The sequence below is a fragment of the Pinus tabuliformis genome, chromosome 3_2, assembly GCF_031772625.1.
Source record: "Pinus tabuliformis cultivar Carrire ecotype Pingquan chromosome 3_2, CPIR1, whole genome shotgun sequence".
Lineage (NCBI taxonomy): Eukaryota > Viridiplantae > Streptophyta > Pinopsida > Pinales > Pinaceae > Pinus > Pinus tabuliformis.
Window position 1 is genome coordinate 78,954,096 of NC_142302.1, and position 72,089 is coordinate 79,026,184.

Consider the following 72,089-nt stretch of genomic DNA (forward strand, 5'->3'; position numbering starts at 1 on the left):
AAAAGATCAACTAGAGGAAGGAAACAAGGTAAGGAAGTTATTCAAGGACAAGGAAGATGAATGTCAAAAGTTGCAGGATGAAGTGACATCATTAAGAAATGAAGTCAATGAAAGGAGCACAACAATCAAGAAACTCAGAGACAGATCCAGTTACTATGAAAGTCTTGAAGCTACGATCCTCTCGCTAAAAGAAGATCTTGAAGAATCAAAAAGGCAGAATAAAGAACTACTCCAAGCTCTTGAAAAACAAGAAAACGAAGTTCTTGAACTAAGACATCAGTTGGAAGAAGGAAGAAAAGTTGAAGAAAACATGAAGAAGCAGTATCATGAAAAGGAGGAGCAACATCAAGTTGAGGTAAATATTCTTAAAGATAACTTACAAGAAAAGGATAAGCTCTTACGATTTCAAGATAGTACTAAGATCTTGGATGATATTCTTAGTAGTCAAAGGTCTCCTGCTATCAAAACGGGTCTTGGTTTTCATGAATATGTTGAAGGAGAATCTAGTTCACAAAGTAAGACAAGGGACTCTAATGTAAAATCTGAAATGCTCAACAAGGAGATGAGAGGTCAATCCCATCAACAACCAAGGAAAGAAATTCTTCAAAGAAATTTTTTTATTCCTAACTATGGAAATAATAGTCGGTCAATTCCTCAAATGAATAATGTTGAATGTTATGTATGTCACAATCTTGGACATGTTGCAGCCAGATGCAGAATAAGAATGGTTCAAGACTATCACTCATAAATATCATCACGTTCCAGGTACTTTAAGGGATATTGCTTTGCCTGCAATATGTTTGGTCACAGCGTTGTTGATTGCTATAGAAGGAATATGAAACATGTAAGATGTTATGCATGTAACAAGCTTGGACATACAACAAAGGAATGCAGGAACAAAGTATGGGCACCATACCAAAAGGAGAAAACATCATCACACTTGAAGATATGGAAGAAGAAGGAAGTACAGTCAGAAAGATGTGGCACAGCAAAATATACAAACATAACAAACTCAGAGGGACCTGAAAGTGCAAAACTTCATTGTCCTAAATCTCGTACGCAAGTTTCATAAAGGGAAGTTGCGTATATACGCGAGTTGGTAACTACACAGTCGCGTATATGTTAATTTGAGGAAAAGCAGTGGGACAGGCTCAGGAAAAGGGGTCTGATATGATTCAGTCCATTATTTCCTTTGTTTCATAATGGTTACAATCTATTGATGTTGTGTGGAAATGTCTTGATACGTGTAAGATGTTTGTTATAGACATTTTTGTGCCTTACAGCATTGAGCATGAAATGTCCATAATCTAAGGGATCCAAAGTCCCTAAACATGTTGTTCCTACCCCTAGAGGAACAAGGCTAACAAACCACAGCAATTCACAGAAGTTCTCCACCAGAAACTGCTCAAAAACAAGTCAATTCAGGATCATTTCAGTGGCTACACTAGCTGTTTGCGCTGAATGTCAAAGCCAACACTGGCTACCTGCGTTGAATGTCAAATGGAACACTGGCTACCTGCGCTGAACGAGAGTGGACATGTGGCAGGCTCATTTCTCAAGGTGTCAAAACCCAGGAAGCTTCCAAAATGACACTTGCCTCAGGGAATTCGACTGGTGATGAGTAAGAGGTTCCAAATCTCCAAGTGGAAGCAAGAACCTCCAAGTGGACTCAAGAACTGACAGAGGGAGAGGACACTAGTCAGATCTCAAGCTGACTCATCCTCTCTCCAAACATCTATATATGGATCTCTCCTCCATGAGATCTAGAGGCTGGAATTTTGTTATTGCAAAGAATTGATGTTGGTTTGAGATTGGAATCATTGGGTGCTTAATGCTTTGAAAGGGGTGAAGATAGGAATTCCATTTGCTGGGAAGGAGATGCTGGATTGGAGCCCTCTGGGTTGTATCTCTTCCTGAACCTTGTTATTCATCAATAAAGCTATCTTGGTTTCTCCTATATGCTGATGTATTTTTGATGTATGAATGCATTAGTATGTTTAGTTTATTTCTAATCCTAAACTAGTTATGAATGTGAATATCTGTCTTTGTGTAGTGTTCTTCTCTTGTCGCAAGTAGCTGTTCTCTTGTGATATTGCAGGAAATTGAAGCTGGAGAAGCAAGAAGGCAAGTAGCTGTGAACTCCCAAAGAGAAGAGAGACCGGATCGAGGGACAAACGGAAGACACCGGTAAGTAAATTTATCTCTCTTCTTTCGCATTTCATAAAGGAAGAAACCAGAATAGTTGTCTCTGTTTGTTGCTAAGGCATTGTCACACCTTAGGTGGATAGGATCGTCCTGCGTAGGCATTTTTCCCCACAACAAATTGGCGACTCTGCTGGGGAGATCTGTTTAGTCATTTTATTTGTGTTTCTATCATTGTTTGTTTCATAGACTTGACAGCAACAATCGAACTGCATCTGCTTTTCCCGGATGCAAAGTAGATAGTTGCTGCTTTGATCCAATCACTGGACTTGTCTATGATCTGAACAATGGATTCACAAATGATTTGATGATCCTTGTGATAGATCTTAGTACCCCTCAAAGCATCCCTTTGATTACACCTTGCTTGTTGCTTTTATTTGGCCTAAAACAGTGAATTAAATAGCAATCTGTGACCTAAGACCTGTGGGAAACGAGAGTTTCTCCTTCAGCGCAGACCCAGTGAAGGGATTCTGCATTTCAACGCAGGTCCCGTGAAGGTTACCTGCGATGAATGTCAAAACCCCTGTGTTGAGGTTGCGCTGAACCAGTTTGGCCTTGTGCAACTGGGGTTCTCTGCTCTGTTTTGCCTTGTTTTGATCTCTGATTTTGCAGCCTGTAACGAGCATAGGTACCAGTCTGATAACTCCTTTTCTCTGCTTAGATTCCGCCTCCTTTTGTACAAAAAGACTGTGAGTGTTTTTATGTGTTTGTGGCGTCATTTACAGTTTTCCTTTGCATGAGTGAAATAGTCATCCTGTAGCCCTTGATTCAGATCTGTTGATTGTGATCTTAGGAGAGAGTTCATTGGCTGTTTGCAGTTGATTATACATTTACTCTTGCTTATTGGTTTGAGTTTGTCTCTTTTAAGTGTCGAAACAAGTCTTTATTTCGAAAATCGTTAAGTGTTGTAATCTCTTCTATCTTCTCTGATTTCGAAAAAGTAAACTTGTTTGTAATTGTCATTTAAAAGCAAATTCAAAGTTGTACAAAAAGCTTTCTTTGTAGGCATCAATACTAAGAAAGCGGAAAACAAACACCTGCATTGTGCATTTGCATTTGATAGTTTGCATGTTGGATTTAGGAAAAGTGCATTAGAGTGTGCTGATTGCTCTTTGAGAAAAGATGGTGTCTTTCTTTTCCCTTAGTAGCTAGGATTTTCAAAGTTGAAAAGATATAAAGCTTGCTTATCATCTTTAGACTGCATTTAGGAATTGTATCATACATCTCGTGGTGAACCTTGAAAGGCAAACTTCTAAAAAGATCAACCTAAAATAAATTGAATGAACTTAACAACGCTTTGCAACATAACGCACAACATAGAGGTCTAGGCTAGAGACGTGTTCCGACGTCGTTAAGCCTGGTGACTGTCGATCTCGTGGATGGTGGGTGATTCCTCCTGAGGGACGATAGCGCCAGTACGGATTGTGCTCCCACGTACCATCGCGTATATATTGGGAGACCCCTATAGGCATAAAACCTTTATCCTTAGGAAGCCGTGTCGGCCACCCTACTGATCGCAATGCACTGAACACAGCATTCAGGAAGATCGACCGCCCGTACCCTAAAAAGTATTCTGTGGTTTTGCGAAAAGTTTGGCACACCCTCTGCATAGAACTCCAGAGCAGTTCCTTTTGGCCTTTTTCAGACTCTATAACGGAAAAAGTCCATCCGAGCATTTGTCACTTCGGGCTCGTTAAAACATCGAAGGAGACTAGAGTCATCTTTAGCTTTTTCTCGACTCTTTAAAACTGAAAAAGCAAGTTGTGTCTAAAAGCGTCTAAAAAATTCATTTAATTCGGAAACACACCTTCCCCTTTTGTATTTTGGTTGATCAAGTAATCCACAATCGTGGAAGAAAGTCAATTGAAACCCCGTCGTTCGCGGAGGCTTACGAGTCAACCGTCTTTGTCTTCGGAATCGAAAACAGTACGGACAAAGCGAACTCGTTTAACTGGTTCGAAATCTCCTATCAAAGTTAGAACAAGTGTTCCAACAACATCTGAGATTCCGGTTACTCCAAACATTTCTGGAAACCCTGCCTCTATAGAAGAAGTTCAATAGCCACAGAGGGACAGTAACACTGATCCTAGTCTGGGAGCAAATACTTGCGTTACTGAACCAGTTCCATCTGTAACCGGTTCAGAGAGTCTTGCTCCTCAAACAACTGTCGTTGTCGATTCAACCCCTTCTTCGGCACCAGAAATATTTTACGGACCTGACGGTCTTCCTCTTCCACCAGGTTTGATTGCGATAGAGGAAATTGTAGAGGATCCGCAAGCAAGTACTCCAACCCATTTTGGAGTCGGGGTCACTCTATTTCCTTCATCAGAAGTTAGTCTGCCACAAGTGGAAGTTCCTGTAGAATCGCTAGGCAATCTATTGGATAGACTCAAAATGTCTGAACAACCGTCAACATCTAGGACTGTGTCGAATGATACAGCGACAGCAAAAGCCCCTGCCGTCACTCTGACAATGTTTGCCGGCATACCATCTGTCCCGAATAGCTCACAACCGCTAGAAGGAGTCCACCAAGGGACTATTTCGACAGTGTGGTCCATTCCAGTTTGTTCATCCGGAATAATATCCAGCAACTCTTATGTTGAGACTCGCCAGATTGATCCATTTGGAGGTCAATTTGGGCAATCCAGTCCACAAGGACAAACAATCCCCTTGAGTTCCGGATTGCTACCGTATGGGGGGCAGTATGCCCTTTCATTACCCCCTCCGGGAGGGTATCCATACGGGAGTTCACAACAGTATTCAGGTTATACCGGAATTACATCAAGTGGTTGGGTACCTATGCTACCTCAACAACCAAGGGTTGTATATTCTATGCAACAGTGTGTACCTATGTCGAACATCTCGACCACACCGGCTATTGTGACAGTGTCGCAAGTTTAAACGTTGCATGTTGTATGTCAACCTCAGATTTCTCAGGTTGTAATGCAACAGCCCCTTGACCCTGGGACACAACCACAATCACCAACTGGTGGGGCGACACAGGTCCAAACGGGTACAATTACCCCACACCTTGGTCCAACAGTTAGTATAGCACAACAGAACGTGGCTTCACAACCATGGCTGGTGCAATACCAACAACCACAATTCCAGCAAGTGTACCAAGGTTCTGAGTAGCAGATCTTTGCGAATAGTGGACAACCGTATATTCAAAACGGTCAAAACCAACCGCTTTACAGTGGTCAAGTCCACCAACCGTATCAGTCATACCAACATCAATTACATTATGCTGGTATGCAAAGGCCCACTGCTCAAGCGATTCCATCGTACCCTGGGTATGCTTCACCTAACCTGAATCAACAGTTACCATTCGTGGCAACTTTAGAGTTACCCGATTTACACCGGTTAACCAACGATCCGATTGCTTACGCTCCTTGGTGGCCAGCGATTCCTCACAAACTTCCATCTGACATTCCTAAATTCAATGGAAATCCAGGTGAAGACCCATCGAATCACGTGATGACTTTTCATCTGTGGTGTTCATCAAACACCCTAAATGATGATTCGATAAGGCTTTGCCTTTTCTAGAGGACGTTAACGGGTCCAGCGGCAAAATGGTATATTGAATTACCTAGAGCCTCATTCGACAATTTCAGCTCCCTAGCCACGACTTTCTTAACCCACTTTCAATTACCGATAAGGTATGAAACGTGAACGGAAATATTAACCAACTTCAAGCAGACAACTGCCACTCATATATCCAATCATATACATGAATGGCGTCGTCGTCGTAGGATGGTGAAAACATACGTTCCCGATCAGCTGTTAGCTGAATGGTTTATAAAGTCGTTACTTCCCGCCATAACAGAAGATGTGGCCAAGGGGGGAGTCGTAACGGAGGAGCAAGTTATTGCTCGTGCACAATATCTAGACTTAGTTTATACTCAGTCTGGCACGCTCTACGACAAAATACCTGACGCCCCTAGACCGGAATTCTCAATTCCTCCTCCTCCTAAATCAAATAGTGACTCTCATGCCGGCGATGGTGTGATTGGCACGGCAAACGCGAAATCGAAAAAGGCTTCGTCTAAGAAAGCCCGTAAGAATTCAGATCAAAATGCAAAAGATGAAATTCTTGCTTCGGAAGTAAATGCCGTATCAGCAGATAAAGGCAAAGAAACCAAACAACCAGGAAGCAAGAAGAAGCAAAACAAAGGGAACAAGAAGAAACAGGGTGAGTCATCTCTCGGAAAAACTTCTTCAAACCCTCCTAGGAAAGGGAAACCAAAAAGTCCATGCATGATATGTGACGAGGATCATTGGACAGTCGATTGTCCATACAAAGCTGAGCTTAGAAGGTTCTTCAAAAGTTCGCAAACCTCAGCTGTGTTAACTGATTTGTTCCCAAACCCAGGTCAAAATCTGGTTGATAGTGGAAATGCTTCCCCGTCGCAAGTGCTTATGTTGTCGGTTTCAAAACAGCAGAATTATGCTTTGATTTCGACAAGGAACAAAGATTACGTGAATCCGCAGCTGTCGAACGACAAAGGTAAAGATCAACCAAGTATTTCGACAACAACTTCGACAGAAGTTGTACCGCCCATCATTCCTGAATTAACAATAAAACCACCAAAGGGAGTAGTACACAAGTCGACATTTAATCCTCGCGCCAGGGCGGCGCAGCATTATAACATAGTGGAAGATTTGGCCCAATCGCCATCCGCTATGTCGACTCTTGAAGTACTACAAAATTGCCCATCCCAAAGGCAGGCTTTGTTTTCGGCTATAGGTGGGGTTGATCCTAAGGATTCCAATCTTGTATCCTTTGACCACAAAGGATACGATCCTCAGTTACCAGCTCAACTAGCTTTCCTTATCCAAGTGAAAGCCCTCAACAAAACTGTTCACCGAACGATTATTGATGAGGGGGCATCTACATGTATTATGTCGATGAGTTGCTAGAAAACTTTAGGATCTCCAACCTTGTCGCGATCCTCGACAACGTTGAAAGCATTCGACGGAAGGACCTATACCCCGTGCGGTATCCTTAATAACTTGAAAGTTGAACTGGGAGGAAAAACAGTAGAAATAGATGTTGAAGTCATCGATGGGAATCTGGACTACAACATCCTACTGGGAAGACCGTGGATATATGCCATGGCAGCTGTAGTGTTGACTTATTTTAGGAAGATTGCATTTCCCTTCCAAGGAGGAATTACAATCGTCGACCAAAAAACTTTTCTCCCCAACAGTTCACAAGTTACGGGAAGCATTCCAATGATCCATGGAAGCAATCATTCGCTCCAAAATATCGGAGTAGGTCTCCTAAAAGACCCTGCTTTAATGGGTACTTTTTCCCTACCGCCTCCAAGTAATCTGGCGGAAGTGGCCACAGTGGAATATGAAACCTTCTACATCTAATGGATTTGGACACCGAGGACAGTTCTAATCTCGTGTCAACCTCATTAAAAAATGAAACAAGGAGTCATGAGGATAGTTCTTTTACTGTGTCAACCTCATTAAAAAATGAAACAATCTCCTTTCCAAATCTCAAAGGTAAACCTTCATTCCAACCACCAAGTTGAATGCAATGAAGCTTGGGGGGCATGCAAAAAGGACTTTTGGAGTTAACTTTATGTACCTTTTCAGACTCTCTAAAAATGAAAAGGACCGAGTTATCTTTGTCGTTAGACTCGTTAAAATAATTAAATAGCGACAAACTTGTCTTTAGACGAGAACGAGTTTCACTATCGCTAGGCTCGTTAAAATATAGCGATGGGCTTGCCCGAAGGGCAGGTTATAGAACAAGCATATGTTATCCTCCTCAAGCTTGACAAAAATAAAGAGGTACTGGTCAACAATGACTGGGGAAAAATTGGGAGAAACTCAAGAAAACTTTGATGGTAGCAAGTCGCTCTTGAACATGACACTTTTCCTCCGTACCACAATCGGGTTGGGTTGTTTCATTCACCGGTCACATCCATGGTCTCGCCATACCATCCATATTTGGGGTAATGCTACCGATCCATCGTATCATTTTCGCCATATGTTCAAGAGAAGTCGTTCAGAAAAAGTCAACCGTGTCCCATCCACTGCCATACATTATCCTTCATCCTTTCATGACCGCCACCCTGAATCATATGTCACAGATCGTTTTCACCTCCATTAAAATCATTAGCTCCGTTCCGTGTCACTGATGTGGGATTCATTAAGGCCCTCCTGTGACGGATCGCTTCTTGTCGACATCAGCTCATTATCCAAGAAGTTGATCTAGGAACAACCCCTTCAGTACTTTGAAGCTTGCATGCCTCAATGGCAAGTTTCTCACTTCCGGCGACAGGTATACATCAATGACCTTTGACCGAAAGATTTTGCGTGGTGTTCGACGCCAAGTCCTTTATTCACACCACGTGAATTGTACTGCAGTACCTTGAGGGTCATTATCATTATCGGTGATTCCTCTCGCGCTTGTTAACGGTTTACATCATTGACCGGTAATCAAGCGATGTCTTTCCGTGTTCGACTTCAGAACATTTCTCACATGGATCGACTTGTACTTAGAGTGAAGATCGAACGATTTTGAAGACCCCGGATCTAGTTTCATCCATCCGGGCTGTGATATATATTCAGGAAAGATAAAGACATTGACATGTACATCATTGCAGCAGATAATCATCCTACTCAAAGGATGATAATTTCATCAAAATTATCAGTCTACCATCAGACGATTTTCTGTTCTATGTACAGAAAAATGAATTTATAAAGCTGAGCATGGGAATGCCCGCCTCAGCTAGATCATGAAAGAAGTATGAAAAATAATGTATTGTATTGTATTGTATTACAGGTCTCCTCTCAGCATTGGATGAACTTCGGATCCCCCTGATAAAGCATTTCACCTGATAAACAACCTCATACTTTAGGGGGCAACTGTTATAGACATTTTTGTGCCTTACAGCATTGAGCATGAAATGTCCATAATCTAAGGGATCCAAAGTCCCTAAACATGTTGTTCCTACCCCTAGAAGAACAAGGCTAACAAACCACAGCAATTCACAGAAGTTCTCCACTAGAAACTGCTCAAAAACAAGTCAATTCAGGATCATTTTAGTGGCTACACTAGCTGTTTGCGCTGAATGTCAAAGCCAACACTGGCTACCTGCGTTGAATGTCAAATGGAACATTGGCTACCTGCGCTGAACGAGAGTGGACATGTGGCAGGCTCATTTCTCAAGGTGTCAAAACCCAGGAAGCTTCCAAAATGACACTTGCCTCAGGGAATTCGACTGGTGATGAGTAAGAGGTTCCAAATCTCCAAGTGGAAGCAAGAACCTCCAAGTGGATTCAAGAACTGACAGAGGGAGAGGACACTAGTCAGATCTCAAGCTGACTCATCCTCTCTCCAAACATCTATATATGGATCTCTCCTCCATGAGATCTAGAGGCTGGAATTTTGTTATTGCAAAGAATTGCTGTTGGTTTGAGATTGGAATCATTGGGTGCTTAATGCTTTGAAAGGGGTGAAGATAGGAATTCCATTTGCTGGGAAGGAGATGCTGGATTAGAGCCCTCTGGGTTGTATCTCTTCCTGAACCTTGTTATTCATCAATAAAGCTATCTTGGTTTCTCCTATATGCTGATGTATTTTTGATGTATGAATGCATTAGTATGTTTAGTTTATTTCTAATCCTAAACTAGTTATGAATGTGAATATCTGTCTTTGTGTAGTGTTCTTCTCTTGTCGCAAGTAGCCGTTCTCTTGTGATCTTGCAGGAAATTGAAGCTGGAGAAGCAAGAAGGCAAGTAGCTGTGAACTCCCAAAGAGAAGAGAGACCGGATTGAGGGACAAACGGAAGACACCGGTAAGTCTATTGATCTCTCTTCTTTTGCATTTCATAAAGGAAGAAACCAGAATAGCTGTCTCTGTTTGTTGCTAAGGCACTGTCACACCTTAGGTGGATAGGATCGTCCTGCGTAGGCATTTTTCCCCACAACAATGTTTAGGAACGATTTGATCTTAACTTGTGGATGATGATACTTCTTGTTGATATATGCATGATCAGATCTGACAGTAAGCAAGATGGCACAGGTTCAGGGGGAGCATCTGCTTTTGATAATACATTGTTGGCATTATGGTTAGTAGTCCTTAGTGATGATGCTTATATGGCTAAATGATACATCTTGCTATGATATGGTTATGAGTTGTTCATGAGAAAATCTCATATGATTCTTGGGTTTACATAGTTGGTGTTCTGATCAGATTTGTGGATGCATATATGGTGCTTACATGGTGATATTCATAAGGATAAGGAGAAGTACAAAGCTTGAATACACTTGATGATGAGTCACTCATATGCTGCTATCGTCATATGCATAAAGATCATATAATACAATTATGATGCAGGATTCCTATAGTTCTTGGTGCTCGTGTGGATGAGAATTGTTGTTGTTGATGATATCAAGAAGTCTTGACAAATGATCTTGAGCTCAAGATACATAGTGCTGGATACATGAATGTTTACTCAAAGTTTCTTTGTTGGAGACATGATGATGATAAGTTCTTACCTATATGATGATAGGTTTATACTTACATATGTTGATTGATGCAAATGTTCCCATGTGATGATACTTGGATCATGCAAATCTTGATGTTGATGAGATGGCTATGGTGTTTCTCACATATGATATAATGTGAATGATTCTGTATGTCATATGCAGAATTCTGTTCAAAAGGATGAGTTGATGCAGGCATACCTTGTTGTTGGTCTAGATGCTGTTGTGAGATGATTATGGAGCAAATCATACATTGTGTATGATAGTTACTGATGACTATCATGATCTTATTTAGATGTTTGGTCTCTGTTATAAATGTCATGTAAAGGTCATATCAAGACTCATGATGTAATAGTTTGTCTCTATCTATTGTAGTCATTTGATGAATCCCTTTTGGTCATATGATGTAATTTGTACCCCCACTATGCACGGGAAGGATGATGTAATAGTTTAGTCATGTATAAACATTTGGTATCTGGCATATCCCCACTTGGTTGGGTGGATGAGTCAATATTGGTATATCCCCACTGGGTTGGGTGATGGATGTATGTATGAGTCCTTGGTGATAGGAAGGTCATTTATGATAGAGTCGTGTTATTCTTGTAAAACATATTTTTGCAGACCTTGCTTATAGTCAGGGGGAGCATGAACGGCACAATTCAGCAGAATAGAGACTTCAGCATGTACTCAAAGGGAGCACGTCAGATTGGTACACCTTGGTATATACAAATGGGGAGCTCATTCAGAGATTTCAGCAGGTACTCAGGGGAAGTATGGACAACGGAATGTTTATCAAGGAAAGAGAATATCTTGGTCCGCCCTTTGCCCTTGATGTCAAAGGGGGAGAGTGATTTGGTGTTGTTGCCATCAAGTCCAAAGGGGGAGATTGTTGGCATTATGATGCATGTGTTGTACTTGATGTTAACCCACTCATAGAAGAACAACTCACTTATATATTTCTAGATGAATCTACAGAAGAGATATCAGATGTGATAGAATACATGGGATGTAGGATAGCTCAAAGGAATCAGATGATAGTTCTCAGTATGACAAGTTAGCTTTGCCATCAAGTCCAAAGGGGGAGATTGCTGGCATTATGATACAAGTGTTGTCCTTGATGGCAAGATGACAGATTATAGTGTAGCAGGTCAGTAGCAAAGAATTGATGATTAGACTACAAAAATGAAGAAAGAAGAGTATATATGCAGGTTCAATATATACCAAGTCACGTACATATGCATGTTATACGCAAGTTCACTATGTACCAAGTCGCGTATATACGCAGGTTCTCTATATACCAAGTAGGGTATACACGCAGGTTCACTATATACAAAGGCGCGTATAGATTGCTGATCAAAAGTCGTGTATGCGTATGCACGCACTTTCATGCACGGAAAAGCGCGTACATGTGGGAAAGCTTATTTTTGGGTCCGTGGTATTTAGACCTATGGTTTTGGTCCTTGGTATTGCGTTCGAAGTGTTGAACCCAGGTATTGGGTCCCTAGTATTGGTTCTAAATGGTTTTGGACCATGGTATTGAGTAAGACCTAAGACTATAAAAGGAGAAGAAGATCATTAGGCAAAGGCAATTTTGAGAAGTGATGAATATCTGATGAAGTGTGAGATCTAGTATGCTGGTTATGGGTTTGTGATGCTGTGATTGATGTGAACCAAGGATGAACCCATGTGAATGATGATGAACGGTGGATAGAGATATTAAGGCTTGTAATGTTTTATCATTATATGGTTTGATTATGGATAGACTAGATCTAAATTATTGACGCATGTTTTATCGTATGAATGTTATGATTTGGGTATGACTGATGTCTAGAACAGCTGCAAAGTTATGAGTAAATATTTGTAGATCTGTACGCGCATTGGCTTTGGTGAAAGCACGTATGTACACTGGTTTGATTCATCATAGTAGCGTATACATTATGAGACATGATATTTGAAGTTGCGGTTGGATCTGGTTATTGTTGCAGAGTTCTGTTGTCTGTTCTGTGTTCTGGTGATTGTGTTGTTGACAGGGTTTCAGTGTTTCAGTATTGGGTGATTCAGAGATTTATGATGCAGGTGTAGTTGATGGGTGTTTTGCAGTGGTGATTGATTTTGCGCTTCAACGTTGTTGATGGGTCCAGTATGAAAATTGGATGCAACGTGGCCTTTCAGATTATGGTGTTGTGCTTTAGGAGTATCCAGTCTGAAAATTTATGAAATGTGGTACCTGGAGGAAGAGAGAGAAGGTTGTAGCCTTCTATAGGTCAGCACCTATGTACTAGTACATCAGCTAGTGCAAGAGCTAAGGGGGTGACAGCTCCCTTCCAGTAGTAGCTGGAAAACGAGTGAAGATTGGAGCATTCAGTAGGTCGGCACCTACGTACTAGTAAATGGATCAGCTATTACAAGAGCTAAGGGAGTTGTAGCTCCCTTCCAGGAGAGTCTGGAGAACAACAGAAGGTTGTAGCCTTCTGTAGGTAGAAGCCTGCGTACTGGTATAAGACTGCACCAGTATAGAACCATTGTAAAAGAAGTTTCTTATTAAAAAGAAGATTGAGACGACTTGCAGCAGGTGGTTTTCACCCACATTGGGTTTCCACCTTACATCATGGTGTTCATGTGTGATTCTTGTGTGTGATGATATATTCTATTTTATTACTCCTGTTTACTTTTCATGTCGTTAATAATGTTCTGATGCACTCATTAAGGATCAATTAACTGAATCATACGTTTACTGGATATACGCTTGTTGCATTATACACAGTTGCGTATACACGCTGTTTGCCTTAACTGAAGTAGCATATATGAATCTTAATATGGAAATGAAAAAGTGTTTGATTTAATAATACCGATTCACCCCGCCCCCCCTCTCAGTATTATTTTCAACAATTGGAATCAGAGCAGGTCCTTTGGTAGAAGCTTAATCGCTTGAAGGAGATCCATATATCAATGGGAAGAAGCTTAAGAAGAAAGCGCCTAAGAAGAAGAAGACATCTCAGAAGAGCTATGACAGTGGGAGAATCGACTGGGGAATATGTGGAAGAAGCACTTCAGATTCAGAATCACTTCAGAATGAAGATGAATAATCAAAAGAACTAGCAGGTATGAATTTTTTATACTCTGGTGATACATTTATCCATCCTTTTGAAGATGATGAACGTGATAGCGAAACAACTGAATTTTCTCTTATGGGTGAGCAAGAAAGATATCAAATAGAGGCAGAATTTAAAAGGCTTACAGAAAAAATTAGAGCTCAACAAGATCTATTGAACAAAAGGGAATGTGCCTTCAAAGAAGAAGCTACCAAACTAAAAGTTCAACTAGAGGAAGGAAACAAGGTAAGGAAGTTATTCAAGGACAAGGAAGATCAATGACAAAAGTTGCAGGATGAAGTGACATCATTAAGAAATGAAGTCAATGAAAGGAGCACAAAAATCAAGAAACTCAAAGACAGATCCAGTTACTATGAAAGTCTTGAAGCTATGATCCTCTCGCTAAAAGAAGATCTTGAAGAAACAAAAAGGCAGAATAAAGAACTACTCCAAGCTCTTGGAAAACAAGAAAACGAAGTTCTTGAACTAAGACATAAGTTGGAAGAAGGAAGAAAACATGAAGAAGCAGTATCATGAAAAGGAGGAGCAACATCAGGTTGAGGTAAATATTCTTAAAGATAACTTACAAGAAAAGGATAAGCTCTTACAATTTCAAGATAGTACTAAGATCTTGGATGATATTCTTAGTAGTCAAAGGTCTCCTGCTGTCAAAAAGGGTCTTGGTTTTCATGAATCTGTTGAAGGAGAATCTAGTTCCCAAAGTAAGACTAGGGACTCTAATGTAAAATCTGAAATTCTCAACAAGGAGATGAGAGGTCAATCCCATCAACAACCAAGGAAAGAAATTCTTCAAAGAAATTTTTTTATTCCTAACTATGGAAATAATAGTCGGTCAATTCCTCAAATGAATAATGTTGAATGTTATGTATGTCACAATCATGGACATGTTGCAGCCAGATGCAGAAGAAGAATGGTTCAAGACTATCACTCAGAAAGATCATCACGTTCCAAGTACTTTAAGGGATATTTCTTTGCTTGCAATATGTTTGGTCACAGAGCTGTTGATTGCTATAGAAGGAATATGAAACATGTAAGATGTTATGCATGTAACAAGCTTGGACATACAGCAAAGGAATGCAGGAACAAAGTACGGGCACCATACCAAAAGGAGAAAACATCATCACACTTGAAGATATGGAAGAAGAAGGAAGTATAGTCAGAAAGATGTGGCACAGCACAATATACAGACATAACAGACTCAGAGGGACCTGAAAGTGCAAAACTTCAGTGTCCTAAATCTCATATGCAAGTTTCATAAAGGGAAGTCACGTATATATGCGAGTTGGTTACTGCACAGTCGCGTATATGTTAGTTTGAGGAAAAGCAGTGGGACAGGCTCAGGAAAAGGGGTCTGACATGATTCAGTCCATTATTTCCTCTGTTTCATGATGGTTACAATCTATAGATGTTGCGTGGAAATGTCTTGATACTTGTAAGATGTTTAGGAATGATTTGATCTTAACTTGTGGATGATGATACTTCTTGCTGATATATGCATGATCAGATCTGATAGTAAGCAAGATGGCACAGGGTCAGGGGGAGCATATGATTTTGATAATACATTGTTGGCATTATGGTTAGTAGTCCTTAGTGATGATGCTTATATGGCTAAATGATACATCTTGCTATGATATGGTTATGAGTTGTCCATGAGAAAATCTCATATGATTCTTAGGTTTACATAGTTGGTGTTCTGATCAGATTTGTGGATGCATATATGGTGCTTACATAGTGATCTTCATAAGGATAAGGAGAAGTACAAAGCTTGAATACACTTGATGATGAGTCACTCATATGGTGTTGTCGTCATATGCATAAAGATCATATAATAAAATTATTATGCAGGATTCCTATAGTTCTTGGCGCTCGTGTGGATGAGGATTGTTGTTGTTGATGATATCAAGAAGTCTTGATAAATGATCTTGAGCTCAAGATACATAGTGCTGGATACATGAATGTTTACTCAAAGTTGCATTGTTGGAGACATGATGATGATAAGTTCTTACCTATGTGATGATAGGTTGATACTTACATATGTTGATTGATGCAAATGTTCCCATGTGATGATACTTGGTTCAAGCAGATCTTGATGTTGATGAGATGGCTATGGTGTTTCTCACATATGATATAATGTGAATGATTCTGTATGTCATATGCAGAATTTTGTTCAAAAGGATGAGTTGATGCAGACATAACTTGTTTCTGGTCTAGATGCTGTTGTCAGATGATTATGGAGCAGATCATACATTGTGTATGATAGTTGCTGATGACTATCATGATCTTATTTAGATTTTTGGTCTCTGTTATAAATGTCATGTAAGGGTCATATCAAGACTCATGATGTAATAGTTTGTATCTGTCTATTGTAGTCATTTGATGAATCCCTTTTGGTAATATGATGTAATTTGTACTCCCACTATGCATGGGAAGGATGATGTAATAGTTCAGTCATGTATAAACATTTGGTATCTGGCATATCCCCACTTGGTTGGGTGGATGAGTCAATATTGGTATATCCCCACTGGGTTGGATGATGGATGTATGTATGAGTCCTTGGTGATAGGAAGGTCATTTATGATAGAGTCGTGTTCTTCTTGTAGAACATCTTTTTCAAGACCTTGCTTATAGTCATGGGGAGCATGAATGGCACACTTTAGCAGAACAGAGACTTCAGCATGTACTCAGAGGGAGCATGGTAAGATTGGTACACCTTGGTATATACAAAGGGGGAGCTCATTCAAAGATTTCAGCAGGTACTCTGGGGGAGTATGGACAGTGGAATGTTTATCAAGGAAAGAGAATATCTTGGTCTGCCCTTTGCCCTTGATGTCAAAGGGGAGAGTGATTTGGTGTTGTTGCCATCAAGTCCAAAGGGGGAGATTGTTGGCATTATGATGCATGTGTTGTACTTGATGGAAACCCACTTGTAGAAGAACAACTCACTTATATATATCTAGATGAATCTACAGAAGAGATATCAGATGTGACAAGATACATGGGATGCAGGACAGCTCAAAGGAATCAGATGATAGTTCTCAGTATGACAAGTTAGCTTTGCCATCAAGTCCAAAGGGGTAGATTGTTGGCATTATGATACAAGTGTTGTCCTTGATGGAAAGATGACAGATTATAGTGCAGCAGGTCAGTAGCAAAGAATTGATGATCAGACTACAAAAATGAAGAAAGAAGAGTATATACACAGGTTCACTATATACCAAGTCGCGTACATATGCATGTTATACATAGGTTCACTATGTACCAAGTCGCGTATATACGCAGGTTCACTATATACCAAGTAGGGTATACACACAGGTTATAAATGCAGGTTCACTATATACAAAGGCGCATATACACACGGGATTGCTGATCAAAAGTCGCGTATGCGTATGCACGCACTTTCATGCACGGAAAAGTGCGTACATGTGGGAAAGCTTATTTTTGGGTCTGTGGTATTTAGACCTATGGTTTTGGTCCTTGGCATTGCGTCCGAAGTGTTGAACCCAGGTATTGGGTCCCTAGTATTGGTTCTAAATGGTTTTGGACCATGGTATTGAGTAGGGCCTAAGACTATAAAAGGAGAAGAAGATCATTAGGCAAGTGCAATTTTGAGAAGTGATGGATATTTGATGAAGTGTGAGATCTAGTATGCTGGTTATGGGTTTGTGATGTTGTGATTGATATGAACCAAGGATGCACCCATGTGAATGATGATGAACGGTGGATCGAGATCTTAAGGCTTGTAATGTTTTATCATTATATGGTTTGATTATGGATAGACTAGATCTAAATTATTGACGCATGTTTTATTGTATGAATGTTATGATCTAGGTATGACTGATATCTAGAACAGCTGCAAAGTTATGAATAAATATTTGCAGATTTGTACGCGGGTTGGCTTTGGTGAAAGCGTGTATGTACGCTGGTTTGATTCATCATAGTAGCATATACATTATGAGACATGATATTTGAAGTTTTTATTGGATCTGGTTATTGTTGCAGAGTTCTGTTTTCTGTTCTGTGTTCTGGTGATTGTGTTGTTGACAGGGTTTCAGTGTTTTAGTATTGGGTGATTCAAAGATTGATGATGCAGGTGTAGTTGATGGGTGTTTTGCAGTGGTGATTGATTTTGTGCTTCAATGTTGTTGATGGGTCCAATATGAAAATTGGATGAAACGTGGCCTTTCAGATTATGGTGTTGTGCTTCAGGAGTATCCAGTCTGAAAATTTATTAAACATGGTACCTGGAGGAAGAAAGAGAAGGTTGTACCTTCTATAGGTCGGCACCTACGTACTATTACATCAGCTAGAACAAGAGCTAAGGGGGTGGCAGCTCCCTTCCAGTAGCAGCTGGAAAACGAGTGAAGGTTGGAACATTCAGTAGGCTGGCACCTACGTAATAGTAAATGGATCGGCTAGTACAAGAGCTAAGGGGGTTGTAGCTCCCTTCCAGGAGAGTCTGGAGAACAAGAGAAGGTTGTAGCCTTCTGCAGGTAGAAGCCTGCGTACTGGTATAAGACTGCACCAGTACAGAACCATTGTAAAAGAAGTTTCTTATTAAAAAGAAGATTGAGACGACTTGCAGCAGGTGGTTTTCACCCACATTGGGTTTCCACCTTACATCATGGTGTTCATGTGTGATTCTTATGTGTGATGATCTATTCTATTTTACTGCTCCTATTTACTGTTCATATGGTTAATAATGTTCTGATGCACTCATTAAGGATCAACTAACTGAATCATAAGTTTATTGGATATACTCTTGTTGCATTATACATAGTTTCGTATACACGTGGTTTGCCTTAACTGAAGTAGCGTATATGAATCTTAATATGGAAATGAAAAAGTGTTTGATTTGATAATACTGATTCACCCCCCCCCCCCCCCTCTCAGTATTATTTCCAACAATTGGAATCAGAGCAGGTCCTTTGGTAGAAGCTTGATCGCTTGAAGGAGATCCGTAGATCAATGGGAAAGAAGCTTAAGAAGAAAGCGCCTAAGAAGAAGAAGACATCTCAGAAGAGCTATTACAGTGGGAGAATCGATTAGGGAATATGTGGAAGAAGCACTTCAGATTCAGAATCACTTCAGAATAAAGATGAACGAGCAAAAGAACTAGCAGGTATGAATTTGTTATACTCTGGTGATACATTTATCCATCCTTTTGAAGATGATGAAAGTGATAGCGAAACAACTGAATTTTCTCTTATGGGTGAGCAAGAAAGATATCAAATAGAGGCAGAATTTAAAAGGCTTACAGACAAAATTAGAGATCAACAAGATCTATTGAACAAAAGGGAATGTGTCTTCAAAGAAGAAGCTACCAAACTAAAAGCTCAACTAGAGGAAGCAAACAAGGTAAGGAAGTTATTCAAGGACAAGGAAGATCAATGTCAAAAGTTGCAGGATGAAGTGACATCATTAAGAAATGAAGTCAATGAAAGGAGCACAACAATCAAGAAACTCACAGACAGATCCAGTTACTATGAAAGTCTTGAAGCTATGATCCTCTCGCTAAAAGAAGATCTTGAAGAATCAAAAAGGCAGAATAAAGAACTACTCCAAGCTCTTGAAAAACAAGAAAACGAAGTTCTTGGACTAAGACATCAGTTGGAAGAAGGAAGAAAACATGAATAAAACATGAAGAATCAATACCATGAAAAGGAGGAGCAACATCAGGTTGAGGTAAATATTCTTAAAGATAACTTAGAAGAAAAGGATAAGCTCTTATGATTTCAAGATAGTATTAAGATCTTGGATGATATTCTTAGTAGTCAAAGGTCTCCTGCTGCCAAAACGGGTCTTGGTTTTCATGAATCTGTTGAAGGAGAATCTAGCTCACAAAGTAAAACAAGGGACTCTAATGTAAAATCTGAAATTCTCAACAAGGAGATGAGAGGTCAATCCCATCAACAACCAAGGAAAGAAATTCTTCAAAGAAAATCTTTTATTCCTAACTATGGAAATAATAGTCAGTCAATTCCTTAAATGAATAATGTTGAATGTTATCTATGTCATAATCTTGGACATGTTGCAGCCAGATGCAAAATAAGAATGATTCAAGACTATCACTCAAAAAGATCATCACGTTCCAGGTACTTTAAGGGACATTGCTTTGCTTGCAATATGTTTGGTCACAAATCTGTTGATTACTATAGAAGAAATATGAAACATGTAAGATTTTATGCATGTAACAAGCTTGGACATACATCAAAGGAATGCAGGAACAAAGTATGGGCACCATACCAAAAGGAGAAAACATCATCACACTTGAAGATATGGAAGAAGAAGGAAGTACAGTCAGAAAGATGTGGCACAGCACAATATACAGACATAACAGACTTAGAGGGACCTGAAAGTGCAAAACTTCAATGTCCTAAATCTCATACGCAAGTTTCATAAAGGGAAGCCGTATATATACGCGAGTTGGTTACTGCACAGTCGCGTATATGTTAGTTTGAGGAAAAGCAGTGGTACATGCTCAGGAAAAGGGGTCTGATATGTTTCAGTCCATTATTTCCTCTATTTCATAATGGTTACAATCTATTGATGTTGTGTGGAAATGTCTTTATACTTGTAAGATGTTTAGGAATGATTTGATCTTAACTTGTGGATGATGATACTTCTTGCTGATATATGCATGATCAGATCTGACAGTAAGCAAGATGGCACAGGTTCAGGGGGAGAATATGCTTTTGATAATACATTGTTGGCATTATGGTTAGTAGTCCTTAGTGATGATGCTTATATGGCTAAATGATACATCTTGCTATGATATGGTTATGAGTTGTCCATGAGAAAATCTCATATGATTCTTGGGTTTACATAGTTAGTGTTCTGATCAAATTTGTGGATGCATATATGGTGCTTACATGGTGATCTTCATAAGGATAAGGAGAAGTACAAAGCTTGAATACACTTGATGATGAGTCACTCATATGCTGCTGTCGTCATATGCATAAAGATCATATAATACAATTATTATGCAGGATTCATATAGTTCTTAGCGCTCGTGTGGATGAGGATTGTTGCTGTTGATGATATCAAGAAGTCTTGACAAATGATCTTGAGCTCAAGATACATAGTTCTGGATACATGAATGTTTACTCAAAGTTGCATTGTTGGAGACATGATGATGATAAGTTCTTACCTATGTGATGATAGGTTGATACTTGGATCATGCAAATCTTGATGTTGATGAGATGGCTATGGTGTTTCTCACATATGATATAATGTGAATGATTCTGTATTTCATATGCAGAATTCTGTTCAAAAGGATGAGTTGATGCAGACATACCTTGTTGCTGGTCTAGATGCTGTTGTGAGATGATTATGGAGCAGATCATACATTGTGTATGATAGTTGCTGATGACTATCATGATCTTATTTAGATGTTTGGCCTCTATTATAAATGTCATGTGAGGGTCATATCAAGACTCATGATTGGTTGAAGGGAAAGTACCCCTAGAGTCCTTTGGGCTAAGACTCTACCAGACTGAAAATTGCTTATACAAAGAAACACACACACACAGCCATCTTTTTTACTTTTAAGCAAATTCTAATGTTTAGGGTACATACCTAAGGTCCTACGTCCGAGAAGACCGTTAGGGTGCTAACCCTTCTTGGAGTTCCCTTCTTCTTTCTCTGACCTGCAAGACAAACAAATCAAAGAACTCAACAGTACATGTATAGAAGTTTATGTATAAATCATCTTTATGCTATAAAGTTAGTTATAAAAAATCTTTAAGTAACCACTTTCATAAGAATTCAACACAAGAATCTCATAAGCATAAAGAAAGATTATTCGGGAACAAAGACGTGTTTCTTTATATATAAAGGCAAATAAAGTACATATATCGGAAAGATATCACCTGAACACCTTCAGCAGGCTCCAAGCAAGCTTCCTCCCGGATTCGTTCCAGCCTCCAGCCTCCAGCAAGAGCTCCTTCCAAGTCTTACTCAATGATGATGTCAAGGATGAATGATCACCAATACACATGGAAACAAGGGTTTCCTATGCAAAATGGGGGAAGTGCAGAATGCACCAAGGACTTCAGACCTGGTCTAAGGGAAAAATCTCAGCATAATAATCTTGCTCTCCTTTCTCTCTCTTTCTCTCTCCCCTTGGCCTTCCCTTTGATGTCTTTTTATACCCTCTCCAAAGTAGTTTTTTAGTTAGGAGTTGGTTGGGAACAGTTGGGCCACGGGCACTAACAGGTGATCCAGCAGGTAAACCCGCGATCACCGCCCGAAAAAGAGGAAATTATATTTTTTTAAGTGTTTTAATAGATACACGCGGGTTGGGTATGACAGACCCGCGTGTACACGCGTTTAACACAGGGCAAAGTCGCGTATAGGGAATAAAACACTGTTTTTTAAATTTTTGGACCAGGTCTGGAAGGAGGGGTTGCCCTAGGCCATGAGTGCAGCATCACAAACCATAAGAGTTGGATTTGGAGCTATAACAGATGCCCCCTAATGTATGAGGTCAGAAGGGGAACATGATGGCCGAAATACATTAAGTAAGTACAAGGAAAGGAACTCCGCCAAAAAACCGAGGAGGACTTCACCGGAATTCAGCCTGCCAAGCCACCGAAAGGAGATCAGAAAGAAACACTGTCTGAGGCGGGCATACCCATGCTCAGGAAAAGTAAAGCATGTCCGCATATCAAGTACAAGCGGATCCACTAAGTATACAAGTATAAATGACTGTAAAAATACATAATGGATCATCTGATCATAATGAGTAAGTACATGTCTGAATATCACATATAAAACTGTCAATGATGCTGAAAGATGCAACGGATCACTGAAATCAAAGACTGATCCCATAAGGTACCAACTGAACATGATGGAATAGGATGGTACTACACTGCAAACTCAGGTGCCAGCATATAGAATGTCGCCATGACTGACTGCAACATATAAGGTGGAATGGTATCAACTAGCAGCAACAGGAGCAACTGTCAAGTGAACCAATGAATGCTGATACAACCTGAGGTCTTCACCGACCGCCGTGGTACATTTCTACACCATGGGAATAAATGATCTGAAGTCGACCATGTGAGAAATCGTTTGATTACCGGTCATTGATGTATACCGTTAACAAACGCGAGACTACTCACCGATAATGATAATGAGCGTCAAGGTACCCAGTACAATCTAACAAGTGTGAATAAATGAGCTGAAGTCGAACACCTGTAAGAATCTATCAATCAGGAGACAATGATGGTTTCCCACTGTCGATAGCGAGGAATCTGCCACTAATGACTGCAAACCCCAAGGTACTGCCAAATGGACTCTAGATCTTTGCCCCAGAGCAATGAGTCGTAGTCGATAGGGAAAGATCCGCTAGAAGGAAGGCATTAAGGCATCCTCCATCAATCTAGCGCGAGTGTAACCCGTAGGCCAATAATGTGGAAGGAATCGGACGAAAAAGATGTAGTAACCCAACCGAAAGTACGTTTCCGGCGTACACAAGATGTGGCTAGCGCACGGCAGAAACCCTCTGAACCAACCAATAATGAAAGCTGACACAGAGGCGAGGTATCCACCAATAGGGTCAAATGGAAACCAAGGTACTGCACGAATCCCAATGTGTGATAATGTATGCTGATGTCGAACACAAGGGAAACCACTCAGTCAAAGACCCATGATACTGATCGATGCTGAGCACAAGGTGACCTATCAATAATGAAAATAGGGCCAGGGTGCGGTCTCTAGGTCTGCCCTCAGAACAATGTGTCGTCGTCGATAAGGACAAGACCCGCCAGCAAGAAGTCAATGGGGACCTTCTCAAACCGGCACGAGTGAAGGACCAATATAACTGATGTGATGATAGACATGACACTGACAACCAGGGATGGCCGACTGAAAAATGAGTCAAGAGACACCGCAGAAAGGCCGACTCAGGCTAACTTCCCTTGAACAAAAGCACGACTCAATGTGATTATGTGGCAGCATATAATGAATCTGTATAAGTTCGTCATGCAGGAGGCACGAACGAACCCTCCATATGATTGGAAGAGATAACCAATCGGGGAGAACTGACTCGATAACAAGGTTATGGCTTACCTAAGTCAAACTAAATCCCACCCATGCGGAGGAGACTTTGTTTTGAGTGCTTTGTTCAAGGGTGACACGACTGACTCTAGCTGCCAACAATAAATGGAAGTAATGTCCCTGTTCCCGCTCTTTTTGGAATATTTAATTTTTTTGTCTTTTTCTGATAAGCCGGAAAAAGAATAAAAGAATGCTATGGTACAGTGGAAAGAACGAGTGTCGGTGAAACAGATGCTCTAGTTCCTGGGAAAGGAACGTTCCTATGCTCAATGCAGGGAGGTGAAAAACTGGTCAGTGACACTCAGAAGTATGTCCCTTCCACGGATCTGGGTATGTCAAGCTGCAGAGGTCAAGGGTAGGCAAGGTTGATTTTTGCAGACGTCATGGTCAAAAGTGGGCTTAAACACGAGTCCAAGTGAAGCCGGCTATAGGCCAAAAGGTGCAAATGGTCAACATGCAATGCAGAAGTACAACTCAACACACATAGGAGCCTCTAGGGTATAAGGCCAGAACGAAACGAAGAAGCAAAGAAGAATGAGTCTTCAACGCATAAGTCATGGCGGGACTACAGAGGGCTCCCGAGCCTAGGGATGAAAAATCTGCATGAGTGCCAAGCGACAATAAGGTACTAACTAGGGCACCCATGATAAGGTAGGCTCTACCACACAAGTCACGATACTTCTAAGCAATGAGAAGGTTCCGTACCATAACTTGGTGGGGTCGATCCTAAGGCAAAATGGTAAAGGAAACTGATAAGTGCACAATGCAGGCGGAAAAAACCTAACCTATATGCCAGTTTTGAGAACCAATACCTGTCAGAACGGACCAACCATAAACTTCCAAAGGAGAAATCTTCCAAGTTCTGTAAACATAAATAGGAACACTAGACACGAAGTTAATACATCCCACATATAAACTTCATATAATATCTTTGTGTTATAGAATACAAAACTTGAAAATGCGTACCTCATATATACAATATGGTACAGGGAACCACGCAACCTTTCGGCTTACGTATAATAGCTCTTCGGAATAAACCCCTTGCAGGGCTGAAAGCAAGGACTCCTTTGGTAGTCATAACTCATGGCTTCAAAGAGTTCCTCCTGTGAAGGCAAAACAAGATCTGAGAAATCATGAGAACTACAAGGATCAAAAGAGGGAATTAAAGGGTCCCATGTCTCTATAGGAAGAATCTCTCGGTCAACTGCCGGGACCAAGTCCCAAGAAGGAGAATAATAAGTCAAAGGATCCTTCTTAGAAGCAATTGAACATTGAGGATTCAATGCCACATAATTCACCCGTGGCAGGGTAGAGTCTACTTGAACACTTGGAACAAACCAAGGGGCATTCTGCAGTAAAGTCGAATTAGGGTGATGATTATCAGATGCAAGCTGATCAATAGTGACAATATTCCCGTTATGAGGAAAGCACATTACTCGAAAGAGTGAAGACACCACAGCATTCATAGCATAGACATAATCACGCCCAAGTAGCATATTAAAGTCTAAAGGGCTATCAACCACCATCATATCGATTAAGACAGTCTTCCCACCTAAAGTGATAGGCACTTGAGGAAGAACACCCATAGATTCACCAGGTCTTCTATCATAGGCTAACAACTGACTCTGAGCTGTCAACAACTTTGGGGAACCCAAAGCTTTCCAAGTCAAAGAGGATATAATACTTGTAGAGGATCCTTCATCCACCATACATCGATAGACATTTGTGGAATTAACCCTGACCTTTATTTGGAAAGGTGCAGCGGAAGGAAGACGAGGCTCAACAAGACTATCCCAATCAAAGGAAACACTCTTAGAACTTGGAGGGGGAACATTCGAAGAAACCGGAATGCCCCCTATACTAGAAGACTCTGTACTAGAGATCAAACAGACTCTTTTGTTAGGCACTTCACCCCCCAAAAGAGGAGTGTAATCGGCCAGCGATTGCACTGGCTTTACCACATTTTCAACCGATGGTTGATGGGATTGATGAGAAACCATATCAAGTGTAGGAGTAGAAGTACTTTCAGACTCGGACCATATCCTTTGAACCTCTGGAATACCAGGGCATAAATGAGTAAGATGGTCTCCCTTGCATATCTTACAAGGGAACTTAGGTTTAAAACTTCTACGTCCAGGTTTCTTATCAACCTCCATTCCGCCAACATGACTAGCAGTGGTTTGCGGAGAGTCCTGAACATGACTTGCAGAGGTCGGTGACCCTTTGCTAGTATGACTCGCAGTGACCAGACTCGTGCCCCCAGCATGACTTGCAGCGGCTGAAGACTCATCTTCAACATGACTCGCAGAGGTTGATGATGAAGTGTTAGTATGACTTGCAGTGACTAGACTCGTGCCCCCAGCATAACTAGCAGCGGCTGAAGACTCATCTCCAACATGACTCGCAGAGGTTGAAGATGAAAGGATAGAATTATTCTTCTTCTTTGACTTCCTTTTTCTCCTCTTTTTAGATTTCTTGTTACAAGAAGGAGGGGAAGAAGGAATCCCAGATTTCTCTTTGAGAGAAGATGAACAATTAGCACCCATAAGATGCCCCTGAAATAAAGCATTCAACTGAGAAGCTTCAAGAGCATTCGGAATATTCGGAGTGGACCACAGCCAAACGGGTAGTCCAACATTCAACCCAGGAATATTCAAAGTGGCCATCAAGGGAGTACCAATGTTTCCAAAGAAAGGAAAAGCACAAGGATCCCCTTTTGGAAGGGTACCTTGGTTGGTTTCCACAGGAATATTAGCCATATCTAAGTAATCCAAAGACCCTTTCCCTTGCGGGAATATAGAAATAACTCTTCAAAGAATATGGATAAGCAATCAAAACCTTTGCCCTTGAGGAGGCAACTCCACAACTTCTGAAAGAACAACCAAAAGCCTTTCAAGATCGGTAGAGTGGCAAGCCAGTCACTCAGAACACAAAGTCCAAATGTGACTAGACAAAAATACCTAAAGCCAACTATATACAAGGAGCAAAGAGCACTCACTATAAAGTCCCTAAAGAAACAGCCAGTCAAACAACTTTCAAGTATTTCCGCTCCGGGTGTTGAGGACCGGACACCAAAATACAAGAAAGCGGAGTCAGGGGCCTTCCGAAGATAGTCTGGGATAATGACGGCCCAGTCCTATCAGCGAAGGTATCAGAGGAAGTTACGCTGACCTCCTAACAACAGCCTGCGCCGGTGCAAGCCCCCAAGCTTCGCAAGGGTGCCCTCCAGAAGTACTGTCGAGAGTGATACAACGTCGACCTCAGGTGCCACGGGATTCCCCTCCGCAGCCACCTATGCAGATCCCTAGGAGAGGCAACTATGGGTACCAACTCGTCGCAGAAGCCAGGCGGAACAGTCGTGAGGTAAGTTCGGACAAGTAGGAGAGGGGGTATCTCTCTTCCCTGTCTTCACAGACCCTCGTGCTTAACTCCCAGATCCGGAGCTTTCCTGGTCTTCCTAACGCTGTTGGATTTACTCTCTTTAATCAGACTCTTATGTTTGACGTTTTGTGTGGCCTTGGAGAGTTAACTCTCCACTCGCCTAATCCAAGGCCCTAAAATCCTAAACTTGTTGGTGTAATAACTAAAACAAAAAGTTCTAGTGGATTTTAATTAAGCGCTTGATTTTATTAGGCTGTTCTTTAAGTCAAAGGTAACAGAAGTGAAACTTGTGGTGTTTTTAGGACGCAAAAAGAAACTATCCTAACTACATGCACATGCACTTTTTCGTTTCAATGAAGACCAATTTCTATGAGGTTCAGATGTACTTCAAATTAAACAAAGTTTTTTGCTTTCTTTTCAAACTCCACACTCACAAAAGCTAACAAAACTATGCATGCCTAAAAGAGGATGCAAAGTTATGCTAATGCAAGAACTATATGTGAATGCAAGATTTTAAGACTACTCTGCAAACAAAGAAGGAAAGTTGCTGCTTTACCAAATTTTGTCTTGCCACTAAAATGCTTAGATAGAAGATGATGTGTTACCAATCATTTCGTCCAAACAATAAAAACAAGTTTTAAGATAAAAAACAAAGCACTTTCACTTCGCAAAAAAGGAAATCAGATGAGAAGCAAGTTTAAGAAAGCGAAACTCAAAAACTTTCAAAAGATTTTCTTTCAATCAAACCAAAAAGTCTTTTTCAAAGGAAAAAACTCTCAAAAATACTGACACCAATGATTGATAAACAAGCAACCAAACACTTTTGTGAATTGACACCAATGAAATGATGAGAACTCCACAAAAATAAAATGTGTTCGAAGTCGCTTTTGACAATCAAAAGCAGCAATGAAAGTCCAAGAAATCAAAAGACAAGTTTCAAGGAAATGGTAACAAACAACTTTCCCGAAACGAAGGAGCAAATGGTCATAAAAATGATTTCGTTAAGCAAACACAAATGTCATGAAAACAAAATGGACACAAAGATTTTAAGACAATCTTCCCACTCTGCCGAAACAGAGCAATCAAGATTCTTAAACAGAAACCTTGTGTGTCAAAAATCAATGACGCTTGCAATCAACGAAAAACAAGACTAGCACTCCTAGAGAGAGTTCGAAACAAGATGCCCCCTGTTAAACAGAGAACTGACACTGGGAATTGATTGCTTTAAACTGACCCAAACCACCAGACAGACATTCAGCCAAAAGAAAAATTATAAATCTTGAAAATTATGTGATATACGCGCCTGCAATTATTTGCAGAATGCGTGTACACGCGACTGTAACTAAGGAAACCTGCGTATACGCGGGTTTACTTAGTGCAACTTGCGTATATACGCTTCTGTAATCCAGAAAAAGTGCGTATATGAAGTGTTTCAAGAAAAATAAAAAACACAAACTGAAAAACTGGAACAGCTTGGAGTTCAAGAAAATATCAAACAGTCAGAACCAACAAACAGAGGGACTGAGCCTAGATTGGCTTGAGGACTACCCAAACTAGGAACAACAAGAATGTTGTCCCCAGTGGAGTCGCCAATTCTGGTTGAAGGGAAAGTACCCCTAGAGTCCTTTGGGCTAAGACTCTACCAGACTGAAAATTGCTTATACAAAGAAACACACACACACAGCCATCTTTTTTACTTTTAAGCAAATTCTAATGTTTAGGGTACATACCTAAGGTCCTACGTCCGAGAAGACCGTTAGGGTGCTAACCCTTCTTGGAGTTCCCTTCTTCTTTCTCTGACCTGCAAGACAAACAAATCAAAGAACTCAACAGTACATGTATAGAAGTTCATGTATAAATCATCTTTATGCTATAAAGTTAGTTATAAAAAATCTTTAAGTAACCACTTTCATAAGAATTCAACACAAGAATCTCATAAGCATAAAGAAAGATTATTCGGGAACAAAGACGTGTTTCTTTATATATAAAGGCAAATAAAGTACATATATCGGAAAGATATCACCTGAACACCTTCAGCAGGCTCCAAGCAAGCTTCCTCCCGGATTCGTTCCAGCCTCCAGCCTCCAGCAAGAGCTCCTTCCAAGTCTTACTCAATGATGATGTCAAGGATGAATGATCACCAATACACATGGAAACAAGGGTTTCCTATGCAAAATGGGGAAGTGCAGAATGCACCAAGGACTTCAGACCTGGTCTAAGGGAAAAATCTCAGCATAATAATCTTGCTCTCCTTTCTCTCTCTTTCTCTCTCCCCTTGGCCTTCCCTTTGATGTCTTTTTATACCCTCTCCAAAGTAGTTTTTTAGTTAGGAGTTGGTTGGGAACAGTTGGGCCACGGGCACTAACAGGTGATCCAGCAGGTAAACCCGCGATCACCGCCCGAAAAAGAGGAAATTATATTTTTTTAAGTGTTTTAATAGATACACGCGGGTTGGGTATGACAGACCCGCGTGTACACGCGTTTAACACAGGGCAAAGTCGCGTATAGGGAATAAAACACTGTTTTTTAAATTTTTGGACCAGGTCTGGAAGGAGGGGTTGCCCTAGGCCATGAGTGCAGCATCACAAACCATAAGAGTTGGATTTGGAGCTATAACAATGATGTAATAGTTTGTCTCTATCTATTGTAGTCATTTGGTGAATCCCTTTTGGTCATATGATGTAATATGTACCCCCACTATGCATGGGAATGATGATGTAATAGTTCAGTCATGTATAAACATTTGGTATCTGGCATATCCCCACTTGGTTGGGTGGATGAGTCAATATTGGTATATCCCCACTGGGTTGGGTGATGGATGTATGTATGAGTCCTTGGTGATAGGAAGGTCATTTATGATAGAGTCGTGTTCTTCTTATAGAACATCTTTTTGCAGACCTTGCTTACAGTCAGGGGGAGCATGAACGACACACTTCAGCAGAACAAAGACTTCAGCATGTACTCAGAGGGAGCATGGTAAGATTGGTACACCTTGGTATATACAAATGGGGAGCTCATTCAGAGATTTTAGCAGGTACTCAGGGGGAGTATGGACAGCGGAATGTTTATCAAGGAAAGAGAATATCTTGGTCCGCACTTTGCCCTTGATGTCAACGGGGGAGAGTGATTTGGTGTTGTTGCCATCAAGTCCAAAGGGGGAGATTGTTGGCATTATGATGCATGTGTTGTACTTGATGGCAAACCACTCGTAGAAGAACAACTCACTTATATATATCTAGATGAATCTACAGAAGAGATATCAGATGTGATAGAATACATGGGATGCAGGATAGCTCAAAGGAATCAGATGACAGTTCTCAGTATGACAAGTTAGATTTGCCATCAAGTTCAAAGGGGGAGATTGTTGGTTATGATACAAGTGTTGTCCTTGATGGCAAGATGGAAGATTATAGTGTAGCAGGTCAGTAGCAAAGAATTGATGATTAGACTACAAAAATGAAGAAAGAAGAGTATATACACAGGTTCACTATATACCAAGTCACGTACATATGCATGTTATATGCAGGTTCACTATGTACCAAGTCGCGTATATACGCAGGTTCGCTATATACCAAGTAGGGTATACATGCAGGTTATAGACACATGTTCACTATATACAAAGGTGTGTATACACGCTGGATTGCTAATCAAAAGTCACGTATGCATATGCACGCACTTTCATGCACGGAAAAGTGCGTACATGTGGGAAAGCTTATTTTTGGGTCCGTGGTATTTAGACCTATGGTTTTGGTCCTTGGTATTGCATCCGAAGTGTTGAACCTAGGTATTGGGTCCCTAGTATTGGTTCTAAATGGTTTTGGACCATGGTATTGAGTAAGGCCTAAGACTATAAAAGGAGAAGAAGATCATTAGGCAAAGGCAATTTTGAGAAGTGATGAATATCTGATGAAGTGTGAGATCTAGTATGTTGGTTATGGGTTTGTGATGCTGTGATTGATCTGAACCAAGGATGCACCCATGTGAATGATGATGAACGATGGATCGAGATCTTAAGGCTTGGAATGTTTTATCATTATATGGTTTGATTATGGATAGACTAGATCTGAATTATTGACGCATGTTTTATTGTATGAATGTTATGATCTGGGTATGACTGATGTCTAGAACAGCTGCAAAGTTATGAGTAAATATTTGCAGATCTGTACACGAGTTTACTTTGGTGAAAGCGCATATCTACACTGGTTTGATTCATCATAGTAGCATATACATTATGACACATGATATTTGAAGTTGCGGTTGGATATGGTTATTGTTGCAGAGTTATTTTGTCTGTTTTGTGTTCTGGTGATTATGTTGTTGACAGGGTTTCAGTGTTTCAGTATTGGGTGATTTAGAGATTGATGATGCAGGTGTAGTTGATGGGTGTTTTACGGTGGTGATTGATTTTGTGCTTCAATTTTGTTGATGGGTCCAGTATGAAAATTGGATGAAACGTGGCCTTTCAGATTATGGTGTTGTGCTTCAGGAGTATCCAGTCTAAAAATTTATGAAACGTGGTACCTGGAGGAAGAAAGAGAAGGTTGTAGCCTTCTGTAGGTCAGCACCTACGTACTAGTACATCAGCTAGTACAAGAGTTAAGGGGGTGGAAGCTCCCTTCTAGTAGCAGCTAGAAAATGAGTGAAGGTTGGAGCATTTAGTAGGCCGACACCTACGTACTAGTAAATGGATTGGCTAGTACAAGAGCTAAGGGGGTTGTAGCTCCCTTCCAGGACAGTCTGGAGAACGAGAGAAGCTTGTAGCCTTATGTAGGTAGGAGCCTGCGTACTGGTATAAGACTGCACCAGTACAGAACCATTGTAAAAGAAGTTTCTTATTAAAAAGAAGATTGAGACGACTTGCAGTAGTTGGTTTTCACCCACATTGGGTTTCCACCTTACATTATGGTGTTCATGTGTGATTCTTGTGTGTGTTGATATATTCTATTTTACTGCTCCTGTTTACTGTTCATATGGTTAATAATGTTCTGATGCACTCATTAAGGATCAACTAACTGAATCATAAGTTTACTGGATATACGCTTGTTGCATTATACACAGTTGCGTATACACGCGGTTTGCCTTAACTGAAGTAGCGTATATGAATCTTAATATGGAAATGAAAAAGTGTTTGATTTAATAATACTGATTCACCCCCCCCGCCCCCCCTCTCAGTATTATTTCCATCAGCACCATGCTCATGAGTGATGTTCACCTTGATTGGTGATGCTTGCACTGGGAGCCTCTCAACTTCCCATCTCTCATGCTTTTGGATTGGCCACCTATAATGTGTGAGATTTATTGTTTTTCATAGATTAATATTTATTTATTTCATATATTTTCCTTTGTGAGAGGTTAAGAGTGATTGGCTTTATTTGCTTTATACCTAGATGTTAAGAGCATTTGTTTTATTTTCTTTCATATCTTTTCATGTGTGAGATGTTAAGAGTGATTATTTTTATTTGCTTTCTACCTAGAAGTTAAGAGCATTTGTTTTTATTTGCTTTTATATCTTTTCCTGTGTGAGAGGTTAAGAATAATTGTTTTTCTTTCATCTTTGAAAGAGTGGTGTGCTTTTCAATTCCTACAAGATTGAAAGATTAAGATTTCAATTCCACACGTTGTACTATAATTGTACTATAATTTCTTTTGAGTTGATTTTTGAATTAGAATAGGTGAATTTGGTTTTTCATTATTTGGTTTTGTAGTTAGATTGGTCTAAATTGAAAGTTAATTTCTAGCATATATAGTGCGCGCATGCTTCACAAGTTTTACGAAACCCCCGGGTTGACAATTAAATGATAGGTCATTAATTTGCCTCAACATTTTGGCGTCATTGCTAAGGGAGTGTGCATAGGAATTAGCTTTCAGTCTAAAGTTGATATTTTTTCATTTTTTTTCCTAAATGCATGATTAAAGCATGTAGATGCATAAATCATTTAGTTGCATATCATTTTTATTATAAATAATAATAATAATAATAATGATAAAATAAATAAATAAAATTGATACTAACCATTTATGGGCAAAGGATCTAGAATGCATATTTTGGAGCACAAGGACTACATTGAGGAATGGTATCGAAACGCAATTGCGCCACGACATTCATCCGTTCTTCAAGAGATCTTTGTGGCAAATATAAAGGTTAAAACGATTTCTCATGTCCTCATACAATCAGGTACATTTCGCAAATTTGGATATGAACATTTTAGAAAGTTTAATCCATAAATGGCTCCATTGGAAACATTTATTTACTTAAAATTTAAAAAAAATATTCTTTCAAGTAGGATAAAATAAGGAAATAAAATCAAGCTTGATTGCATTTTTTTTAAGTTCTTGATTGCCTTTTTTTTTTAATTTTTAGATTTTAAAATCTTTAGATTTTTATTTATTTTCTTACATTTTTTATTAACCTCACAAAAATATTTTCAATTAAAAAATAAAAAATAAATAAAATAAATAAAAAAATCATGTTTTGATTTTAAATAATAAAAAAATCATGTTAGATTTTCATTAAAAATAAAAGTTAAAAAATCAATTTTTCTTTTTTTTTTCAAAAAAAATAAAAATAAATCATGTTTTTGAATAAGGAAAATGTAAGTTTTTAAATAAAAATTATCAATTCTTCTTGTTAAAGAGAATTGAGAAATTAACAATTTAAGCTCTCATGTGACCTGCAAAAAAAAATAAAAATAAATAGCTTGGAAACCAAATCCAAAAATCCATCGTAATAAAAAATATAAAAAATAAAAGATAAAAATATTCTTACAATGAATCTGATCTAATTTGCTACATATCTAGCATATCAACGATTCAAATGATTCTCATTCTAATTCATTCTTGCGAAGCTACAGAAAAATCTTGTTTCTGCAGCCGAGCCTGATTTGATTCATATCACAAGCAATCCATCTTGAGTTAATAACGATGTAGACAATGGAAAGTCGATGTTTATTCTCAGATCCAACAGAGGCTTAGGATCTCATAGCTCTGCCCAATCAGGGGGAGAATCTATAGGTAACTATTCCAGCTTATAAACTGGTTTTGAATTCCATGACGAACAATATACTACATCAAAAACTAAATAGGGCTTGTATCCTACAGCGATTGATACCGATCTGGACCGTGACTTTGTTTTCCTAGAGTCCATAAGCAAAACTTGTTGAACAGTACCACCCAAGTGTATCTATATATATCCCACTGTGCATATGGGTGATCTAGTATAAAATCCAACTGTTTTCTCATCAGAAACCCATGGAAAAATCGAGCAGCCCAATAGGCATGAAGGGTACAGACTGTATCTTGAAACCCCAAATGAAGTAAACATTGAAGAGTGTAATGTTGAATCTCCTTCGCCAAGTGCCCCCAATGAGGCCACAGAGGAAATTCTGATCAGAATCCCATTAGCTAGCTTTTGATTTCCACCAATGTTAGAAGCAGTTACCTCAGCATTTCCCAGAAATGCGTAGCAGCTTAAAAACGTCAGTTTTAAAACATGATTTCTGGTCAAATGAAAATGAATTTTAAAAAATAAAACGTGGGTTTTTCTTATAACAGGGTCAATTATAAAATGTGGGAACGATTTTATCAAATTCGTAACTGATAGGGAGATATTCAGGGTTCTCTGAACCCTTATTTGGCAAATTGCGTGAGAAAAAAACGATTTTTTATTAGTGCACAGAGCCAGTTGCGGCCGTGATCTAATTTCCCTAATCTACAGGAGGTAGATCCACTTCATTGATGGGTATTTGTCAGGAGGACATTCGTTCAAACCTTACTTCAATGATATAGTCACACTTCATGGATCTTTAAAACATCTGCCAGCTGCTTGCACATTAACAATGAATCCTGCAACTCTATGTTTATTCCCACAATACCTCTTACAGTCGATCAAAACCCCTCTTTTTGTTCTAAACACAGCGTATGATTCATGGTAAATGAGAAGCATATTGGCACCTATTGGAGCAGATCCTGGTAATCATTGGCAAAATTGCAGGATGAATATCACGCACTGTGCTCCATGGCAATTGAATATAATGCAAGAATTCAGGGATAATATGATCAATGCCTTAGCAATGGTGAATAGCGAACAGACCGGAGGGATGTTTATCAATTCATGCTTTGCACATTGCCAAACCACTTTGCAAGTTTTGTGGCACTCACCAAACACTTCTCCAGAATTACATTCCCGGAAAATTGCAGAGGCAGTTGGAGATTGGTTTTTCGATCGAAAGGTTGTCAAGTTTTTATTTCCCTCTCTAGATCACCGTTTTCTCACATTGCTCACCATTTTCTCATATTGCTCGGTTGCTTAAAGTAGATCTTCACTTATGAACAAGTTTTAATCTGCTGAAATTAATTTTTTCTTTGAACGACACGATTTCATCATGCCCAACTACTACAAATCATTCTACCTATGATTCGTTGACCGGAACCAATTGAACTTTTTTTGGATAATGACAAATTTCGTATGTTATATTGTATATAATGTTGTTTTTTTATGTAGAATGTTTGTTATGTTTTATTTTTTTTTGTTGTTAAGTTGTGTTTTTTTTTAAATGTTATATGTTATGTATAATATTTAAAATGCATGTATATGTTTTGTATAATTTTTTTTTTTCATTTTTTTTATTTGTTTAATGAAGTGTTTTTTTAATAACTTTTGTATTATAGGCTTTGTTATGATTTTTTTTTTATGTTTATATATATATTAGTTTGTACATGTGCTTTTCTTTTTCCTTTCTGTACATTTAATTTACTTTTTAAGTTTTGTAAATATTTCATTAATTTTTTTAGATTGTATATTTTATTGTTTTTCAAGAAAATTGCCATGAGAAAAATTGTCGAAAAAATTTGAAGTGAAATATGGAGCAAATTGAGAAAAAGATTCTTCTGATGGTCCACTCAAACACACTTGTCGAAGCAAATATATATATATGCTAAGTTTTCTAAAAGAGGCATTGATCAGTTTGAAGATTGGACTGGTCATTTGTTCATAAAAGAAATGCATAGTTGTGTGTACTTAACTGTTTGTTCAGGATTCTAGCTACAGAAACTGCGCAATTCTGCAGTTGAACAACAATTCTGCAGCTGAACCACAATTTTGCAGCTCTGTATTTAACTCAATGATCTATTTGTCAAGAATGCATTCTAATCAGAAAATCATGATCAAAATTTATTGGCTTTGTCTAATGATGATGTTTTCAAGCATGGTGTAGAAAAGAAGAAAAACTATGAAGGCGCTTTATCCGCGGGATCAATTGATGATTTTTTATTGAGGATTGTTTTACAGGAATCATTAAGAATTTGCAAATAATATTGCTTTATCTTTATGAAATGATATGATTCAAACATAAATTGAGGAAATTGCTTTTTAGAAATTGGATTTATTATCACAATTGTGAAATTGGACTAACCATTTGAACGAAGACACATCATGAACCTATTAATTATGCAATTTTTTGTATGTATCAAAAAGAACTTCATCACTTCTCTTTGAACACACTTACGTTTTATTGCAATGTTAGTGCCATGTTTATTTTCAGGTTCCAGGACAATTAGAGAACTAAAGGAGGCCAATTTGTGCACGATTGGTTTTCTATGACCAATTTCAACAGACATGAACCAATTAAATCCATTTCTGTCATCCATAAATGCCATCATTTTTCCTCTCCAAACTCAAAAACTATCCAAGCATTTTCGCTAAGCATCGTCATCACCATTTTCCTTACAAGTGTCGCATGTTTCCTTTACATTTTCCATTCACATTTTCCATAATTTCCATTCATTAACCCATTAATAGAGACATCCAGCTCGCTTACATGATGATTTGTCATTTTTCTTTCTGTTCATTTGTTTACCCTCTTGTCATTTTCCTTTCCATTAAATAAACCTTGATCCACTTGAAAAATTTTCATTCATAGTCCTTCCAAAATCATCATTTCATACTCGCGTTAGATGATGGAGGCTTCCTTAAGGCCTCCCTTCTAACAAGTCCTGACCTATTGACATCAGCACATTATCTAGGTTCTTTGCTAGAGTCCTTATTAGTACCTTGATGCTTGTATGCATCAATGACAAGTTCTCCCGCTGACAATCATGGGAATACATCAATGTCCCTTGATCGTTGGATCTTGCAAGTGGCTCGACATCAGCTCATCTATTCGCACTTTGCAAGATGTACTTAGGTACCTTGGCACTCGTTGACATTAATGGCGAGTTTGCCTCGCATTGGTTAACAACATTCATCAATGGTCGGTAATCCAATGACTTCTCTTCATGCTCGACAACAACACATTCATTCGCATGACTAGAATTGTACCATTGGGTTTTGTAGCAGGTGAAGACTATATCATTCAGCATTTTGTAGCAGATACAACAGATTTAGTAGCGGAAATAAAGAATCCACTTTCACCACCTCATCCATGATTTATGCAACCAAGAAGCAGATGAAATTCTACATTCTATTCCATGATCCAGCAATAGCTACAACTTCTCTACATATGCACAGTTTGTCCACTTCCTAGGTAAGTAAAGGTATGTTATTTTATAGGTTTTAATCATAGAATTCCTTGAATACTGAAGTTATAATTTTTGGAAAATATTTCACCATATTTCCTTTCTCATTTGAAAAAAAATCCTAAACACCTTTTGTTGGGGGGAAGGGACATCCATTTATTATCACATCCATATCACTTCATTTCATCCTAACATACTTGTCATAATCATTATGATTTCAAAATGGTTAAAAAGTTATGTGATTTGAAAATAAATGCCAAAATGATGAGCATATTATATGGTTGATTTATGCATTCTTAAACATGTTCAATGATTCTTGCTGCAACAAAAAGAAACAAGGTATTGAAACACAAGAACCAATACCAATTAAAATTTGGTTGTCATACGAGAACCAACCAAACATGTTGCAATTCAATGTATGACAAGGAATACTTTGCAAAACAAAATAAAACTGTCAAATACTATCAAATGCAAATTTTAAGGACATATGATATAAGCCAAGCTCATTCAAAACCAAATCATGATTAAGAAATGCAGTAGATTGCACGAGGACATGCAATAACGTCAATTTGGGGGAATGTAGAGTCTCCAAAATGTATTCAAAATATCATCCACTTTCACCTTTATCACCACCATTTCACTCACATGTCACAACTCCATGACCATATAACCTTTCGTTAGCCTCCATTTTCATAATTATATGGGTTACCTTTGTGTTTTCCAAAAGTTAATGATTTCTAGTATTATAAATGAATTAAATGGTTAAAACTTAGAAAAATGACATGTACTTGCTAATACTTAAAAGTGGATTGAGTTTCATGACATGTGTAGGTCATTTGGAAGCTTCCAAGGCACCCTTATGTGGCCTCCAATGCTCAAATTCGAATTATCTTCAAGATATGGAAGAAGATTTGGATAAAGGTCAAAGAGGATATGTGTCTTATCAAAACCTATTTGAGTTGTAACTCTATGAGATTTTCTAGGGATCTAGGGAGAGAATAAAGGACCTCCATTAATGAGGTAGCTTCTTATGTTTTTGTATAAATAAGAGAGCCTCTCATTTCAAAGGCATGTGTAAAGTTGGAGATACTCAGGTGGAAAGTTAAGATTACTTATGAATGGAATTTAGATTTAGCACCATTCTCATGAGTGATGTTCACCTTGATTGGTAATGCTTGCACTGGGAACCTCTCAACTTGCCATCTCTCATGCTTTTGGATTGGCCACCTATAATGTTTGAGATTTATTATTTTTCATAGATTAAGATTTATTTCTTTCATATCTTTTCCTATGTGAGAGGTTAAGAGTGATTGGCTTTATTTTCTTTCTACCTAGAAGTTAAGAGCATTTGTTTTTATTTGCTTTCATATCTTTTCCTATGTGAGAGGTTAAGAGTGATTGTTTTTATTTGCTTTCTACCTAGAAATTAATAGCATTTGTTTTTATTTGCTTTCATATCTTTTCCTGTGTGAGAGGTTAAGAATGATTTTTTTTTTCTTTTATTTATGAAAGAGTGGTGTGCTTTTCAATTCCTGCAAGATTGAAAGATTAAGATTTCAATTCCGCGCGTTGTAATATAATTGTACTATAATTTCCTTTGAGTTGATTGTTGAATTAGAATAGGTGAATTTGGTTTTTCGTTATTTGGTTTCGTAGTTAGATTGATCTAAATTGAAAGTTAATTTATAGCATATATAGTGCACGCATGCTTCGCAAGTTTTACGAAACCCCCGGGTTGACAATTAAATGATAGGTAATTAATTTGCCTCAAAAGCAAATGGTTCCAAAGTCGAAGGAAAAAGATGTCAATGGCACAAAATGAGTCTTCAGGAACAAGTTGAATGAATATGGATAGGTAACCAGGAATAACATAAGATTGGTGATGAGTCCTGGTATTACAACAAGAATGTTACAACTCTCAAGGATACCAGCTTTAATTTATCAATCTAGAGTTTGTACAAACTTAAGAGGTGACAATGTTATATGCACAGTAAGCAAGATTCTACATAAGATACTCTAAAGTAGTGGATTGAACTGAAATGTGCAGAGACCATTTTGCAAAATTCCAAAGAAGGAAAACTACTGAAATTAACTTTGCAATAAAATATACAATTGAAACATTACGTGTCCTGCTGCATCAAAAAAACATTAATCTATTTTCATGGAAAGAAAGGTTGGAAAAGAAATCTTGATTTGTTTTGCAGAAGATAAATATCAGGAAAGTAAACCTAAGCTAGTTGCATGAAATTTATGATTCTAGTATATCTTGAAATAAATCAAATATATACTATTACAATCAAGGTAGACTCTAATTTATTTGCAAAAACCATCAAATGATCAAAAGTGATCAATGTAAAATGTTTCTATGCTACTTAACTCATAACCAAATCAGTAAACCCTAATTTCATATTTAAAACTACAGTGATGAAAAGAAGGTATACAAAGGGTCTCTAGTCTTCTAAAGTTGGATTCCAAGGCTTAGGGGATGTTGTAGAGTGATGAAAATAAAATAGTAAGCTTAAGAAGCAATTATGGCGAGTTCTGATGAATTTTGTGAAGTGCTACAGGATTGTTATAGGATGCCATGTATTGCTACATGATTGCATCCGAGTGAGATATAATGGTTATAAATCTAGTATAAAGGTGGTAGGAGGTTGGGAAAGAGTGTAAGGGATGTTTCCAAGATTATATCTACTTAGTATCCCATCTTTCACAAAGGTAAAAGTAAATTAACAAACTCTTGTAGCTCTATAATGTAATTTTCTATGAACAGACAGTTTGGAGAAACAAATGAAAATGGGAAGAAAAGTGTTGAAGAAGATGGTGCCTATTCATGGAAAGTGATGCTACTTTGCCTTATGAACCAATAGATCTCTCTTGCACACAAAATTATCATTTAACTAACTAAGACAGAATGATTAAAGGACTGCTAAAATACCAATTGTAGAAAACCAAAGTGCATGGGAAAGGATGAGTTGAATTCCAACTAGAATTTAACTATTGCATAAAAGAAAGACTATATTATGTTATTTTCCACATAGGGCACACATACATATTCTCAAGAGAGCTTTCTTAAAAACCTACAAAGAAAACTTTTTCATATAAACAGATTTGTATAAAGGAACACAACTAGACTAAGTGCATAAAAATAAATGCATAACAAAAATATACAAAAGAGGGGCTTGATTGCTTGGGTTGGTCCCTAACCCAAGGAAACTCAATTCCCTTAAAACAAAATCATATTGGAGGAAAAACAATGATTTTCATTAATCTCAGAAACTGTTCAAATACATAACATGACAATGGAAATAACAAGTAGCAAGCTCTTACTCTAATAGTCACTATCTTCCTCTAAAAGTTGAATCTTATTGAGCTATTAATCTCCTTTATTTATACAAAAATGAGTGAGGATAAACCTCCTTTGAGGGAGGGTTTCTTCCCTCCAAATATCCTAGAAAATCGGATCAGGTCTCTTGAGGTTCTCATAGTCACTGAGGGGTAGTAACAGGCCATAATATAGTCAATTTTTTTATGGGTTCCTTCAAGGAATGGGACTCCTAAATCTTCTCTTATTGGTCTCCAAAATATTATGCACAATAACTGCTCTTTTTCCTGCACATTCAACACATTAGGCTATAGGATATGACAAATATTCATTATCCTTCCTAGTGAACACATTATAGCTCAAAAATATGTCATTAAATGCAAAAATAGAGGTTAAAATTTGTTGAAGGATGGTCAGATGGGCCTTGAATTGTACCTATTTCGAAGGCCCATCAATTGGTTTGTAAAGGATATGTGCAAGTTGAAGGAATATACTTTGAAGAGACATTTTCACTTGTGGCCAGAATGGAAGCCATTAGGATGTTCTTGACCTATGCTTGTTCAAGAAGGATTAAGGTGTATTAGATGGATGTCAAATTAGCCTTCTAATAGGAAAATTGGAGGAAAATGTCTACATAGAACAACCTAAAGGATTTATGATTACACAAGAAGGATTATGTTTGCAAGTTAAAGAAGGCTTTGTATGGTCTCAAGAAATCTCCTAGAGCTTGGTATGCCTGCTTGGATAGGTATCTACAAAAGAAAGGATTCAAGAGAGGAAATATCGATAGCAATTTAAACATAAAGATTGAATTAACAACTTGACTGTCATTGAGGTGTACCTGGATGATATCATATTTGGAAGCAATGATAATAGGATGAGTAAGAAGTTTTAAAATGATATGCAAATTGAATTTGATATGTCCTTACTTGGTGAGTTTACATTCTTCTTGGTATTTTAGATATCTCAAGCACATGATGGTATATTCATCTCCCTAAGCAAGTATATCAAATAAATTTTGGAAAGTTTCCAAATGGAAAATTGCAAACCAGTGAGCACTCCCATGGTGACCAGTTGTAAGTTGAGAAAAGGCGATATATCCAAGGAAGTAGATCAAAGATTGTATAAATCAATGATTGGTACCCTACTGTATGTGATAGCTTTGAGACCTGATGTGATGCAGGCATTCGTACATGTAGCATGTTTCCAAGAAGCACCAAAAGAATCCCTTGTTGTTGTCTTAAAAATAATCTTCATATATATTAAGGGAATAGTGGACTTGGGACTATGGTATCCGAAGGGAAATAAATTTACGTTGACAGCTTATACAGATGCATATTGGGCAAGTAGTATTAATGATCGCAAATGATCTAGTGGAGCAACTTTTTATTTGGGTGATTGTCTTGTTTCATGGTTGATAGGGAAGCAGTCTTCAATCTCCTTGTCCATAGCAGAAGCAGAATATATTGCAGCAACAACATGTTGTACTCGAGTTCTCTGGATGAAGCAAACTCTACAGGATCTCCAAGTAAAATTTGATGTTATGTGACAACACCATCATGATTAGTCTCTCTAAGAATCATGTCATGCACTCAAAGACAAAACATATCCCGTTAAATATCACTTCAAGAGAAGGTTGTAGAAAATAATATCAATGTAGAGTACATTGGAACAAAGGAGAAGATTGGTGATATCTTCACCAAACCTCTACCTCGAGAGATGGTTGAGTATATTCAGAAGAATCTCTAGATTATACTAGGTTCACATTGATATGAAGCCAAGTAGAATGGGGGATAAAAGGCATCTTGTCAGGGGGAGTTACCCTTTGCCATTGATTTCAAACAGGGAGAGAAAACAAGTCAGGAATATCAGAGGCATAGAGTCAAGGGGAGCAGTAATTGCAGGGTGATTATATTTCTTGCCATCAATGAAAAAGGGGGATATTGTTGAAATATGGTTGTCATTGATGTCAACCCAAGAACTTCCAAAATAAGTGCCACCTTTGATGACAAAAATGACAAGTAAAATAATTGGTTTCTATGGCCAATATCATTATCATTGGATGGTCCTCATCATGACAATTCCAATGGTATGTGGCATGCCATGAGGCTCCTCATAGTTTGAAAGTTATGTCTTTCAGAAGGTCAAACCCCCCTTGTTGTGGTCAATGTTCCCAAAAGGAGATGATGAGGCAAGTCATCATTGAAGAATTAATTTAACATTTTATGGTCAATATATTATCATTGGTTATGGGGTTTTGGCTTCATATCAAATTTGGATTCAAAGTTGACTGCATTTCATGTGGGTTTTCTTTTGCTCCAACTAAGTTAAAATATGAAAAAAAAATTCACGCCATTTGAAGTTCAGCCAGTTCTTCTCAACCTCTATAAAAGGGAGGCTTAAAAACTCCATAAGGCAATTATTTGTTCAACGTCCAATCCATCTTTCAACTTTGCAGCCAAGGGAATCCTAAAAATATTGAATAAGGTCGAAATCTATGGGGTATTCAAGTTTTTTAGTTATTTGTTGGTTTGTGTTTGAGGCCATCTAAATTGAAACTTGAGGTTTGTTTAGGAACCTTTTCGCATGAAAAGTCTGTGTGAATATAATGCTTGATATTTTATGGTGTATCTCAAGCTACTCAGCCTCCTCATTTGAGGTAATTCTGATATTTGAAGCCTTTGTTTCAACCTCTCTCCTGAATAAATAAAAGGGTATCTCATTGGGATTTTATTCATCTCTATTTGGGGTTTTGTATGGGTTAACTAATGATTAAGCTTGAAGGTTAAACTAAAATCCTAAACATTGTATATCGAAGTTAAAGGATCATACTTATTTAGCTATAATGTTTCTATGAAAATCCAATCCTCTATATTAGGGCTTGTCTGAACCAAAACTAAGTTGAAGTCCATGTGGATCTCTTGATATGACTCTCTATTTGGATAAATTACTTCTCATTTGTAGAGAATCATAGTTCATGGAAATTTAGATCCTTATGTGATATCCTTAAGGCATGGTTATATTTGTCATACAACAAGCCCTAACCGGGGCACCTGAAGCATTAATCTTAGTTCAAGCATTGATCTGTTAGGATATTATGATCATTCCATTCTTATTTTGAACGTAGATCGAGAGCAAAACATTTGTGTTCTATCCAAGTTTTCCTTTCCTATTTTCTGATCTATTTTGACGAGTTGTAGATTACAAACCTATATTGTGAATTATGTTCCACTAAGGTACTTTGACATTTAGTTTTTATCATATTTGTTAGTTTTTGGGGATAATTTTTCACTAGCATTATAATCCTTCATTGGAGACTTTGGTTAATTAATTTGGTAAAATAATAGTAAATTGGATAAGACTTGCGTTGGAATATCTTTAGCATGTTGAGGATTTTTTATGATCAATGGTCTCTTGATCAAACTTGGATCTATGACACACATATTCTCTTTGAACAACCCTTATATTTCTAGAACAACAATCGGATCACACAAAAGGCTTACTCAGTGTATACTCCAACAAGGACATATTGTTATGAGTCTTAGTTTTTTTTCTTAAGATGTACTCTTAATCCATAGTAGTAGCATCATCAGAAGGAATACATCTACATGAAGGCAAAGTTACATTTGTCATTATCTGCTACAACAACCTTAACGTTTGAATTGATCATTAGTAGAATACACTAGCGTTTTGGATTTGATCAATTTTTTATGGTTGAATATTGTTGTACATCCATTAGAAGACTTACATCTACAAATCTAAGGTACAAATTGTTTCTCATTTGTTTGGAAGCTTTTTGAAGGAGTCTGGCTTTATCATTGAAGAACATATTAGCAGTAAGGGTTTCAGTGAATATCTTTGCCAATGGGCCATTGTCCCTAGTACGGGAACCCACAAGTATTTCTCTATTTATTATCATATTTATGGTGGTTTGGTGGTGCAAGGCAGGAGAGTGAAGTCTCCTTTAGGTTGTAGCTTGAAAATACTTCAAGGTGGTAGGGTGGTTCTAGGGAGAGTTGAAGCTTTCAAGTTGTTGGAGCATTGTTTCAGTCGTAGCTCATAAAACTGGGGCATTAGATCATACTTGTAGTTGGAGAAGGTAAAACTAGGGTGTAGGAGCATCCTTTCAAGATTTGGAGTTACCTAATAAATTTGAACTCTTTTCTAGAGTACTAGGGAGTTGGGGCTTCACTTTCAGTTGGAGTTGAAGCATATATTTTACGCATAAAATATTTAAAAGGCATTAAGTGTTTTTTCCCCTGGAATGGTTTCCACCTAAAAATTTGTTATATATTTCTCTTGTGATGTGTTGTTGATTATTTTTCTCTTTTTCATTCTCTAAAATTTTATAATTAACTAATTGTAAGTGAAATACTAAATCACCCCCCTCTCAGTATTTCCAACAGGTTAGTTCCACGATTTCAATCCAATTGGGTGGTGTTGATGTTGTATTAAGGGTCTTGTTAACGGTGATGGATCTCACCAACATTGTAAAGGAATCTCCCTGATGTGAAATCCTAATTAGGTATCACATTGTTTGGTGTAGGAGTCCCATCTGGTCATATGGTTTGGCCATCGTTCGAAAGGTTTCATAGATATGCCTTGATTACGATTACACAGAATAGAATGCAACACCTCTTTGGGGAAGCAAGTGTTTGATACTTGTGCGACACCTGATGTAAGGTGCATGAGGGAACATCCATGATTGGTAGGGAAAATGAACCCTTGGTTAGAAAAGTAATAGTACTATCCTAAAGGGGGACCCAGGAAGGAAGAGAAAGACTTGTTGAATACCTATAGACTAGTCCAAACGATAAACAAAAATAATTAAAACATAAAAACCTTTATTCAATAGCAACCATAGCTAAGAAATGAATTAGTTCATTCACATAGTATGTAATTAAATAAAAATATACCATAAACATAACCAAAATAGTCCAACTATATCTACGATACATGTATGAAGAAGTGTTGGCTCATAGAGCTTTTGATTAAAAGTGAAAGGTCCCAAGTACATTGTTACATGAATGAAACACTATATCCAATAGTGGAACATGAAGCCAAAACTTGCTTCTCCAAAGAATGATCTAAGTCGTATATGATACAAGAGAAGCCAAGGCACGACTCCAAGAATCCAAGCCCTTTGCTTGAGTTGTGAGGAGCTATTTATAACAAATAACAATGACCTTTGAACTTCCTCATGACTCTTTGACTTTTATGACTATTCATATTCTATTCATGACTCATTACATTCCATATGTGACTATTCACATTCCACATGTGTCCCTTGGACTTCATTACATATAATTTATTACATAAGACAAATTACATATGAGACTGTGGCCTAATAAGAAAAAAATGATAATCGTACAAATTCTCATCAAATTGATAAAAAAAATTCTTCCTCGTGGATTTCATTTGTAATGTAAGTGTGTCATTCTTTGAACTTCATTGAGATAGCTTTGACCAGAACTAGAAAGTCCCCTATATATCGCTTCTTCACCTCCAATGCCTCTGTTAGTATGGACTTGGAGCTTGACTGTACATTATTCCATAGCCATGAAAGTTTCACACGAGCTTTGACTGGTGTGATGGTGTACTGTATAATAATGTATTTGGTAACATCCAAGCCTTCCTGTTTTGTTACTTGTTTGATCTGTTAAATATATTGCTTGGTCTCCTAGAATATTATTTCTCTGCCTTCGATTTGTTCAAGTTATCTTATTGCAGACATCCCATGCTTTTGTGTTAAAGACTCGAAACCATTGTGCAGTTGATTATAGGAAGTAATAGTATTAATCAACTTTACTCCAAGACGCATTTAATTTTAATGGTGGAGTCTCAACTGAACTCTATATCTCTCTACAGCAATCTTGTATTTCTTTGCCAAATGTTGCGGGGCATCTAGATACTTGGCAGCCCGCTCCTGAATCTGGTCACTTCTCTATTTTCCACTTTTAGGGGTTTCACCACTTCCTATGCTTTCTTCTGAATGCCAACGAGAGGATCCACCACCTGTTGTATAAGTATCATCTTGTCACATACTCGTGTGAGGGTGTCCTCCATTGGCCCCAATTCTTCCTATATGACTGACTGCCATTCTACAATGTTAAAAGTTTGTGATGATAATTGTTGATTCTTCGTCGCAAGATGTTCCACTTGTTGTTTTACCACAGTAAGGTGTCTTTTCGGCCTAGCATTCTCCCTCAAAATATATTTGGAGTTATCTTGTGATGTTGTGGCAAAATCATCATTTGTCGCCATGACTACCCTAAGATTCCTTCTGGTTTTGGAAGTTATCACCTTCTCTATAGAAACTGAGAATGGATTTTTAAGATCATTCGGAAAGTAGATGTGCCTCTGTTGCACAATCTTCTTCTTAAGTTTATCAAACATTACACTGCATACATCCATGACTATGTCTGCTAGTGGAGGTGTGATCCCCATCTCTCCAAATGGAAGATGACCACCTATGAGGGGAGATTCTTTAGGAGTACCTAAATCATCATCAATGGGTTGAATGGTGTCTTATTCCTCCAACTCTTCCTATTCTACCTCTTAAGTCAACGGTTCTTCTTCCAATATTTATGTTGCTTCTTCATTCTAGGACTACCTTTGTTGTTCTTCTTCTATCATTTTCCTCTCCTCTTATTTTTGTTGTTGCTTCTGAAGAAATCATCTTGTTGCCTCTTCTCCTCTTCTTCTTTTGCTTCTTTCCTTTCTTGTTCTACTTGAATATTTTCTATTTTCAGAGGATCATTTTTCCACTTTCTACTTCTCTTGCCTATCGAATCATATCTAATCATCTTCTTAGGAGCTACTTTCCTTATTTGAGGGGTTATTTTTTATTCCTCCTACACCTACAAGTCTTGAGCCAGTGGATCTTAGGGTGAAATGGTTTCTGTCCTTGGATTTTCCTTCATATTTTCATTGTACCTGTTCTTTATCTTCTCATCTTCTACTGTAGATATCAAAGAATACCCCGTATTGTGACTGATCCTTTCACAATGTTGCCTGCATATTCTCCTGGGATCATATCCATGAAAATCCTTAGTGTTGAAGTGCAAGTGATCTAGCTCTTGTATCTCTATTGTTGTATTCCTGTGGCTCTTCAACTCATATAATTCGATCCTCAATGGGAAGGTGGGCCATGGGGCTTTCTTCCTCTTGTGAATAACTCCTAACAATCGCTTGTCCAATATATTGGTGACTTCCTGCATGGCCACCTTATTGGTCACGTATTGTGGCATGAGATGAGGGGATACCTAACAACCAAAACATATGATGTATGTCCCCTTAGGCGCTGCAAACCAATCTGTGATATCTCGTAGTGACTCCTTCACCAGTCATGCAGGGAGGATAAATCTCGAATATCATACAAAAGATAAATGCAAATAAGTGCTTGGTCAATCTTTCATCTGCACCTTTGAAGCTTCATTCTAAAAAGACTTTGTAGTGAAAGTAAACTGGGAACTTGTCCTCAGGTGTCCAATTCCAGTACATTCCTAGGAACGTATATTGTGCACAGATTCTGTCTTAAAGAAATTCATACATGTAGAATTTTGGGGCTTCATTTGCCCTCAAATATGCTTTTTCCTGCCCCACATGACACTGCAACTCAAATGACAATATGTCTTCCCAATTCAAAGCTTTAGCACATGTTACCACAATATGGAGCATATATATGCAATTTTCCTCAAACACCTTCGTGTTCTTGCACCCATGCAATCGACAACACATGGCTATCAGATACGGATATACATCTCTAAGAATATTTGTATGATAGATTGCGGATGGGCGATGGCGAAACTTGACAGGACCTCGACACCATGATTTAATAATGTCGCTCGTGTCGAGATTGGCCCATATATGGTAGAAGTCAGTTTTTGCATATTTTGTGGGCCTAAGCATCTTGTAATATGTTTTCATATCTTCTCCATAATATGTGGCGATCTAACCACCACTCTCACTATGAAGAACAAGATGAGATTCATCCATATGTGTAATGATCCATTCAATTAAGCATATGGGATTACGGGGAATATACATGTGATCCTATGCACTATGGACCTCTTGGAATTGTTGTATGCTTGCACGTCTTCCAAGTTCTGAGAAAAAAAATTATGCATGAATGTGTTGTATATACCGCTCCATGTGACCTCAGTAGACTTGTCAATGCATTAGGGGAATTTTGAAGTCTAAAATGGGCCTCCTAAGAAAAATGTACAACAAAAATAAACTTTATAAGAACCAATATGATTCAAGATGATGATGTCAACCATGGGGGATGATTCACCACTTTTGGAGTAAAAAAGTAAAAATATTAAAAAATAATAAAACTACTTTTTCAACTCGTATTTTAAACTTATCTCCCTAATGTTTTACTCAAATTTCGAGGGGGGGTACTCGTTGGATGCAAAATTTAATTCCTCATCCAAGGAGTACCCATGTTGCATACTTTCAATGGACCCTGCTACATAAAAATGAGAAATACATGAAAAAACGTGATTATAATCACCTTTTTTTTGTAGCAGGGTCCATCAAAATTATGAAACATGGGTACTCTTTGGATGAGGAATCAAATTCTACATCCAACGAGTGTTTCCGCTCGAAATTTGAGTAAACCCATAAGGAGATAAGTTGAAAATACGAGTTGAAAAAATAGTGTTTTCTTTTTTCCCTCTAAAATTTGATGATGTAATCCAATCTTATTTTATTATTTCCACTATTATTTTATAATTTTATTAGGAAGCCCATTTTAGACCTCAAAAATACCCTAATGAAGCATTGGGTGTCTACATAAATGGGAATTGCTAGTTTGGTAACTTCAATAGGTTCCTTAGTGCTCGCTTCTAAGAATTCTTTGGAGGCCACTTTATGGGGAGGCATGGCTCCAACAATATGATGAAAGGGTGACAATACTTCTAGCACAAACACCTATATGTGGAAGCACACTCATAGTGACTGGCCATCACATGTAACTGGCCATGAAAATCTATCAATGATAGCACAAAATCACTTTCATGCATGAGAATATAGGCATGCAAACTAGGAGGCCACACTTTCAAAGCATGAAGGAATATCAAGGGTCACTCAGGGATTTTCAGTGCACTCATGTGCTCAAGCAAGTGAAGAAAACCATCTAGGGCACATCGGTGCACTCCTAAGGGTTGAAGAAGTTGGTTGTTGGGCCTTCAAGTCTTCACAGTTCACTCATGTTGTTGTAGTGTTTTCTTCTCAATGATGTATGAAAAGAACCCACTTAAGATCGTGGATGACAAATGATATCAACAATAGAAATGACTGCTAAACATTGTATATTTGCAACTATTGATAGAAACAAAACCTGCCAAAATCCTAATATATACTATGATCATAGTTAAAAAGTAAAATGAAGAGTAATAACCCGAAAACATCTAGTGGAAACCAGATTTGTAAAGAACGATTTTATTATAACACCTATGAAGGGAACAAATATATGTTACTTGTCCCCCTTTATGGGATGGGTTCTTGGCAATCCTCAAACGCTTTCAACTTCTGTAGAGTCTCTCTCCTCTATAATGCATAAACCTAGCAAAAATATGGTGTGCAACAATGAAAATAATCAGAGTTACAATAGTGAGTGTAGTAATGAAAATAATCAAAAGTGAATAATGAATGGAAAACCCTCCTATATATAACAAAATATTGAGTTATCCTCGAATAATGAGCAATAATAAAATATTATTGATCACATTCTTGGAATAACCACTTGGAATATTTTATTATATTTGTTTAGGAGGGAAAAAGTATTTAAACTTTTATTTAGAAATAATAAATATATAAATGATTTATTTATTATCTTAAGGAATTAGTTAAGGAATAATAAACAAATAATGATTTATTTAATTATTCCTAAGGGAGTTAGTCAAATTTAACAAAGAATAGTAATTACTTAATGATTAATTAGTTATTCTTAGAGAAAAATAAGATAAATAATGATTTATTTGTTTATGTTTTATGATTGGGTCAAATCTGACAATGAATAATAATAAACAGTGGTTAAATTAATTATTCCTGGAATAAAATCAAATAAATAATGATTTATTTGATTATTATTCATGGGTTTAACTATAAATTACTTAATAAAGTTGGTTTATTAGGTAATTTCCCACAATGAAAGCAATTTTACTAGGGTAAAATTGGCTTTACATGGTATACTTCAATCCATCTAGTAAATTAGGCTAGATGATCAATTTTTTGGTGATAACCCCCCAACCTACGAGTGTTAGGAGAAAAACGTATGATTGAAGTATGTTGTAAAGACACAATCACTTAGACAACATAGGGGAGTCAAGGGGGGAGAGAGAGAGAGAGACCAGTGAAGCTAAAGTTGAGAGAGGATAGTGACAGAGGGGGCGAGACTATTGAAAGTCTCCTTTTATGTTGTGGTATCAGACCTCAATAAGGTGGGGAAGGCATACCCATACCCGTCGAGATAACTTAGTACGAAAATAATGGCTCGCCCAGAAATATGAAATTGAGCAATAAAGTACATGTTGAATGGTACATGACACGCCATCATATTAAAGCCAGAAAATAATACAATGTGTCCCCTATACATAATGCACCCGGTAAAAACATGATCTAGCACTGAATACAATAACATCTGAGTACATGATATACAAAGTCCCTTCCCTCAAAAAATGGATGGGAGGGAGGGTAGAACAACCAAAGAAGCTATGTTGAACAAGGAAGGGCTCTGCAAAACTGAACAGATCATCTTAAGGAGGCATGCATGCTATGGACGCTGCAATCAGTAGGGACCAAACCCATCAACTCTGCAGAACTACATCTGAGGCTATAGCATAGTAGGTATGCATCTGGGCATGCAGGGGGCTACCTGAAGAGCCACCCCCTCTTGAGGCCTGAAACATCTCACACACACCCGAGAATCATCTTGACAATCTGCTACATCACTGGACCATCAAGTGTATGGATCATGAATAATGAAATTACCAAGTCAAAGGGAAATAATGGGACCCTCTACTCAATCCAAGGCACTGAAAAAGAATGGAAGTTATAACCGAGATACACCACCCTCTAGGTCGTTCTTCTGGAATAAATGAGTTGATGTCAACAAAATAGGGCCTGCGATAGATGAGGCAATGAGGATCCTCAACTAAAGCATGAGGGAAAATATTAATGTGACTGATGGACTTAAGCACAAAAAGGTGGCTTCCCTTGTCAGAGCATAAAGTGCATGGTTGACCTAGTAGCAACTGACTCAACTGTAGAGGGGATGGGAACAGTATGACTGGAGGCTAAAATGGGCAACACGGGATGAACAATATGCAAATATGGATGGAATACTAGGCCATGAGATAATGGGACATGAAATAGACTGCAAGGACGCAAGGGTGACTCATCGCGGACGCTCTGAACAAGGGTGACTCAATGACGCTGCCACACAGACTAGGCCTGGTGGGGACCATGAAAACATGAGTAAATGATGATTACTCATGACTACAATCAACATATGGTACGACAAGTATTAAGAGGAGGTGGACCTCAAAGTACAAGTGTCACTTTATGACGAAAGTCGATTTTGAGGGGTGACGAAGTGACCTTTCTTGGAAAAATGATATCTTGGTGAAGTGTCAAATCATTAAAAACAAAGGAATACACATTATACAGCTCTATGAGAGCTTTCCAATAGTGTTGACGGTTCGTCAAATGGAGCTACGGTCAGGTCGCAATGTGCAATAGAAAAACTATGGTTTTTCCTATAAAAAGGGTGTTTTCCCTCCAATTTGAGAGGAGGAGAAGGCCTTAAATCTTGTGGAGATCATAGCAGAAAAACCAACCATTGGAATCAGGATCTATGATTTTCAGGAAAGTGGCCTTACTTTTCTAAGCATGGCCTTAATGATTCTTGGAATGATGGTTCCTAGTGAAGAATTAAGGGAAGAGGAAAACGAGAATGAACTACTAGAGGAGGTCTAGAATCATCCTCGCCCACTAAGTCAAACATCGGGACTAGGTGGTAAAGGAGTAGAACATTTGAAGATACGGTACCAAATTTCTCTGATATGCGATGTGCATATGGTTCGTCGGAGAGGCCAGTAGGACAAACTATCCAAGGAATGGGAGGATAATTGACCATACCTAGATCCAATGTGATCTGGGCCGAGACTGGATTTATTTAGAGTTAAGGGCTCCAAACACTTATATGATACATAATATGATTATGCATTTTATATGACCATGATGGCTTGCCATTTGTTTTGTTTATGGTTATCTTTTATGGTATATATGTGATAAGTGCCAATCTAGAATGTTGTTTGCAATGGTATATACATAGTGATTTTGGGCTCTATGCACATGATTGAAAGTAATGGTTTCAAATTCACGCACCAAAAGCTTTACTCGTAGATACTTTCTAAATAGGACTTGGTTATGCACATGATACACACTATTCAATTGCATTACAAGTAGCAAGGACTCTAAACGAACATGAAGATGAAGGATGCGATGAGCAATGGCATCAACTAACAAACCTATCACTACATCATATTCATCCTGATTGTTGGTGCCAGATCCAACACACATTGTTTGGAAGGAAAAATGTATGTAAGGGGGTAAAAATGGCCCATGCTTCCGAGGCTAGATTCCAGGAGAAGCGACTCACACCATCGGCATGGCCGATATACGGTGTTGATGATGGATCCATATGAAAGGTGCAAAATACAATAGGTGAGATGATGTGATCTACCTAACTACATGGCATAAATAAAGACATGCAAATCAAAGGGATGTGATGTGATAAAAAAATTTGGAGGTAGAGTGCATTGGGAGAATTAGGGAGGAGATGGCCTTCGAAATCCTCATGAAGGAATGCCCCCTTACGCAAATGTAGGGGTAATGACGGGTAGACATAGCTTCCATGGGGTCCTCATCAGGCTAGGAGATGGGCGGATGGGAGGAAGGCTGACTACATGATGTAGCAGCATTACCTGGTGCATCAACTTGAGGAATAAGATTCACGTACGCATCGTCTTGAATGGTAGATGAAGGGTCTACTAATGTTGAGACCTAGGATTTTGTCGAAGGAGGTTCGATATAAACTTGCGCAGAAACCTTAAAAAGGTTTGTCTACAAGGAACTCAAGGATGATGACAGGTAAAGGATATGGACCGTGGTGTCTATCATCTCGACATCGGGGCGAGGGATCACAATAGTGGGGCCAGAGTCTCCTTGTTTTGGTTGACTAGTGGTACCAGAATCCAAGGGTAAAGGACTAGATGATCCACTATGAGTGGCCTCGTATTTGCGAATCTCTCCAAGGCAATCACAAAATTCATTGAGATGAGGGCAACAATGGGAATAGTGACCATGAAGATCACAGAGGGCACAAGGGTGGTTTGTGCGAAGTGTTTTGAGTTTCTTAGGTGGGACCGGTATGTTAACATGGACTTCTAGAATATTCGACTCAGGGAATGCTTCATGAACCAACGTTTAAGTTGAGGATGTTCAGGACAATTGTTGGTGGCATGCCCAACAACTTCACACAAAGCACGTGGATTTAGGGCCTTAGGGGCTAGAGGAGCTCGGGGAGCCTTTTCCTTTAAATCTTTCTTTTTGGATTTTCCCCCTAGCCAGATGCTTTCGCAACAGGAGTTGGTTCCTGTTGAGGTTGTGATGGTACTGAAGCAGTGGCAGGGGTCATGGGGACCAGTTGAACCGAGGTTAAAACGTGATATGGTCTTGGCTAACCAGGAAGAATGTTTGCAGGGGGATCGATGTACCATACTAGGATCCCAAGAGTCATGTTAGGAAGGACCAGCGAAGCCATGATAGGTACAGAAAAAATTCCCAAAGGGGGGAATAAGAAAGGTATCTAGCTGAAAGGATAATGCCCCAACGGAATAGCTCCTAGATGGTTGAGACCTGGAGGAACAGTTTTTGGAGGGAACATAGGAGAGGCATCCACAAATGGAGGAGGTCCTAGGGGAGTGGGTCCAGAGGTTTCAGCTGGAAGAGAAACAACAGGATGTTGTGGAGCTGGTTGTTGATCAGGTGTATCGAATTTCTTAAGAGCAACTCATGACACTTGCAACATGCAAACACTTATGGAATTAGGTTCAGAAATGGGAGGGGGAGGACTAGGGAAGGCACCTAACAATGAGGAATCTTTATAGACTCTGGGTGAGACACTGGTACAAGGATTGGACAACCATTTATCGGATATAGATGAGATGATGGACTCGGGGGAGGTCATCGACTCTGGCCCATAGTAATTCAACTGATCAAAGGTAACAATCTTCCCTTCATGGGGGAAGCACATCTTGTGAAACACCGCAGACGTGACAACTGACATGGCATATGTGTAACTACGACCTAAGAGGATGTTGTAATCCAAAGGGGCATCAATGACTTCGATATCGACATGGACAGTCTTACCCGCAAGGGTCACTAGACAGTTGTGGTACATGCCAAGGGGCTGGGAGGAGTGTCCATCCCACGCATGCAAAGTGATGGTGGATGGGGACAACTCAAGTGACTTGAATTGTTTCTAAACAACAGCGGACATCACACAGGTGGATGTGCCTTCATCAATAATGCATCTGGAGATGATGGCATTATGAACTCTAATTGGTATCTGGAAAGCAACAGATGAAGGCAATGGGGGATGCTCTAATGTATCAACCAAGAATACAATCAAGTGATCATCGAAAGCGTCCACTACACCCAAAGAAGTTAGTAGAGCCTTATTTTGGGAAGGGCATGACTGGAGGACTTCCAGGGTCGACATGGTAGTAGGTGATTGCACCAAGTCATCTAATATATTGTATGTATGGTACCAACTCTATTAGAAGCCGCATTACAGCGTAATGGTCCTTTTGGGATCCTGGGAATGGCCTCAAATTTGGGGTGAGGGATCTGTAAGGGACCATTAAGTGTCGTAAGAGGCTCAATGGACACTTTGGTTTTGGACTCGATAACTGATGAAGTGGAGGGCTTGTCATATTGACGCGACCAAATTTGTAGGTTGATATGGGAGGGGTTAACCTCATTAGAGTTCATCATAAGAATCTGGTAGTCACCGGGACCAGAAGGTTGGGGAAGGTGGGCTACATGACCTTGCTGGGGTTGAGAAGCAACAAATCCTTGTTGAGGGAAAGGATTAGTGAGCATGGTCGGTTGAGGTGGCACATGATTCTGAGGTGATTGTTGACCTCGAGAAGCTACTTGAGCTTCCCATAGTTGGCGCATCTGGGGTAAAAGGGGACACTCATGTGTATAGTAGCCATGTACATCGCAACATGCATAAGTATTATTCGTATGAATAGCCTTGTTTTGCTTGGGTTGGCCGCCCTGTTGTTGGTGTTAGGTCAGTTCCCTTGGGGTTCACTAGGTTGGTTACCTTGGTTACCCTTGTTACCCTTCCCTTATTCTTTTTCTTCGAATTCTGGGGATTGGTATCACTTTGCTCTGCAAACACCTGACCCTAAGGGGGTGGTGGTTGTTGGGGCTGAAGCTGCATGGGAGGTTGCAATGCTAATGCTCGAGGGGCTAGAGCACCAGGCTGTGCATAAGGAGCCACAGTTTTCTAAACGAGTTGGGGCCCTGGAAACATGTTGCTAGCAGGAGGGGCATAAATGGTGGAGGAACTGGTGCCACCCTACGAGTAGCCATAACTCTACTGAGAATATGTCGAAGAGTGTGAAATGGATCCAACAATACCATTGGCAGCGTGAGATGACCCCGTGCATTAGCACTGCCAGTATGATGGAGGTCTGGAATAACAGTGTAGACATAACCTGATTGAGCATAAATCAGATCGGAGAGCTTCTTCCTCGGTCTGAGGAAAATGGGACGCGACATCTTTCCTGATGGGGGATAAAAGGCTCTTGAGAAACCAATCTAGATAAACACGGTCTTTGAAAGGCAGGGCACGACATGTGCTCCTCCTTCGATGCCACTCTTGAACATGGTCAGAAAGGTGAGTAGCAGAGGATTGACGGAATGTGGTCAAAAGCTCAGTGCCAGTGTCATATCATAGAGGTAACTGGAAATATGATGAAAATGCTTTAGCAAGCATCGCGAAAATGGAATGTGAGGTGGAGGGTTGGTCTACATACCATTTTGTAGCATCTCCAGTGAGCGTGCGTTGGAAGAGCTGAAGATGAATGGAGCCATCGGTTATGGAGTTAGACGAACACCACATGTGGAAGGATCTGACATGGTTAGTAGGATCATCTCCAACAATACCCTCAAACTTGTGGATGTCTAAGGGAAACTTAGTTTGCATAGAGGGCCAACCAGCATCATGGTGTATGGGGTCATTTATCAACTGGTTAAGATCCGATAGACTTAACCCAACCATAAAAGGGAGCATGGGGGCTGTCGGAATGTTATAGATCTGACTTGCAATATGAAATGATACCAATAAACCCAATAAATGTAAATGAACACCTAGGGGGGATAGTATGAGGTACAGAGGGAGGTACCCAAGGGAATAATGTAATAATGGGATGGGCCATAGTTAATAAATAAAGTGGTTAACCCGCATCATGTAAGGGACCACAAGTAGTTAGCAATAATGTGATAAGCCCATGGTATTAGATAGATGGTATTGAGAGAACAATGGTAATGACCCATGGTATTGTATGTATGAATCCCATATATAGGCTAGAAACTCTCCATTGAGAGATGTCAAGGAATATTGTATGGACAAGCATATGGCTTGTGGAGTGTTCTCCTTCCTTAAGGAGTGAATGTATGGTGTTGCCCTACCTTAAGGGTTTGATCAATAAAGAAGCATTTCTATATATATTCAGATCTTGTTATTTTTTGTGATTATTTATAGTTATTGGGTATATTAGTATCATTTCATATATTTGCAAGTCAGATCTATAACAAGTGGTATCAGAGCACTTTCTTGGGCAAAGCGGAGATTTTTTTTTATTTTTTGCAGAAATTTTTTGGGCGGTGAGTTTGCAGATCAGATCTGTAAGTTCTGGTGAAAAATTTATAGAATCTAATGCATATCTGGATTTTTTGCGAAAAAATACCCAATTTCAAACAAAAAAAAATTGGCCAAATCGAAGTCTGTATGAGGGAGATATCGTTGATTTAAAAAATCAACTGTGTTGCAAAATTTTTTGGAGCGGCTAGTTTGCAGATCAAATCTGTATGTTTTGGTGCAAAATTTGTAGAATCTAATTGCAGATTTGGTTTCGTTGCAAATAATACCCAATTTGAAAAAAAAATTGACTGAATCAGAGTCCAGATGAGGGAGATATCGCTGATTTAAAAATGAGCTGTGTTGTAGAAATTTTTTTGGGGCGGCAAGTTTGCATATCCTATCTATATGTTCTGGTGAAAATTTTGCATAATCTAATTACATATATGGGTTCTTTGCGAAAAAATACCCAATTTCAAAAAAAATCTGGCAAATCAGAGTCTGGATGAGGGAGATATCGCTGATTTAAAATCAACGCTTTTTTTCAGAAATTTTTGTGATGGCGGGACAATTGCAGCGCGAATCTGAAATTCCAGTGTCTCGATCGGAATTTCTATCACATGGGAAGATGCAGAATAGTTGTTCCATTTTTGAAAACAAGTCATAATAAGGATTCTGAGCAATATTGACCGAACTGTGACCATTTTAAATTTTCGCCAAGTAAGTGATTTTTTTTCAAAACCCTCTTTATGGCTTATAACAATAAGTTTTTTACAGGAAAAAATGATGGGCCAACTATTGAAAATTTTATAGCACTTCATAAGTTTGACTTCCCAGAGTGTGGAAGGAAAAAATAGGGTATTATTTGAAAGATGAGGTTGCTATATGGTGGAAATCACTTGACAGTGAGATTCTGAAGTTATGTCTTGCTGACAAAATTGAAGAACTATTTTTGGCCAAATGGTCTCATACTAGAAAGAAGGAAACCAGAAAAACCTAGCAAAGATTTTATTTTTACAGAAAAGTAGGAAACCAAGAAACCTAAAGGGTTATTTTCTGTCGGTATCTCCTTATTACAGTTTCATGGATTGATTCAGAAGGAGAAGATTGTTGTGTCTATAAACCCTAGTTGTAAACATAATTTTATCAATATTAATTTGGCAAAAAAATTGCAAGTTCTAGCAAAACACATTGAAAACACACAGGTTAATAATGAGGATGTTCAAGTTTATAAATATTTGAAGCTTTCTATGGATAAGTATGTGTTGAATTGTGATTTTGATACTTCAGATGATAACATGGATGTTGTTTTGGGATATCCTTGGATGGAATCTGTGGATACTGTCAATATTAATGTGCATAAGAAATTCATGAAGCTCTGGTATAAAAAGAAGAAAATTATATTGCAATATATTTCCATTAAGACCCAAGCAAAGACTATGGAGGCAGAAGCACAAAGCTCTAATGACACTGGCACATCAGATGATGAGCCTTTGATGGTCAACAACCAAACACAAACACCAAACCAGGTACCCAAAAAATGGGTAGAGTCCAAGGAGGCTGAAGCAGAAAAAGTTACAAGTATTGATATATTAGATGAGGAATTTGTGGTTGAAGTAATATTGGAAGATAAGCAACAACAACAGGCACCACAACATGTACCAGATACCAATCAGGCTCCATTAGGTGGTGAATTAAAGAAAGATACATCGTTGGTTAAAACTTCAACATATCACCACCCACATCACCTTGCAAGAAAACAACCAACACGATGGCAACAAATTAGCCACAAGGACAAAAACCCCCGCATGATAAATAGAGAGGGGCGACGATCCACCCACAACACATCAACACAGAAGAGCCACCAGGGTCAACTTCCATCTCAAGTGAGCAAGGCACCAGCTAGATCGAGGGTTCACCTTTCTCTTGGATGGCTAGATGCACGTGCATGGTACCAATGGACTACTCTTTTGACTAGATATTATTATTTATGTTCTTCTTATGTTTCGATGATGAAACATGTTTAAGGGTGGTGGAATGTAGTATACCTAAGGGGGATAGTATGGGGTATAGAGGAAGGTACCCAAGGGAATAATGTAATAATTGAATGGGCCATAGTTAATAAATAAAGTGGTTAACCCGCATCATTTAAGGGACCACAAGTAGTTAGCAATAATGTGATAAGACCATGGTATTAGAGAGATGGTATTGAGAGAACCATGGTAATGTCCCATGGTATTGTAAGTCTGAATCCTATATAGAAGCTAGAGATCCCCATTGAGAGATGTCAAGGAATATTGTATGGACGAGCATATGTCTTGTGGAGTGTTCTCCTCCCTTAAGGAGTGATTGTATGGTGTTTCCCTACTTTAAAGGTTTGATCAATAAAGAAGCATTTCTATCTATATTTAGATCTTGTTATTTTTTGTGATTATTTATAGTTATTGGGTATATTGGTATCATTTCATATATTTGCAGGTCAGATCTATAACAAGGAACGGTTCCTGAGACTGTTCTGCCTGATGTGACCACCGGTATATTACCAGAGCCACCACCAGTTTGGGCTTATGCACCAGTTGTGGGTCCAGACATTGTGACGATATGCGGTGAAGGAGGTTTAGAATTAGACGAGGAATCAGAAGGACCAGGAGAAGATTCAGGATGGGGACTTGGAGGGCTATGAACTCGAACTCGATGGGGAGGAGTAATACGCCCAAGCGGAAACTGGGGTTGAAGACCTAATAGTCTCTATGACTCACACCTTGGTGGCATTATGATGGAAGGACACACAGAACATGGAAATGGTGAAGGGAGATCAATAATATACCTTATGTCTCTGATGCGGTGAGATGAATTTATTATGTTAAGTCTTGGCTTGGCGGTGTAAACCAAATGCCCTTCGCTTAAGGTGTGCTTGTGTGTGCAAGTGTATTAATTGATTAAGCCCAGATCATGTTTGTAAAAAATAAAAAAGCTTGTTGCACATAAACTGAAATAAATAACAGAAAATAAATAGCAAAACAAATAACTAAACCCAACCCAAACTGGGTCTGTAAACACTATACTGCTAGGTGGCTAAACTGATGGAAAATACATTGAAACAGTCAAGAGATCAGAATGTCGGTGTGACTTGGATCAAGTGACTCTAGGCTGCTGGGAAGTGGTGCAACAACAACAAAAAACTAGAGGAGAACATCGCTACAAAAGGATAGCGAGATGGGCGAAACGCCTAGGGCAACCGATGGGACCCTAGGGGAATGACCGAACAAGATTGAATGTGAAACTATGGATGGTAGCAACCTATATTATCATATTTGAAACAAAAGGTTACAGATCTAGAAAATGTGGCTGAAAGTGCTGCAGAAACTCAGACTTCTCACTCAGTTAAACTCCTCCTAGAAAGGCGGAAGTGTACCAGAAGTCCTAAGGGAGGCTAAATTCAACTTCGACGAGTAAAATGGAATGGATCAAGGCTTGAATGGGATGAGACAGAGGTCAAACACCCAATAGATAGCTCTTAGCAAAACCTAAAAACAAATCTGAGAGAAACCCTAAAACCCAGCCATTGCGGGTTCTTACCTATTTTTTATGAAATCTCACTTCTTGGGTAGAAAGTTGTGTTCTAGAGCCTAGATCACACCTTTTGGGTTGAAGACTGTGATTTCTGCTCCAAGACTTCCAGTCTGCAAATTTCAGAAGAAAAAAAGTGTTGCCTTTGCCACGGCTGGTTCCTGTGACCTATGGAAACAACGAAAAAGCTTACGAAAGTCAGAAATTTATCAGATATAGGGTTAAAACACTAGGAAACATTAATAGAATAAAAAAAGAGGAAACCCTAAGCTGAAAACCAAAGGTCACCCAAGTGTTTGGATCTGAAGTATAAAAACCTAGTGGAGTTGCCAATTTGTTGTAGTGTTTTCTTCTCAATGATGTACAAAAAGAACCCACTTAAGATCGTGGATGACAATCAATATCAACAATAGAAATGATTGCTAAACATTGTAGATCTGCAGCTATTGATAGAAACAAAACCTGCCAAAATCCTGATATATACTGCAATCATAGTTAAATAGTAAAATGAAGAGTAATAACCCCAAAACATCCAATGGAAACCAGATTTGTAAAGAATTATTTTATTATAACACCTGTGAAGGGAAAAAATATATGTTACTAGTCCCCCTCTATCGGATGGGTTCTTGGCAATCCTCAAATGCTTTCAGCTTCTGTAGAGTTTCTCTCCTCTATAATGCATAAACCTAGCAAAAATATGGTGTGCGACAATGAAAATAATCCGAGTTATAATAGTGAATGCAACAATGAAAATAATAAAAAGTGAATAATGAATGGAAAACCCTCCTATTTATAACAAAATATAGAGTTATCCTCGAATAATGAGCAATAATAAAATATTATTGATCACATTCTTGGAATAACCACTTAGAATATTTTATTATATTTGTTTAGGAGGAGTAAAGTATTTAAACTTTTATTTAGAAATAATAAATAAATAAATGATTTATTTATTATCTCAAGGAATTAGTTAAGGAATAATAAACAAATAATTATTTATTTAATTATTCCTAAGGGATTTAGTCAAATTTAACAAAGAATAGTAATTAATTAATGATTAATTAGTTATTCTTAGAGAAAAATAAGATAAATAATGATTTATCTGTTTATTTTTCATGATTGGGTCAAATTTGACAAGGAATAATAATAAAACAGTGGTTAAATTAATTATTCCTAGAAGAAAATCAAATAAATAGTATTTATTTAATTATTCTTCATGGGTTTAACTATAAATTACTTAATAAAGTTGGCTTATTAGGTAATTTCTCACAGTGAAAGCAATTTTACTAGGGTAAAATTGGCCTTACATGGTATACTTCGATCCATCTAGTAAATTAGGCTAGATGATTAATTTTTTGGTGATAACACATGCACTCAAGTAGACATGGAGGGCGCATTGGCACAATCTAAAGGGATGAAGAAACATGCTTTCAAGCCTTTAGGCCTTCAGGGTGCACTCATGCACCCAAATTCAAGGAGGGCACACTGGTGCATCCTAAAGGGACGAAGGGAAGTACTTCAAGTCTTCGTGGTGCACTCATGCGCTCAAGGGAGAGCACAGTTCTTCATGGTTTAGAAATGCACTCAAGAGTAAAAATTGGTTGTTTTGGGTGTATTTTTTTAGGCTAATTGGGCTTCGAGTTCCAAAAGTGTGCTCTGCCTGTTGAAATCTCATAAACAAGTTTAACAACAAGATTTCATGAAAAGAATGAGGAGAAGAAGGATCTGCAAGCTTATATATATGTTGTTGCATTCACAGTAGAATGTGAAAGGTTTAAGAATTTGAAGAGTTTTTGCAAGCAACATAATATTAACACTTGAAGAATGAAGATTGAACATAAATGCCAGCAATCAAACTGAAATACAAATAAACGATAGCAAGAAAAGAAAGAACGACAGTGAAATCATGAAAGGAAATGAAAATATTTGACATGCAAAACTTACTTGTGAAGCGAGTTGATGAAGAGTTTCTTGATCTCCAGCTATGTGCTCAACTGAAATGAGAACGATTAGGAAAAATAATGATTTACTGGGTTTATTTAAAAGAGAGTGCATTCAAAACTGATTCGTGCATGATTACCACTTGTCAATGAGTGAAAGGATTAGTTAAGGGAAGTTAAGTGGGTTCCTATTTTCTAGAAGTGCACCCACATGCAACAAGATACACATGCATTCACCTAGGAAGAGTGCATGTCTTCAGCATGAAGAAGTGCACTCAGGTAAGGCACACTTACTCAGCATGAAGGACTGCGCTCAAGTAGGGTACACTTCTTCAACCCAAAGAAGTGTGCTCAACTCAAGTGCATGTCTTCACCAACTTGGAGTGTGATTTTTCCTTTAAAGGTGATTTTCTTTCTTTTGTTTGCTTTTTTTGTGCTTTTGAGTGTTTTTCTAGTGTGTGCATGATGAAAAGGAAAGTTTCTAAGTCAAGATAAGTCATGAGTTCACCTAACCATGGACTAGATAACTTAAGCGCTTCTAAGGGTTAGGTGATGACACTTAGGAAACATTGACTTAGGAGGATGCGACACTAGGAGAAAACACACAAATAACAAATCAAACAACGTGAAAACACTAAGGGGATTGAAACAAAATTTAATATAGGCTCCAAAATTGACTTAGAAAAAAAAATTGGAGGGTCGTTGTTACACTGACAACACTTGGCGACACACTGGGAGAACCCTAGATTCTCTAAAATAGTTTAATTTAGGTGCAACTTCTCAATTCTCTAGGAATTATTGATTCATTCAATGGGTTCCCTCAGATCCCCACTCTTACCCAGTTAAAGATATAGTCTTCCCAGTTCCATTACTCAATGTAACACAACATAAAACAAGACATATCATTATCATGTCGATGTAAGTAAGGATAATATAGTATGGCAAGTTGAAAACAATCAAAGTATGATTTTTACATCTCTGGCATTGCTCTGTTGCAAACAAGCCTAGATAGTGCCTTGGGGAAGTCGTTTCAGGAATGCAAATGGTGCTTCACTTCCAGCAAGCCTAGATAGTACCTTGGCAAAGTCGCTTGCTTCACCTCCCTATGCATGATGCCTTTCTCTTATTTCACAGTTTAATTTTATTTCATTTTAGTAGGACTACGCTTGGGCACTTATTATTTTTCAACGAGTGGAAGACGGATCCTAAGTTATTGAGAGCAGAAGGTATTTCTCCTCTAGAGATAGGTTTTAGGCCGATGATGCTTTGATCACTAAAAAAATTCCCCCTAACTTACTCTACTCATATAGATAAGAAATAACACATTATTCATAAACAAGATTGAGTGCAGGGATAAGATTCCTAAATAGATACGGGCATCATGGTTTTTGTGTAGCTTCTTAGTTGAAGGACTGTATTTTCCATCAGAAAGTCATTAACTCGAAAGTGATGTAAACCAGCACAAATAAGAGGGTAGCAGATAAGACAAGGGTTGTAATGTACTACAAATTTCCTTGCACAAAATTTAAGCCACATCATCTCAAAGCTCAAAACCAGCTTTATTCAAGACTGGATAAAAGAAAAAGAATCAAAATAGGAAGGATGAAAACACAAAACATGCATACAATGCATTTAACTAAGTGCAACTTATTCTACCCTAAACTAAATAGTACATGGTTGGATCATGTGAAGTGGAATTTACATTGAAGCCATAAGATTTGCTCCTAACTTTTGGGTGGAAAGATGTGATCATGTAGAACAAAAAGTAGTGCAGTGAAAAATACATACCATGCAAACATGTGCACTAACACATAAAAGCAAGAAGTGAAATCACAACGGTGTATCACACTCAACTACTCTATCAAATATAAGGATCCACAATAGCAATAATTACCAAACCTATGGTCATACAAGACTTGATGAAGAACATTTGAATACAGGCTATGAGACATGGGTCCATACTGATAGGACTCTTCTAAGGAATCTACAATCAGATCATGGAAATAGCCTTGGGGAAAAATATGATAGGAAGGATTGAACAAAAATAGGTCCATGTCATAATCATCATGAACAATCTAACCACAACCCATGTTATCATGCGAGTGAGATTCTTTGATGGATGATGAAGAAGATTCATTCAAACCCCTCCCTGTTTTCACATCAAGGATTAAAGATTTGCCTGAGGAGGGATGTAGAGGTGGAAGTTCAATAGTCAAATTAAACTTTCTTCCCCGAGGGTTTAAAAATTTATGTGAATAAAATGAGCATCCCTCAGGAAAGAGTTTACATCCCACGTGCTAACATGAAAGGAAAAGTTGTGCAAAAGAATCATGAACTGACGGAAATGACAAATATTGTCAAGCTGACAGGAACCTGACAAAACCATCAGCGTAGGTTGAAGTGTCCTACTCACCTAACTTAGGTTTGATATTTGTGGAAACATGATCAACTTCTTTTCAAAACAAGAGCCATTATGAATATTATGATATTCAAAAAAAGGTAAATTTTCGAGATTACTGCAGAAAAATTCAATGACAATCATGTCATCTTCTTGATCAAAAGAAGTTATATCTGAAAGAAAATATTTGATAATCACATCAGACTCCATTTTAGCTGAAAATCTAAATCTTCTTGTAGAAATAAAGATTCATCAATGTTACTTGAACAATCATTACCATATAATTCAAAGAAAAGGAAATCATCAGGGTCATTGTTGTTCAAGGGTTCAACTTTATTAATGGGTAAAAGGTCGACTGATGAGATATCAATATTTGAATATGGTTGATTGATAAGATCAGATGAATAACCATCAAGGGTAAGATGTGAAAGACAAATCAATTCTTCATCATCAAATTTATCTTTTGGTTTGGTGATTGGTTCAGGTCCAACATATGGAACATCAAAAGGGGGAGGACATGGGAAAAAAAACATATATGGTTCTTCCTCAAGATGTTGAAATTATTCTTGATCAGGAGGACATGAAGATTCAAAAGATTTCCTTGACATCTAGACTAAGAATCTTGTCATCCAAGAACTGTCAGTCCACATCCTTATCCTGGGATTCATAACAAAGATGGAGGAATCAAACAACAAAATTCTCAAGAGATTCATTCAATTCCATTATAAGTTGATCAATTTCATTAATAACACATCTTGATATTCATATTTTTCAAAAACATGATGAATTGTGTTAACCAAATGTTTAAAATATGAAATAGAAGTAGTGGGTAGAGAATAGCACCATTGCCTCGCTCAACCATCCAATGTGAGGGTAAAAAACCACACGAGGATTTCTTCATAATAAACACCACTTGAAAAACAACATTGAACAAACTCAATTACATAATCGAGGGTTATTATACCCTTGCCATCGAATTTAAGATGTGACAAATTATGTAAAAAATCTGCAGGGATTAAAAGGTCTAAATCTTCAGAAAAACACCCCAAAATCATAATATGGGATGAAGCCATTGAACGTGAGAGACTCAAACAGACTTCTCAAGCTTAGGTTGTCATCTGGCCCTCCTTCTAGCACCAAAAATGTTGACGATGTTGGATTCCACCAACATTGTAAGGGGATCTCCCTGATGTGAAGTCCCAATTAGACCTCACACCATTTGGTGTAGGAATCTCATTCAGTCATATGGTACAGCCATTGTTGGAAAGGTTTCACAAATATGCCTTGGTTACAATTACAAACAAGAAAATGCAACACCTCTCTGGGGTAGTAAGTGTGTGTGCTTTTTGAGACACCCGGTGTAAGGTGTACGAGGAAACATACACGATTGGTAGGGAATATGAGCCACCAGTTAGAAAAGTAATAGAATTATCCTAAAGGGGGGCCTGGGAAGGAAGAGAAAGATTTGTGGAATACCTACAATTTATTCCACATGATAAATAACAATCATTAAAACATAACATCAATTATTCAATAACAATCATAGATAAGAAACGAATTAGTTCATTCCCTTAGTATGTAATTAAAGCAACATGTACCATAAACATAACTAGAATAGTCCAACTATATCTACGATACATGTACGAAGAAGTGTTAGCTCATAGAGATTCTGATTTAGAGTGATAGGTCCTGAGTACATTGTTACATGAATGAAACACTATATCCAATAGTGGAACATGAAGCCACAACTTGCTTCTCCAAATAATGATTTATCTCCTATGTGATACAAGAGAAGCCAAGGCAAGACTCCAAGAATCCAAACCCTTCACTTGAGTTATGAGGAGCTATTTATAACAAATAACAATGACCTTTGAGCTTCCTCATGATTCTTTTACTTCTATGACTATTAATATTCTATTCATGACTCATTACATTCCATATGTGACTATTCACATTCCACATGTGTCCCTTGGACTTCATTACATATCATTTATTACATAAGACAAATTACATATGAGACGGTGGCCTAATAAGACAAAACTAATAATGGGACAAATGCTCATCAAATTGATAAACCATTTTCTTCCTCTTCGAGTCCATTTTCAATGTAAGTCTGCCATGCTCTAAGATCTGTTGAGATGGATTTGACCCAAACTGGAAAGTCCCCTATATACCACATCTTCACCTCTAGTGCCTCCGTCAATATGGTCTTGGAGCTTGACTATACATTATTCCATAGCCATGAAATTTTCATATCAAATTTGACTGGTGTGATGGCGTACTATAGAATAGTGTCTTTGGTAACCTCCAAGCCTTGTTGTTTTGTTTCATGTTTGATCTACTCAATATATTGTTTGATCTCATGGAACATGACTTCTCTGCCTCTAATTTTTTCAAGTGATCTTATTGTGGGCATCCCATTTGTTTGTGTTAGAGACTCAAAAACATTGTGCATTCGACTATAGGTATCAATAGTACTAATCGACTATTCTCCAAGGCGCATGTAATTCTGATGGTGGAGTCTCAACTGAACTTTATCTATCTCTGCAGAAATATTGTCTTTCTTTTCCAACTATTGTGGATCATATCGATACTTGGCATCCCACTACGGAATCTAGTCAAATACTCTATTTGTCACTTTCAAGAGTTCCACCACTTCATATTCTTTCTTATGAATGCCAAGGAGAGGAGCCACCATCTATTGTGTAAGTATCATATCATCATATAGTTGTGCCATGGTGTCCTCCATTAGCACATGTTCTTCTTGCATGGCTAATTTCCATTCTACGGTGTTGAAACTTTGTGATGGAAATCATTGATTCTCCATCGCAAGATGTTTTTCATGTTTCTTTACCATAGAAAGTTCTCTTTTCAACCTAGCATTCTCACTCAAAATATATTTTAAGTTATTCTGTGTTGTTGTGGAAAAAGCAACATTTTCCACCATGACTGCCCTAGGATTCCCTCTGGTGTTGAAATTATCATCTTCTTTGTAGCAACTGAGACTGGATTTTTAGGATCATTGGGAAATTATCTATGCCTTTGTTGCATGATCCTCTTCTTAAGTTGATCGAAAATTACACAATATACATCCATGACTCTATCTACCAGTGGAGGTGAGATCCCCATCTCTCCAAATGGAAGATGACCACCTATGAAGGGAGGTTCTTTCAGAGTACCTTGCTCATCATCCATGGGTTGAATGGTGTTTTCTTCCTCAAAGTCTTCCTTTTCTATCACTAGAGTCAATTGTTCTTCTTCCAATCTTTGTGTTTCTTCTTCCTCCTAGGACTACCTTTGTTGTTCTTCTTCTATAATTTTCCTCTCCTCCTGTTATTCTTGTTACTTCTGAAGAAACTCATATTACTGCCTCTTCTCCTCTTTGTCTTATGTTTCTTTCCTTTCATGTTCTACTTGAATAGATCCTAAGTTTAGAGGATTAGATTTCCACTTTCTATTGCTCTCACCTGTCGAATCATATTTGATCCTCTTCTTGCAAGCTACTTTCCTTGCTTGAGGGGTTATCTGTTATTCCTTCTGAACTTGAAAGTCTTGAGTTGGTGGATCTTAGGGTGAACTAGTTTCCATCCTTGGATGTTCGTTCATGTTTTCATTATACCTGTTCTTTATCTTCTCTTCTTTTATTGTAGATATTGAAGAATACCCCGTAGTATGACTAATCCTATCACAATGTTGCCTACATATTCTCCTGGGATCATATCCACAAAAATACTTAGTGATGAAGTTCAGGTGATCTAGTTCTTGTATCTCTATTGTTTTCATCTTGTGTCTCTGCAAATCATATAATTTGATCCTCAACAAGAAGGTGGACCAAGGGGCTTTCTTCCTCCTTTAAATAACTCCTGACAATCCCCTGTCCAAATGATTTGTGACTTCAGTGCATTACAACCTTATTGGTCACATATCGCAACATGAGATGAGAGGATATATAACAACTAAAACATTTGTTCTGTATCGCCTCAAGTGCTGCAAACCAATCTATGATATCCCGCAGTGACTCCTTCACCTGATCAATCATATAGGGAGGATCGATCTTGAATATCATATGAAAGATAATTACAAAGAATTGCTCATCCAATATGTCATATGCGCCTCTGAAGCTTAATTTTGATAACAATCTACAGAGAAATTATACTGGGAACTTGTCCTCAGGGGTCCACTTCTAATAAATTCCCAGGAATTCATAGTATGCACAGATTTTGTCTCACTGATCCAGGTGGTTCCAGAAATAGAAGTGGCCTTGAAATAGCTCAGAAATAAAAGTCATCAGATGGAAGTGAAACCAAGACTAGGTCGTAATTCTCCTTGCCCTGATTCCAACAGCGTGAACAACACTCAAATCCAAGTTTGTATGCTCAAGATATAGCTAGTCAAAGTTCTAGTCAAACTAGTCCAAGTGGCAGTCACTAACAAGGCAACAATTTGGTGAAGGTACGGCGCACAGAAAATGGTTGTCAGAAAGGGTGAATTTTTTGCCTCTTTAATTCGCTCAGTGACCCTTAAAAACTGGATCCGAAATTTTAACCATATGTTCTAAAAAAATCAAAACAAATAAAAATTTTGGATAGAATTCACATATATACACACACACACACACACACACACACACACACACACACACACACACACACACACACACACACACACACACACACACACACACACACACACACACATATATATATATATATAACACAATTCAGTGGGTGGGCCACCCACGGATAGACCCATCCCACCCGCCAAGATAACGGTTACCAAAATGGAGGGGAGCCAGTGGGGGTTGAACCTGCCCAGCTCGGGTGGGCCGGCCCTACAATCGGGCAGCCCCATATATATATATTATAATCCAAATCGCCACACCATTTTACCCCACAAGCCATTATGCAAATCAATGATAGTGCCATAATTCTAACGTTGCACCAAAAATGACCAACGGGCCAACCACAACCACAACTCCTTAACATAGTACCGCTGACCAACGGGCCAATGGCCCTTTCGTTGAAAATTACGCCACACGATTTTTATTTAAACCATACACATTTTCCATTTAAACCGGTGGAGAGCAGAGTAGAGGTTTGTGGAGTGGAACCAGGAGAAATTCAAGAGTGGCGAAACACCAAAGAGGGTATCTTTTGATGCTAAGAAGATCCCTTTGGGGTCCAAAAGTGCTAGTGTCACAACGGGACAAATTTATAGTCATTTTTACACGATTTCATGCCACGAATACAATGATGATGTGCGTTTATGCATCTGAGCTCATCATTTTTCATCGATGAAAAATATTGGAGGTGTAAGGGTCATTTATGTAAAGTTAATTACAATTCATTTTTGCTTCCATTTAATGAAAGAAGGCCTCCCCACTTTGAGCAGGGCCCAGAGACGTAACCCACATTTGGTGAACTCCATAATCAAATCATTTGTGTGCCTTTGATCTCATGGTTGCTTTATGATTTATGATTCTTTTTTATGTGTTTATGTTAATTGGTTACATGCTCTTTTATATGCAATTTTGTATGCATCCTTGAAGTGAAAAGATCTGGATCAAGTTTGGTTGCAGAGCAAGTCTTCTTGATGCGAGTTTCATGAGTGAATCCTAACCAGGAACAAGCTCCAAAGAGGAGAAGGAAAACTTATATCCTTTGATCTAGAAGTGATGCATGCACCATGAAGATGGAACATGGTAGATGAGGAAGCTCAAATGGAGGAAGAGCATAATTATCGCAATATCTTCTTCACCATGGCAGATAAAGTTGACAAGCTATTTGCAGAATATGAGAAGACACTCAAGCCTGAGAAGAAATAACCAGATGACCATGCATCGGTAAATCATGAAGATGGAAGAGGAGAGCCTCATGAATTGCCCTCTCCATCCTCTAGTGACAGTTCTTCTTCTTCTCATCACTCTAACAGACATCGTAGGAATACATCTAAGAAGCCATTTTTTAAGCTAGACGTAAATTTTGATTTTCCCACATATAATGGAGAATGTAATGCAAAGAAACTAAACAATTGGATTAGACAGATCGATATTTATTTTTGGATTCAACCGATTGAGGAAGATGAGGCCAAGATCCTATTAGCATCTCTTTGGCTGAGTGGCACCGCTCTTGTC